Source organism: Adiantum capillus-veneris, chromosome 19 (genome assembly GCF_014529385.1).
Source record: "Adiantum capillus-veneris isolate H3 chromosome 19, ASM1452938v2, whole genome shotgun sequence".
Lineage (NCBI taxonomy): Eukaryota > Viridiplantae > Streptophyta > Polypodiopsida > Polypodiales > Pteridaceae > Adiantum > Adiantum capillus-veneris.
Window position 1 is genome coordinate 136,450,118 of NC_140949.1, and position 72,089 is coordinate 136,522,206.

The window sequence follows — 72,089 nt, forward strand, 5'->3', positions numbered from 1 at the left end:
TGGGTTATCATATGATGTACCATCTCTCTGTCTCTCTCTCTCTCTCTCTCTCTCTCTCTCTCTCTCTCGTTAGTCCTGAACATCTTTAGTAAGCAGTGATTGACATTGATCAATCTTTTCTTCTTTCAGCTTTCCTCCTTCCCTTCTTTGTGGAGATCATCCAAACAAGTGGACAATGACTCTAATGGGGAGCATGCCATGGACAAGATTGCTGCATATATTAATTTGGCATTAAGGGCGAGTTGCCATGCAACATTGCTATTGTTGAAGTTAGTGGATTTGAGAGCACGAAATGGTAGTCTAGGAAAAGCATCAAAGGGGTAGTGGGCTTAGATGATCAAAAGCTAGCTCACTAGTAACTAGCTAAGGCTGGTGCATGTGTGCTCTCTCGGAAACTTCTTTGGCATCAAGGTGCCATACATCAAGGTTGAGCTTGCTTATTTTGCATCCAAGTACCAAAGTGTAAATGTAATGTATGTGCCTTCTGGCCAGTGATCACAAAGATGGCTCTAAATAATGAACCTTACGAGCCTAGCCTAGACTCTAAGTCCCACGGGGTCTTTTCTTCAGATTTGAACCCGAGCATGTGTGTGGCTTTTGGTATCTACAATGCGTACATATTAACATATAAAGTGAACTTCGACATGCAAAAGTAAATTAGGACAAGGAAAAAAAAACTTGAACATGTTCAAACAAGGCCGTCACTAACGTGCCAACGACAACACTGACTGTGGGGGGTGGGGAGAGAGAGAGAGTTGTAGCAGCATACCTTGCCGTATCTGCTTGAGGCTCTTTGCGCAGTTGCTGATGTTGACAAATTAATTAGCTTTTTTCTTGCAATTGCTATTTTTATTACAAGCGTGGCTTCGAAGGGACGCTCAAAAGCAACATCTTAATGTAGCTTCAAAAAGCCTAAAAGTTGTGTACAACATTTCATAGGCACCACGCATATATCACTCCCTCCAAGGAGGCGGTGCTAACAAACTCTTCTTATTAGCGCTGAGGCAGGCCTAGGCTCCAAAAAAATAGTGAACCACCTCCAAAAAATTTCTAACGTTCAGGTAAGCGATGGCAGCCACCTTCACCTGCGGAAGAAGGTTGTTGTCTCCGGCTCTGCTTGTTCTAACGAGCTCTAACTGTGTCCTTACGTCTGCTCTTTCTTTACCTTTCTTTTCTCCTCAGTGAATTGCTCGGGGTTTCGCTCAAGGTCGACAACTCCTCCCATGCCCTACATTCAGGAGCTACGAGACTTCACTGCACAACATCTGCTACAGAAAGTAAGAGCTTTATATCTTTCGTCGCCTTGCTGCATGCACAACCTTATTTCCAGCTCCCAAATAGCACATTCATGCATAACGCAGGCGTTGTGTTGTCTATGAATGCATCCTACATTACGTGCACGTGCGTGCGTTCATGTGTGTCTGTGTGTAGAGGAGCAACCCATTACCTTAAGCAAAGTGAACATATCCCCTCATACGTAAGAAACCGAAAAATTGCATCATACATAGTCTCAGAAGTAGCAGAAAGACACACTGTGCATGTCAATGCTTGCATACACAAAATGTGGTTGTCATAAAGTTCTTACCTGGAAAGTATGCAAGGGTGCAAGAAGTTGAAACGTTTACACAGCGGTCTTATGCAACAAAGTTTTTCCCAGAAAGAAGGTTTAGAGTGCATCTGGCATAAGAAGATTCTCATGCATTTTACTGAAAAATTCTGTGATAGATATGCAATCATTGAATCATTAGCTCCAAAATTTTCACTTCTAGGACGATGCTAAACCGAGCATTTTTTTGCATTTACCCTTATAACCCTAAATCCAAAAAAGGGTGGGTATATGTCAGTCCTTACCATTGGCAGATCTCATTCAACCTACTTCTTTCCTTGATTTTAGTTGCTTTTGTGTAATCAGTATTTCTTCGTTCAATTTATTCAAACAGTAAATTCTTTTTTTTCTTTTTAACACACTTATGTGTGTCTCTTGATATTGTGTTTCACGCAAGTATTCCACTCTTTCTAGTGTTATGTAGGTGTAATCAAATTCTGAATGTACGTATTTATTTATGTATGCCTAATTTTAGTGGGAGTAGATCTAGCACGACCTCGAGCTTTCCTTGATCCACATAGATAACTATTCAAGCAAGGCAAAGAGTGTGGCGCGTGCACTCCATGTTCAGGATATTGTCGTGATTTTGTTTGGGTGTCCAGCTGCCCCAGGTGCCGGACACCTTGCATACACAGGACCTTGATCTCATTGTAACGCCATTTATTTCGACTGCATTCTTGTAGCAAGCTATATGCAAGTGTATGTATGTGCATTACTTGTGAGGCTGACTTTCAAGCTTAATGTGCAAGATAGTTTCATTCATTACAAACTCTAGATTCACAACTTGGTGACGATGCATGACTATGATTCTACCGAAGAGGAAGAGAAAGTGCTGAGCCAGATGAGCCAAACTGCTGCACCTAAGTCAAAGCGTTGCATCTTGGAACTCGTGGCGTGACTTGTGAGCGGTATGGCTCCTGATGTGGCATGCTAGACAGGGTGACGTGTCTACGCACGATTGTTGCTTCGGCTTGCAAAACACGCGTTCTATCAATCGAAATACCTCCACCTCCCCCGCTTCATGTGCAACACGTATCATACAGGCAAACAGTCAGCTTTAATGCACTTTGCCGAAGATAACATTGGACCATAAGAACCTACATGCAAGAACAGGAGTCCTCCAATGCTCTAAAGCCAAGGCCACAAAACTTAGCTTAAGATCTCCTATCAGCGTTTGCAACTACGGGAAGGAGTTTCTTTCAGTCCACCAGAGTAGCCTACGGGGCCTTGTAATAGGGATGCCAACTTGCCACAAGACAAAGAAGCCAAGTAAACGTGTAGATAGGAATGTCAGAAGTCTTTTTCCATCTTCTGGGCTTTCTTTTCTTTTTTTTGGCCACTTTCCACTTCGACTTTTTGAGCCAAAATTAGGATTTGGCACAAGGCAAAGTATCAATGACAAGACCAAACGATTGCAAAGTCTAGCGGCAAGCTTGATTTCAAGCTAAGGTCCATAGTTATTGTTAGACATCCAATGTGAAAGGTGAGAGGCATGCTTTCTCTATCTTTTTGCAACCCATTGTTGGCAGGCAAGACTCTTTCCCAATGTTTTTGCTGGCAGTAGGAGCGCATTTGGATACCCTCTTACAATGTAGTTCCCTCCTCAGGGCAGCCTACATAGGCTTTGTGATCATGCAATGGTAGAGTTTCTCGTTCGAGATCTAGATCCAGATCAAATCTCACGAGGAGGAAATCCACGAGATCTATGATCTCATAGCATGGTCATTGGTACCCATGTGGAGGTCAACTCCGTCGTCTCGTGTGCAGGAGCAATTGACAATAGCAGTGGCAGTTGTGTGTACCTTGGGTGACGGGTCTATTCATCGAGTTCAACTCTATGCTGGATTGACTGTGATACCATTGTAATAGATTTGGACTCTCCAAGCCAAAGATCTAGAGCAACACATGCGAGAGAAAATGAAACAATTGAAAACTGAGAGAGAGAGAGAGAGAGAGAGAGAGAGAGAGAGAGAGAGAGAGAGAGAGAGAGAGAGAGAGAGAGAGAGAGAGAGAGACGACACGGGGGAGTTCCGCGTCCATATTCAGTGGCCCCAAAGCATGGTGCCCCTCTTCAGTCTCTTTATTATTATGCTTCAACAAGTACAATGTCCAAGGGTCCTCTCTCTCTCTCTCTCTCTCTCTCTCTCTCTCGTGCTTACTCTCCTTGGTCTCTACGCTTCCACATCGTCGACTTTGACATGGTATCAGAGCTATGTGCTTGATGTCATGGAGAAGAGGAACAGGAGTTGCGGCCTTTGAAACCGGCGAGGAGTTGGCAAGAAGCGTGACCTGAAGGAGCACGTGTGGCTAGGACCGGTGTTTTGAAATGCAAGAAGCAGAGGAACCAGCGTTTTCTTGCCATCGGCGTTCTAGGAGACCAGCGCAAGCATTGGCGTTTTGAAACGTTTGGAGGAGAAGCATGGCAAGCAAAGTCTACAAGTGGCTGCGTTCTAAAATGCTGCGTGTTGTAGCGTTTTGAAAGGGGTCCGATCGGCGCCCTTGGTCTGCTCGTCTGCGTGTTGAAACGCAGTCCACCGCCCAAGTTTGAGACTCCATTCGCCATGGCGTTTTGAAACACCGTTGATGGCTGAGAGAATTCATGGCGCCGGCTACTTTCTCCCCGCGCGCGTTTTGAAACGCGGAGTGTGTACGCCACCCCTCCCTCCCTCGATCATCGAGCTGTTGCAGTGTTTTAAAAACGCTAGGGGCAGCCTTGTTTTGAAAGTTGAGCCCAAGAGAGGGGCATTGGAGGAGCTTTCCCCTTGTGTAGCTTGGTGGAGTTTTGTACGACCATTTTTTGGAATGTGAGAAGGAATCATTTACCATTTCCACATCTTGCAAGTGCAACATGGCCCCCTCCCTGCCTTGCTCGAGCGCCAACGACGTTGGTGACCAACACCAACAGATGGCTATGGATAGGGCATTAACCAACACCCTGTTAGCGGCCTATGCTCAACCACAATTCCCAAGGAAACCGGCAAATTGTTTGGCTTGAGATTATGAAGCCAAAAGCAAATGGACGAGTTCGCTAGAGGACAAAGGCAAAGGCAAGCTTGACGAGGATAACAAAGAGGGTGCTGGTGCAGTGGGTTCCAAAGTTCATTATCTTGGAGTATTTTGAAGGTGATGTGTTCACAGTTCACGAATGGGGATTCTTGGACGTAGTGTGGTCTATGGTTCAAATTTTCTAAAAGGCAATCGATGCCCAAGATGGCATTCTTCTAACGTATAAAGTTGAGGTAGCATTTCCGAGGTGTATCCAGTTGTTGTTGGGGTGTCCATGGTAGCTTCTTCATTGACTTGGTCTCACCATTCATGTCCACTCTAAGCTGCAGAGAGGGTGTTAAGTTTATGGCATCTCAAGTGAATTGCCCAATGTGATCCCATTATTTATTTTGGATTTTAGGTATTTATTTTACTTATTTGTCAAAGTTTGGGTAGGGCAATTTACTGAGGTGGGTATATATGTGACCCATTGCCCCCATTGTATTGTATCAGTTATTCATTGCCAAGGTTCATTGGTTCAGGAGACTCTCTCTCTCTCTCTCTCTCTCTCTCTCTCTCTCTCCCTCTCCCTTGGTCTCTACGCTTCCATATCGTCGACTTTGACAGGAACAACTTCTTAAGTTTTCAAACTTCACTTCTCTTGGGCCACTTGGCTAAGTTCGTAAGTTGGTTAAAACTTCTTTTGATTCTTCTTGAGAGTTTCAGGCACCCTTCTGTTCAGGCTATGTCCTTTATGCTATGCCACGTCATCACTTTGTGACATGGATCACCCTTGATCACTTGTTTTTGAACATAGAGGATGAACTTAATTGATGGTAACAACATAATCATAGTACTTAATTAAGTTGGCATGAACAATACTTTTGCAAGAGAGAGAGAGTTTAGAGAACTTGACAACAGTTGAGGACCGAATTTATGTGGAGCCGGTCCTCCCTCCATTAGGCTTTTGTATTATAGATTCTCCCATCAAGAGAGACTTGGTACAATACAATCTTTGTGTTCCTTGTGACTGTCACGTGCACATCTAACCCTATGTGTACGCGGACAAGCGACTTCATGACATGAGTTTAGTTCAGTTAGAATAGGAAGTGATCTCGCACTTTTATGAGTCTATTCACATACCGTGCATGTCCAGACACTTAGATTAGATGCATATCCTCTGGTTGCACACAACATGATCATCAGATTTCCATCAGAGAACCCATCTGTAAGGTGCAGCGAAAGTGAATGTTGAACTTTGCTCAAGATGAGTGCTCCGAACTGTGCTCAAGGGTTCCTTTTACTTACGGAAGGAAGAGCCTTCCATTCCTTCAGTGAGAGAGTGCAATGGACACAAACAAAGTGGTGAACACTGTGAATGAAGGTGCTGAGACTGAGAGATAGAGAGAGAAGAATACGACACCAGAATGTTGTCAACCCTCCTCCGGAAGCCTCATTCTCTATGGCGAGAGCGGTCTACTATTGATTGCACAAATCTCTACAATGCTTGGACTTGCCAACGATGTCGACGACGACTAGACGGGTTGAAATCTGAGAATGCTACGGGCTGAAATCTGCAAATCTTTATCTGCTGAATTTTGACTCTATGTCGGTTACGATGTCGATGACGACGATGCAACGACGACGTGCTCAAACTGCAAACTTCGCGGGATCTGACCGTGCGGCGAGGATCTGCTGCGGGAAGGTGAGATCTACGAGGTTTGGGACTTCTTCTGCGAGTTCTAACTGCTGAAAACTGAAAACGCTGAGTCTAGGGCTGAATCTGTCGCAAAGATCTGCAAAAACGCTGAGGTTGATCTGCAAACCAAAAACGCTAGGCTCATGCTGAAATTGCTGCTGCAAAAACGCTGGTTCATGCTGCTACAAAAATGTTGGTTTATGCTGCTACAAACACTGGTTCATAGGCTGAAATCGCTGATGTCTTAGGGCTGAAAAATGCCAAGTCAATTGGGCTGAAAACGCTGGCCTTTAGGGCTGAAAAACGCTGGAGTTTTCTTGAGGGGGAAACGCTAGGGTTCCTAGGGATCTTGCGTGAGAAGACGCCTGTTGAGCAATGCTCCTGCTGCCTCTTCTGCCTAGCTATGGTTTGCTCATATATTATCTTAGCAAAATTGCCCTACCTAGTTCCCAACAAAAGTCACTTAAAAATAATAAGTGAAAAATGTCAAAAATAGGGAAAATAGGTTCTGTGCATTGGAAAATGCTCCTGATGGATTCTGATGGTAATGCCGATGATCATGCTGTGTGCAACCAGAGGATATGCATCTACTCTAAGTGTTTGGACATACATGGCTTGCGAACATACTCACAAAAGTACCAGATCACTTCCTATTCTAGACTGACTTGACTGAACTGAACCCTTCTCATGCTGTAGCTTGTCCACGGACACATAGGGTTGGATGTGTCACGTGACATCCCCTCCTTTTCAAAGTGAGGTACTGGTACCGATTTGTATGGCGTCGAGGGAGATCGCCAACATCGTCTGGAATCCTGTGAAGGACTCTTCGCCGGCCCACTCTAAGGCGTGGGTCGTGCGATACTTGAACTTCATAAAAGTCTGCAATGCTTGCTTCTTTGGGCCGCGCCTGTAAGGTGCAGCGGAATGATTGTTGCGCTTTGCTCAAGATGAGTGCTCCGAACTGTGCTCAAGGTTCCTTTTAGTTCTATGGAAGGGAGAGCCTTCCGTTCTTAATGGAAAGTGTACAAGTGAATGGACACTGGGCGTGCAAGTGTAGGAGAGAGAGAGAGAGAGAGAGAGAGAGAGAGAGAGAGAGAGAGAAGAGAGATACGACACCAAAGACGTTGTAAAACCCTCCTCCGAAGGCCCCACTCTCGTCGGCGAGAGTGGTCTACTTATGATTGCACAAAGTGGTACAATGCGGATGCAATGGACTGATGCAACTTGGGAGTATGCCGATGACGACTTTAGGGCTGAAATCTGTGATCTTCTAACTGCCGAATTCGGGACTGTTTCGGTGGCTGAAAATGACTGTTTTGGCTGCGTTCTCATGGGCTGAAAATGGGGGATCTTCTGCAACCAATGGGGGCTGAATCTGTTGCTCTGCTATAGGCTGAAAACGTTGCTGTCCTGATGTCGCTAAGGCTGAAAAACCAAAAACGCTGATGCTTGCTGAGCGTTAGTAAAAACGCCGGGCCTTTATGGATGATTGGCTGAAAATCAGAAACGCTAGGGTTGCCTGCTGATGATGGCGATCATGCAATGGATGGAAATGCCAGGACCTTGTGATGTTGACGACGGTCTGCAAAAACGCTACACAAGCTGTGGTGATGGCGATGATGCATTGAGAAAAACATTGGGGCTGATGTCTGCTGCGAGGATGGAGGAACCAAAACGCGAAGGATCTGCTGGGGGTTCTGCTGAGAAGGTGCCTGTTGAGCATGTGCTCCTGCTGCCTCTTCTGCCAGAAAGTGCTAACTTGGGTTTGCTTATATATTAACTTAGCGAAATTGCCCTACCTACTTTTGTTGGAAAGTCACTTAAAAATAATAAGTGAAAATACCAAAAATAGGGAAAATAGGCTAAATGCACTGGAAAATTCCCCTGACTGAATCTGATGGATTCTGAAGGGAATACTAATGATCATGCTGTGTGCAACCAAAGGATATGCATCTATGCTAAGTGACTGGGCATGCACCGTCTATGAATAGACTCACAAAAGTGCCAGATCACTGCTAATCTGGACTGACTGAACCCTGATCATGCTGGAGCTTGTCCACGGACACATAGGGTTGGATGTGTCACGTGACAACGCCGAAAGCGACAGTCTTCTGTGGCTCCTTCAATGCTTCAACTTCGTCTAGAGTCATGCTTCTACCTTCTTCAAGAATCTCCGAGGATGAAAATTCCTGAAACCACTTCCAACGAACATACCCTTTCCATGTAAAGCGATTGGAAAAATTCTAGGTTTCTCTAAAGATTGTGTATGCAATGTAGATGAATATATAGACGGATGCCAAACCGTTTATCAAACACACGCAAACAATGGATTTGAAACTTGTCTTTCTGTTCTAAATCAATCAACTGTGGCAAATCACAATGGAAATGTCTATGCTTGATGCTCAATCCTTCTTGTGCTCTTTCGGATACTGTGTCATGCCAAGGAAGAGACATGAAATGTGAATTCTTTGGGTGCAAACATTTCATCTTTTCATGAGTAATTCGCATACATTCGTGCTCATTCATGAGTGAATCGTGCTCATCGTACAATATATCATGCCTGTGAAAAGGGATCACATAAGGACGACAACTAAAATACAGGAAAGCATCACGAATGAAACACTCGAACAATGCGTGCTGACTAATCATTCGTACACATAATACTTCCTGTGGGGGTTCTTTGGACCTCGACTCGAGAGCCAAGATCGGTTCTTCGTGATGTATCGAATCTGCAATGAGGCTAGCTTCACTAGAAAAAGTATCAACTAAACCATCATCCTTGTGAACAATCACAGCTTCTTCCTGCAAATCATCATGCTCGTGAATAATTCGGCCGCCAAGCGTGCTTGCTCGCGCTCACGCTTTATGGTTGCCATTCTTTCTTCGTGTTCTGCCTTTCTTTCTGTTATTCTTGCTTCGCGTTCTAACTTCCTGTCCATCATCATCTTGTCGAAAGCCTCCATAAGAGTTAGTGCAATCCTTGGCGTAGATGGGGAAGGGGGAGGATCAGAAAAACCTCCTGGTGGGGAAAACTCTTCTTCGCCACTCCCATGCTCACCACCTCCATGCGAAGTATCCATTCCGCTTCGGGTGATGACCATCCACTGAAGTCTTGGGTTCTCAAGTTCACGAGGAACTTGGGTTCTTGCGGGTCTTGGGTTCTTGGGGGTTCTTGAATCTTGAGGTTCTTCTTTAGCTTGTAATCTGTGTTTGAGAAGGATTTTCTCTTCACCTGAGCTCTTCTCTTTCCCGCGGGCGCACTCCTTGGCGGCCTTGCGCTCACATCAAGGTTGCTTTTTCCTACCTGACGTCAATTGGCCGGCCACTAAGTGCATGGTTCGCTCTCAATGAGTGAAAAGAGGCACAAGGGGAGGCTGGACAAGCCCTTCTTTCTTGGGTTTCTTGTCACTCTTCAAAAACACGATTAGGAATCGACACGCCCAAGAGGACTTTTTACGTGCAATAAGCAAAAAAAATGTTGTGGTTCTTTCCTTGAGTGATACAGAACACTGCCAAAGCTTTGATACCAATGTAAGGTGCAACGGAAGTGAATGTTGAACTTTGCTCAAGATGAGTGCTCCGAATTGTGCTCAAGGTTTCCTTTTACTTAAGGAAGGGAGAGCCTTCCGTTCCTTTAGTGAGAGAGTGTAATGGACACAAACAAAGTGGTGAACACTGTGAATGAAGGTGCTGAGACTGAGAGATAGAGAGAGAAGAATACGACATGAGAATGTTGTCAAACCCTCCTCCGAAGGCCCCACTCTCTATGGCGAGAGCGGTCTACTATTGATTGCACAAATCTCTACAATGCTTGGACTTGCCGACGGTGTCGACGACGGTGAGGACGACGACTAGACGGGCTGAAATCTGAGAATGCTAAGGGCTGAAATCTGCAATCTTTATCTGCTGAATTCTGACTCTAAGTCGGTGACGATGTTGATGACGAGACGATGCAACGACAACGCGCTAAAACTACAAACTTCGCGGGATTTGACCGTGCGGCGAGGATCTGCTGCGGGAAGGTGAGATCTGCGAGGTTTGGGACTTCTTCTGCGGGTTCTAGCTGCTGAAAACTGAAAACGCTGAGTCTAGGGCTGAATCTGTCGCGAGGATCTGCAAAAACGCTGAGGTTGATCTGCAAACCAAAAACGCTAGGCTCATGCTGAAATTGCTGCTGCAAAAATGCTGGTTCATGCTGCTACAAAAACACTGGTTCATGCTGCCACAAACGCTGGTTCATAGGCTGAAATCGCTGATGTCTTAGGGATGAAAAACTCCAGGTCCACTGGGCTGAAAATGCTGGCCTTTAGGGCTGAACAACGTTGGAGTTCTCTTGAGGGGGAAACGCCAGGGTTCTTAGGGATCTTGCGTGAGAAGACGCTTGTTGAGCAATGCTCCTGCTGCCTCTTCTGCCATAAAGTGCTAGCTTTGGTTTGCTTATATATTATCTTAGCAAAATTGCCCTACCTAGTTCCCAACAAAAGTCATTAAAAAATAATAAATGAAAAATGTCAAAAATAGGGAAAATAGGTTCTGTGCATTGGAAAATGCTCCTGATGGATTCTGATGGTAATGCTGATGATCATGTTGTGTGCAACCAGAGGATATGCATCTACTCTCACGGCCTGCGAACAGACTCACAAAAGTGCTAGATCACTTCCTATTCTAGATTGACTTGACTGAACTGAACCCTTGTCATGTTGTAGCTTGTCCACGGACACATAGGGTTGGATGTGTCGCATGACACCATCAGGAGCATTCTTACAGTGCCTAGACCTATTTTTCCTATTTTTGGCATTTTTCACTTATTATTTTTTAAGTGACTTTTGTTGGAAACTAGGTAGGGCAATTTGACTAGCCAAGTACTTATGAAACCTAGCGCTAGCACTTTCTGGCAGAAGAGGCAGCAGGAACCCAACGTTCAACAGGCACCTTCTCAGCAAGACTTCCCCCCGCAACAACCCTAGCGTTTTTGCATCATCTCAGCCCTGGCGTTTTTGCATAGCAGATTAGCCTGGCAGTAGCAGAACAACAGAACCAAGCCTAGCGTTTGTGCATGGCAGAACCAACCCTGTTGTTTTGCATTGCAGATCAGCCGTGGCATTAGCAGAAGCATCAGATCCATAGCGTTTTTGCATCAGAGACCAAATCGGCCCTCAATGTTTTGCAATTCCATCATGACAGATTCAGCTCTAGAACCAGCGTTTTCAGTTTTCAGTAGTCAGATACCGTAGAAGTAGTCCCGAAGCTCGCAGATCTCACCTTCCCGTAGCAGATCCTCGCCGCACGGTCAGATCCCGTGAAGTTTGCAGATTCAGCCCGGAGAACGCAAATTTCAGCATCTGCGTTTGCATCGTCGCCATCGACATCGTCATTGACATAGAGTCAGAATTCAGCAGATAGAAGATTTGCACATTTCAGCCATTAGCGTTTTCAGATTTCAGCCTGTCTCGTCGTCGTCGGCATCATCGACAAGTCCAAGCGTTGTAGAGATTTGTGCAATCAATAGCAATAGACCGCTCTCGCCATAGAGAGTGGGGCCTCCGGAGGAGGGTTTGACAACATTCTGGTGTCGTATTCTTCTCTCTCTATCTCAGTCTCAACACCTTCATTCACAGTGTTCATCACTTTGTTTGTGTCCATTGCACTCTCTCACTAAAGGAATGGAAGGCTCTCCCTTCCGTAAGAAAAAGGAACCCTTGAGCATAGTTCGGAGCACTCATCGTGAGCAAAGTTCAACATTCACTTCGGTTGCACCTTACATTGGTATCAGAGCTTTGGTAGTGTTCTGTATCACTCAAGGAAAGAACCACAAGAATTTTTTATGCTTGTTGCGGTCGCACGTAACCCAAGTTCTTCTGGGTGTGTCGATTCCTAATCGTGTTTTGAAGAGTGACAGGAATCCCAAGAAAGAAGGGCTTGTCCAGCCTCCCCTTGTGCCTCTTTTCATTTATTGAGAGCGGACCGTGCACTTAGCGGCCGGCTAATCGACGTGAGGTGGCAAAAAGCATCATTGGTGTCAGCGCAAGGCCGCCAAGGGGTGCACCCGCGGAAAAGAGCAGAACTCGGGTGAAGAGAAGATCCTTCTCTAACACAGATTGCAAGCTAAAGAAGAACCTCAAGACTACCAAGAACCCAAGAACCACAAGAACTCAAGTTCCTCGTGAACTTAAGAACCCAAGACTTCAGTGGATGGTCATCACCCGAAGCGGCATGGATACTTCGCATGGAGGTGGTGAGCATGGGAGTGGCGAAGAAGAGTTTTCCCCACAGGAGGTTTTTCTGACCCTCCCCCTTCCCCATCTAGGCCAAGGATTGCACCAACTCCTATGGAGGCTTTGGACCAGATGTTTATGGACAGGAAGTTAGAACGCGAAGCACGACAAGCAGAAAGAAAGGCAGACCTTGAGCGCGAGCGCGAGCAAGCACAATAGGGGGCTGCGGAAAGAAAAGCAGAAATACAGCGTGAACACGAAGAAAGAATGGCAGCCATAGAGCATGCGCACAACGAAAGGAAAGCCGCCTTGTTCCGATTCTTTTCTCAAGTGCAGACACAGATGCAAGAGATTCGGGAAAAGGAGACTCTCTCCGTCTCTTCTTCTCCCAAGCATGACACACATGATTTGCATGATTATGATAAGCATGATGATTTGAATGATAATGATAAGCATGATGAATTGCATGATGATGAGCATGATGATTTGCATGATCAAGATGTGATTTCTCACAAGCGTGATGATTTGCAGGAAGATGGTGTGATTGTTCACAAGGATGATGTGTTAGTTGATCCTTTCTCTAGTGAAGCTAACCTCATTTCAAATTCGATCAATCACGAAGAACCGATCTTGGCTCTCGAGTCGAGGTCCAAAGAACCCCCTCAGAAAGAACCTCCTTAGGAAGAACCGATCTTGGCTCTCGAGCCTAGGTCCAAGGAACCCTCACAGGAAGTACTATGTGTTCGCATGATTAGTTAGCACGCATTGTACGAGTGTTTCATTCGTGATCGTTTCCTGTATTTTAGTCAGCGTCTTTATGTGATTCCCTTTCCTAGGCATGACATATTGTACGTTGAGCACGTTTCCCTCATGAATGAGCACGGATATGTGCGGATGATTCATGAAAAGATGAAATGTTTGCATTCAAGGAATTTACATTCCATGTCTCTTCCTTAACATGACACAATTTCCGAAAGAGCACAAGAAGGATTGAGCATGAAGCATTGGCATTTCCATTGTGATTTGCCACAATTGATAGATTTAGATCATAACAAAAAGTTTCGATTCCATTTTTTGTGTGTATTTGATGAACTGTTTGGCACTCTGTCTATATGTTCATCTACATTGCATGCACAGTTTTTAAAGAAGGCTAGAATTTTTCCAGTCACTTTACGTGGAATGGGTATGTTCATGTTTTTGTGTTGGAAGTGATTTCAGGAATTTTCATCCTTGGAGATTTTTGAAGAAGGTAGACGCATGACTATAGACGAAGTTGAAGCATTGAAGGAGCCTCATAAGATTGTCGCTTTCGGCGCGGCCCAAAGAAGCAAGCGTTGCAGACCTTTATGAAGTTCAAGTATCGCATGACCCACGCATCAGAGTGGGCCAGGAAGAGTCCTTTCCAGGATTCCGGATGCTATTGGCGATCTCCCTCGACGCCATACAATTTGGTACCATTACCTCACTTTGAAAAGGAGGGGATGTCACGTGCACATCTAATCCTATGTGTACGTGGACAAGCGACTTCATGACATGAGTTCAGTTCAGTTAGAATAGGAAGTGATTTGGCACTTTTGTGAGTCTGTTCACAGACCGTGCATGTCTAGACACTTAGATTAGATGCATATCCTCTGGTTGCACACAGATGAACATCAGATTTCCATCAGAACCCATCAGGAGCATTTTTACAGTGCATAGACGTATTTTTCCTATTTTTGACATTTTTCACTTATTATTTTTTAAGTGACTTTTGTTGGAAGCTGGGCAGGGCAATTTGACTAGCCAAGTACTTCAGAAACCTAGCGCTAGCACTTTCTGGCAGAAGAGGCAGCAGGAACAGAGCGTTCAACAGGCACCTTCTCAACAAGATTTCCCCTCGCAACAACCCTAGCGTTTTCAGCCATCTGTAAGCCTAGCGTTTTTGCATCACTTCAGCCTTGGCGTTTTTGCACAGCAGAACAGCCCGGCAGTAGCAAGACAACGAGCCCTAGCGTTTGTGCATGGCAGAACCAGCCCTAGTGTTTTGCATTGCAGATCAGCCCCAACATTAGTAGAAGCATCAGATCCATAGCGTTTTTGCATCAGAGACCAAATCAGCCCTCAGTGTTTTGCAATTCCATCGCGACATATTCAGCCCTAGAACTAGCGTTTTCAGTTTTCAGCAGTCCGCAGATCTCACCTTCCCGCAACAGATCCTCGCCGCACGGTCAGATCCTGCGAAGTTTGCAGATTCAGCCCGGAAAACGCAGATTTCAGCATCTATGTTTTCAGCGCATCGTCGCCATTGTCGTCACCGACATAGAGTCAGAATTCAGCAGATAGAAGAAGATTTCAGCCATTAGCGTTTTCAGATTTCAGCCCGTCTCGTCGTCGTCGACATCGTCGGCAAGTCCAAGCATTGTAGAGATTTGTGCAATCAATAGCAATAGACCGCTCTCGCCATAGAGTGGGGCCTTCAGAGGAGGGTTTGACAACATTCTGGTGTCGTATTCTTCTCTCTCTATCTCTCAGTCTCAGCACCTTCATTCACAGTGTTCATCACTTTGTTTGTGTCCATTGCGCACTCTCACTAAAGGAACGGAAGGCTCTCCCTTCCGTAAGAAAAAGGAACCCTTGAGCACAGTTCGGAGCACTCATCTTGAGCAAAGTTCAACATTCACTTCCGCTGCACCTTACAGTGACCTAGGTGATGCAATGAAGATGATAAGCTTCATGCATCACGAGCATAACATAGACTTTGTAAAAAGCATTAACTATCCCCAGCCTCTGTCCCAAGGCCTCAAACACCTTCAAAGGTGGAGAGAGCTAGCGGGGAATGAGGGTAGGGAAGAGGAAGAAGAAACATTCATAGGAGAAAGAAATAGTTCCTCACTTATCATCACTCTTCTTGCTAGCATACATAATAGCTTAGTAATGCAGATGGAGAAGATGACAAGCTTAAGCATTGAAGCATGGCTCTTGGTTGGATTTGCATTCCATAGCCAAGAGTGTTGGTGTAGGCTCTCAACTTCTCTACTAGCTTGGAGAAGGAGATGGAGCTCTTGCAGTTTGTACTTCACACAATGAGAGAGAGAGTGTGTGTGGGGGGGCGGGGGGAGTATACCTCCCAAGCTAGCCCCCTTCTTGCTTTGGTCGACCCTCTCTTCTAGCACTCGCTGGCATTTGATTGAACCTCCTCAAGCTTGGCGAATCACAAGCCTAGTGCATATCAAGCAAGTATGCTAGCCTTGGAACAAGTGTCCCCATTTCCCCTTTGAGAGAGAGAACTTGATAAATGCAAAGACAATTAATTTAATTAACTAATTCCTCATTGGACCTTTCTAGGGATCAACCAATAGGCTTTGGACACTCCTTGAGGGAAACCTAGCTAGGGCCTTGACATGTGTCCTACTTGCCTCTTGAGCAAGGGGTGCCCTTTGGGAGAGAGAGAGGTTATCCCACCACCCCCCCTACTTGCATGGCTCGCCCCCCTCGTTGTAGGGATCTTGTTGACTTTTGTGACACCTCAAGCCCTTCAACCTTGGGCCCAGTTGCCACAACAAGCTTGGCCCTTAAGCCCCTCAAGCTTGGGCCGGGTTTCCACCTCAAGTACAACCCTAGCATCTCAAGCATGACAAGCACCTCAAGCATCTCAGTCATCAAGCACGACAAGCATCTGAAGCTTGGGCCGAATTTCCACCTCAAGCACAACCCTAGCTTACGTAAGGTCAAAAGACTTTTAACACTAACCATTGGAGGTCTTTAATGAAGCTAACCCTAAGGTCTTAAAACTTCATTAGCCTAAGGTCAAAAGACTTTTAACACTAACCATTGGAGGTCTTTAATGAAGCTAACCCTAAGGTCTTTTAAGCTTCATTAGCTAGCCTTGCTCTTTGACATATCATCTCTCATTTGGACCCCTTTACCATTGGCCCTGTGTTGAGATAGACTCGTAAGCACATGTCTATATTCTAACCCTTGTTCCCGTTTATTATCCCACGTTAAATGATGAGTTTAATATGAAAAAATCATTTGGGTTGGTTAGATATTAGATTTTATGACATTATCTCTCTCTTGAAATCATAGTAGTTTTCGACTATGAGGTAGAAGAGATAAAGCCTTAGTCATTAGTCAATGTTTCTTAGCGGGTAGAGGATCCCTTTTTACCTTGCGACATCATCCTAAGATGGATGACTAATCCATTTGGTGCTTGGGAGACATAGATGCCCCGCAAGCATGTGTGCTCTTTAGTCTATTTCATTCTCCCAAAGTAGAGTGACAAATTCTACTGGGTGTTTGAGAGACGTCGTCATCACAAACATAATTTTAAGCATGCATAATAATTTATTTTGTGCACAATAAAAAGAGAACTAGTCTTATAAGACAAAAATATTGGTTATTTGAAAGAAATTTGTACATTTGCTTACTCTAATGTAGCATTGTAAGCATTGACATGGTTCATACTATCCTTAAGCTGTATTCCTTGTATCTATCTAGCATCTTCAAAAGGATAATTTTTGAATTTAATAAGATACAGTCGGATAATCTTACCCTGTCGTAGTACCTTGTCTTCATGCCGAAGGATAGCTTCGGGTTGTAGCACCTCTTCTTGATCTTCGATTTCAAGAGGATCTTCAATAATTGGTTCACTTGGTGGCTCTCCTTTGTAGGGCTTAAGTAGGGGATACCCAATCTTGTTTAATATCTTATTAATGGGAATCGGCAAAGATCCGCTCACAAGCAGTGGCTACAGACAGGGAGGTAAGGCGAGGCACCCTCAAGCGAGGCGGGACATGAGGAGGGGCGCAGGCTTCAGAAGACAGGCGATGAGGGACGCCATGCGGGCAGGGGGAGCTGATTGCTGAGCTGCGCCAGTTAACACTTCGAACATGCAGTGGATCTGTTGCTTAAGCATTTTTTTAAAAATTGTTATGTATGCCACACACAGCAGCGTCGCGCGGATGGTGAGTTGGTTATGGGGATCTTTGTGGAGCGCTGGCTTCTATGTCCACGCGAGTTTGACCCTTCTATACCTTTTAGAGGGTGAGGTGGGTGGGAAGTTCCAAGGTATTTGAACTTCAGGATGAGATTCGGGGAATCTCCTGAAGCAATGAATAAACAATGCAGCGAGCCAGTAGGGGGTAGGCTCACATGAAAAGCATTGTGTATGAGCCAATGGTTGGGCAACTTGAGTTGATAAGATGGGCTTCAAAATTTGGAAAGGACCGTAGTATCTTTTTGCTAGTTTAGCATAATACTTTTGATGGCCCGTAGGATTTTTGTCCGTCGTGTGTCTCAATCGAGCCTTGGGAAACTTAAGTAAGACCCAATCATTTTCTTTAAACATTAAGGCCCTTTTGTGCCTGTCAGCAGCAGGTTTTTGCCTTTGTTGAGAGATGGATATAGCCTCCTTAATCTTTTTAAAAGATTCTTGTAAGTCACGGCTATACTCATCGGCAACGAAGATCTTGCCATGTACTTTAAGTAGCAAGGGACTTTTTGGTCTTCCCTCAATGATTTCAAAAGGTGCTTTTCTCGTAGAAGTATGGACTGTGTTATTGTACGCATACTCTACAAGCGGTGAGTACTTTCCCCATTGTGAGCGTTGATCTACTTCTGTAATATAAGTCTTTAGTAGATCGAGTATCGGAAGATTGACTATCTCACTTTGGCCATCCATTTGTGGGTGATAGGCCAAAGAGAAATTCAATCATGTATCTAGATTTTCAAAGAGACTTTTTCAGAAATTACTGGTCATTCTAGGATCTCTATCTAACACTATGGATGTTGGCAATCCATGGTGTTTGAAAATCTGAGATATGAAGAGAGTTGCCATTTGGTGTGCCTTAATAGTCTTTTTGACAGGAATTAAGTGTGCTTGCTTGCTATACCTGTTGACTATTGTTCATAATCCCATATTCTCATGGATAGACTTTGGTAATTCAAAGATAAAATCCATGGATATACTCTCCCATGGTGAATTAGGGATTGGCAATGGCAGGAGTAATTCAGGTTGCTTCCCTCTATCATACTTAGTGTTTTGGCATACCACACATTTTGAAACATACTCTTGTATGTCCACTTTCATGGTAGAGGCCAATAGAAGTACGTCTCTACTCCTCGAAGAGTAGGTTGAATGCCTCTATGCCCCGCATAGGGAGGAGCATGAGATTCATACATAACTTTCTCATGAAGGGAGCGGGTAACACAGCCTATTTCCATGGGGAAGATAACCATTCTGCAAAGTGAATGGTTCCTCTTTCTTCCCCAAAGCAAGGGCTGACATTATGTCTTTAAAGTCAGTCTTTAAAGTGAGGGTCAGTAGCATACTCATCTATCATAGAAGATAGATCATTGTGAGTAGCTATAGACACTGCATTAACTTTTGGTCTTCGTGAAATTGCATCGGCCACTTGACTACCAGCAATGTGAGCAATATGAAAATAAAATTGCGAAAGAAAATTTGCCCACCTCATTTGTTTGTCGAAAAGCTTAGTTTGCGTCATGAAGTACTTGAGACTTTGGTGGTCGGTTCGTACAATAAATGGCATGTAGAACAACTAAAAGCTCTTTCTCATAAATGCCTAAGACCCATTCATCCGTATTAAGCCTTCGGCTCTCATATGCTATGGCATGCCCTTCTTGAAGCAAGACTGCTCCAAGGCAATCACCACAAGTATCACATTGGACCTCAAATGGCTTTGAGAGATCGGGAAGCATAAGGATTGGTTGGGAGGTAAGCTTCTCTTTGAGCTTGTCAAAAGCACTTTGCTCCTTAGCAGTCCATGAATACTTAACGTTCTTCTTTGTTAAGTCATGTAATGGTCCTGCTATTTGAGAGAATTTCGCTATGAAGCGTCTATAGTATGCACACATACTAATAAAGCTTCTTAGTTCATGTAGATTCCTTGGATTAGGCCATGCTTTTATTACCTCCAACTTTGATGGATCCATACGGATACCATCTTGAGAGATAATATGACCTAAGTATCGAATCTCTTGAAGGAAAGATTTGCTTTTCTTTTGATTGAGAAAAAGCTTGTTCTCCCTCAATGCTTGAAAAATCACTTGGAGATGTTGCTTGTGTTCCTCCAAGGACTTGGAGTAGATGATAATATCATCAAAGAACACTCTAGTGAATTTGCGGTAGGGTCTAAATATTTTCTCCATTAAACAATTGAACGTGAACGTGGCTGGTGTATTAGTCAAGCCAAAAGGCATGACTAGATATTCATAAAGACCAAACGTTGTACAAAACGTGGTCTTTAGGATATCTTCATCCACAATCCTTATTTGATGATACCCACTTTTGAGGTCAATCCTATTGAAGTAGGTAGAGCCTTGTAGCGTATCAAACAAATCTTCTACCCGAGGCAGGGGAAGTCTGTTTTTGATAGTGATATGGTTTAGTGCTCGATAGTCCACACATATGCGGTATGTACCATCTTTCTTTTGCACTGAAAGGACTGGAGAACAAAAGGGAGAGGAGCTAGGCCTCACCATCCCTTTGTCTACCAATTCTTGTACTTGCCTCATGATCTCCTCTTGTTGAGCTTGGGAAACTCAATAAGGAGGCTTGTTAGGTGGTGAGCTTCCTGGCAGGAGCTCAATTCGATGGCCATCATCCCCTCGTTTTGGAGGTAAGTCCATAAGGATATCATCGATGAACACATCTTCGAATCCTTGTAGAAAATTAGACAAGTCTAACTCTTTTTGATTCCTACCATTTACATTTGATGAAACATTAGGACCTTTTAGGGACTCTTCGATAAAAATCATGTACGCAGAAACTGAGCTCTTCATTGATTTATCAAAAGCAGGAGGATTTACAAGTGGTATAGTACGATTAGACTCACTAGCATCTGTATACATGCTCTTTTGCGTGTAGGTAAAGTAGATTCTCCTTTTAGGGAACTGCATTGTAAGGTGCAACGGAAGTGAATGTTGAACTTTGCTCAAGATGAGTGCTCCGAACTGTGCTCAAGGTTCCTTTTTTCTTAGGGAAGGGAGAGCCTTCCGCGCTTTAGTGAGAGAGTGTAAGTGATCACAAACAAAGCGAATAGATACTGTGCGTGAAGGTGCTGAGACTCAGAGATAGAGAGAGAAGAGAATACGACATCGGGAAGTTGTCAAACCCTCCTCCAAGGGCCCCACTCTCGATGGCGAGAGTGGTCTACTATTGATTGCACAATCCGGTACAAGATGCTGATGCAAATCTAAATGGTGCTATGTCGAGGCCGAGGGTGGTGCCGACGATGACGAGAATATGGCTGAAAGCTGAATGCTGTGGATTGGTTCTTGTCGCAACCAGTCGGGGCTGGTCTGTGTGCTTAGTGCCTTGCCGAAGGCGCTTGCGACGCTATCTCTGCTGGCCTACAACGCTGAAGTGCTGTCCTTCCAAAAACGCTGGCCTAGTGCTTGTAAAAACGCTGGTCTGCTGGTCATTTAAACGCTGATTTGCTGACTGTATTGCTTAGGAAAAACGCTGATCTTGATGCTGTTTTGTCGCTGAATTTCTGCTGCAAAACACTGGCCTGATGGGGCTGAAAAGGCTGCTGCAAATGGTATCTTTGGCTGTTGCAAAAACGCCAAGTGTAGGGCTGAATCTGCAAGCGATACTGAGTGGTTGATGGCGATGGAGTTCTACTGATTTGGAAAACGCTGACGTGCTGAAGAAACGCCAGGCTTCCAATGTTGAAAACGCTAGTGTCCTTGGGATAGTCTTGCTTGAGAAGGTGCCTGTTGAGCAATGCTCCTGTTGCCTCTTCTGCCAGAAAGTGCTAGCTGTGATTTGCTTATATATTTCATTAGCAAAATTGCCCTACCTAGTTCCCAACAAAAGTCACTTAATAAATAAGTGAAAAATGTCAAAAATAGGGAAAATAGGTTTTAATGCACTGGAAAATTCCCCTGATGGATTCTAATGGATTCCGGTGGGAACGCTGATGATCGTGCTGTGTGCAACCGGAAGATATGCATCTACTCTACGTGTCTGGTCATGCACGATCTGCGAATAGACTCACAAAAGTGCCAGATCACTTTCTATTCTAGACCGACTGAACTGAACTGAACGCATATCATGAAGTAGCTTGTCCACGGACACATAGGGTTGGATGTGTCACATGACATCCCCTCCTTTTCAAAGCGAGGTATTGGTACCGAACTGAATGGCGTCGAGGGAAATCGCGAATAACATCCGGAATCCTCGAAAGGACTCTTCGCCGGCCCACTCTGAGGTGTGGGTCGTGCGATACTTGAACTTCATAAAGGTCTACAACGCTTGCTTCTCTGGGCCGCGCCGAAAGCGACAAAATCATTTGTAGCTCCTTTAATGCTTCAACTTTGTCTATGGACGTAGGTCCATCTTCTTCAAGAATCTCCAAGGTTGAATATTCCTGAAACCACTTCCAAACAAAAACATGAACATACCTATTCCATGTAAGGTGACTGGAAAAAATCTCGTCTTTCTAAAAGACTGTGCATGCAATGTAGATGAACCAATAGACGGGGTGCCAAACCGTTCACCACACACACGCAAACAATGAGATCGAATCGTGTCTTGCTGATCTAAATCAATCACTGTGGCAATTCACAACGGAAATGCCCATGCTTGGTGCTCATACTTTCTTGTGCTCTTTCTACGAATGTGTCATGCCAAGGAAAAGACATGGAATGTGACTTCCTTGAATGCAAACATTTCATCTTTTCATGAGAAATCCGGATACATCCGTACTCATTCATGAGTGAATCATGCTCAACGTACAATATGGCATGCCTATGAAAAGGAATCACATAAAGACGCTGACTAAAATACAGGAAACGATCACAATATGAAACACTCGAACAATGCATGCTGATGAATCATTCGAACACATAGTACTTCCTGTAAGGGTTCTTTGGACCTAGGCTCGAGAGCCAAGATTGGTTCTTCGTGTTTGATCGAATATGCCTGTGGGGGTGCTGTGGACCTCGACTCGAAAGCCAAGATCGATTCTTTGTGATTGATCGAATCTGCAACGAGGTTAGCTTCACTAGAGAAAGTATCAACTAAACCATCATCCTTGTGAACAATCACGTCTTGATCATACAAATCATCATGCTCGTGAGAAATCACATCGTGATCATCATGCTTGTCATTGTCATTCAAATATCATGCTTACCATTATCATTCAATTCATCATGCTTATCATCATGCAAATCCTGTGTGTCAGGTTTGGAGAAGAAGAGACTAAGAGAGTCTCCTTTTCTCGTATCTCTTGCATCTGTGTCTGTACTTGAGAAAAGAATCGGAACAAGGCGGCTTTCCTTTCGTTGTGCTCATGCTCTATGGTTGCCATTCTTTCTTCGTGTTCACGCTCTATTTCTGCTTTTCTTGCTTCATGTTCTAACTTCCTGTCCATCATCATCTTGTCGAAAGCTGCCATATCTGGTGCAATCTTTGGCATAGATGGGGAAGGGTCGAAAAAACCTCCTGGTGAGGAAAACTCTACTTCGCCACTCCCATGCTCACCACCTCCAAGCGAAGTATCAATTCCGCTTCGAGTGATGACCATCCACTGAAGTCTTGGGTTCTTAAGTTCACGAGGAACTTGGGTTCTTAGGGTTCTTGGTTCTTGGGGTTCTTGAGGTTCTTCTTTCGCTTGCAATCTGTGTTAGAGAAGGATCTTTTCTTCACCCGAGTTCTGCTCTTTTCCGCAGGCACACCCCTTTGCAGCCTTGCGCTCACACCAAGGTTGCTTTTTCCCACCTCACGTCGATTGGCCGACCGCTAAGTGCACGGTCCGCTCTCAATGAGTGAAAGAGGCACAAGGGGAGGCTGGACAAGCCCTTCTTTCTTGGGTTTCCTGTCACTCTTCAAAACACGATTAGAAATCGACACGCCCAAGAGGTCTTGGGTTACGTGCATCGCAACAAGCAAAAAAAATTATGTGGTTCTTTCCTTGAGTGATAGAGAACACTGCCAAAGCTCTGATACCAATGTAAGGTGCAGCAGAAATGAATGTTGAACTTTGCTCAAGATGAGTGCTCCAAACTGTGCTCAAGGTTTCTTTTTTCTTAGGGAAGGGAGAGCCTTTCGTGCTTTAGTGAGAGAGTGCAAGTGATCACAAACAAAGTGAATAGATACTGTGCGTGAAGGTGCTGAGACTGAGAGATAGAGAGAGAAGAGAATACGACACTGGGAAGTTGTCAAACCCTCCTCCAAGGGCCCCACTCTCGATGGCGAGTGGTCTACTATTGATTGCACAATCTGGTACAAGATGCTGATGCAAATCTAAATGGTGCTATGTCGAGGCCGAGGGTGGTGCCGACGATGACGAAAATATGGCTGAAAACTGAATGCTGTGGATTGGTTCTTGTCGCAACCAATCGGGGCTGATCTGTGTGCTTTAGTGCCTTGCCGAAGACGCTTGCGACACTATCTCTACTGTCGTACAATGGTGAAGTGCTGTCCTTCCAAAAACGCTGGCCTAGTGCTTGTAAAAACGCTGGTGTGCTGATCATTTAAACATTGATTTTCTGACTGTATTGCTTAGGAAATACGCTGATCTTGATGCTGTTTTGTCGCTGAATTCCTCTTGTAAAACGCTGCTGCAAATGGTATCTATGGCTGCTGGCAAAACGCTAAGTGTAGGGCTGAATCTGCAAGCGATACTGAGTGGCTGATGACGATGGAGTTCTACTGATTTGGAAAACGCTGAAGTGTTGAAGAAACGCCAGGCTTCCAATGTCGAAAACGCTAGTGTCCTTGGGATAGTCTTGCTTGAGAAGGTGCCTGTTGAGCAATGCTCTTGCTGCCTCTTCTGCCAAAAAGTGCTAGCTCTAATTTGCTTATATATTTCATTAGCAAAAATTGCCCTACCTAGTTCCCAACAAAAGTCACTTAATAAATAAGTGAAAAATGTCAAAAATAGGGAAAATAGGTTTTAATGCACTGGAAAATTCCCCTGATGGATTCCGGTGGGAACGCTGATGATCATATTGTGTGCAACCGGAGGATATGCATCTACTCTACGTGTCTGGTCATGCACGGTTTGCGAATAGACTCACAAAAGTGCCAGATCACTTCCTATTCTAGACTGACTGAACTGAACTGAACCCATATCATGAAGTAGCTTAAGCGTCCATGGACACATAGGGTTGGATGTGTCATGTGACATTTATGTTGGCAGCCATGCGGTTGAACCATGGTGCCCCTAGCTAGAATAGCATCCTCATGTTAGAGAGGAGAGATGAAAAAGTCTTCTTTGTCGATGTAGGTTTGGACATGAAGCCTCAACTTCCCAATCAAGGGAGTAACGGAGGCTTGCTACCCTTGAAAGCGGTATCGGCTTGTTGTCCTTTGCATCGCTTGCAAGGAAATGCTTCATGATGGAAACTCGTAGAGTTTTCCATGTCTATGGGGCTTCGCCGTTGCCATGAAGGCTAGCCCACCATCGACGAGCCGATTTCTGAAAGTGCATAGCTACATGGCGTAGCTTGGAGGACTCTATGAAGCCCTCGTCTCCAAAGGCCGCATCAAATTGCTGGATGAAGGCCAATACTTTGTATGTAGCACCAAAGGTGCCATCATAGGTGAGAAAAGAAATACTCTTTCCTTCCTCTTTGAACTTCTTGAGCTTTTGTGACCTTCGCCATGCAGGGTAAGATTTGCAATGTCCTCGCCTCTTGTATTCTCTAGGAGAATCGTCATAGCTTTCATCGGAAGAGGAGGAAGGTAAAGAAGAAGGAGAAGAGGGTGACCTCTTTCTTGTCCTTTTCTTCCTCTCTTCCCTTTTGGAGTGACGAGGAGGACTATGGGTTGACCGTTTTCTCTTAGGAGGAGTTGGTGACCGTCTAGACCGCCTTTCTTCGTGGAGCCACATCTTCAGAGGAACTTAGGGATTCATTACTTTCTCATTCTTTGGATTCCTCCTCTCGTATGGGAGAGAGTCTTCTTTTGGGGGTCTCATCAAGAGGTCTCCTAAGCTCTCTCTCCTCTTGGAGAGGAAGGGAAATCCCATAAGCACGAAGTTGTTGAGTAACTTCGGCTTGCAAAGCAGGGTTGCCCATTGTAAGGTGCAACGGAATGAATGTTTGCGCTTTGCTCAAGATGAGTGCTCCAAATTGTGCTCAAGGTTCCTTTTGTTCTTATGGAAGGTAGAGCCTTCCGTTCTTAATGAGAGAATGCTATGATCACAAACGAAGTGAATGGACACTGTGGGTGCAAGTGTATGAGACTGAGAGATAGAGAGAGAAGAGAGATACGACACCAGAGACATAAAACCCTCCTCCGAAGGCCCTATTCTCGTCGATGAGAGTGATCTACTTATGATTGCACAATCTGGTACAAATGGAATGCATGGGACTGATGCAAGTCTAGGCTATGTTGGCGATGACGAGACCGACCTAAGGGCTGAAATCTGCAATCTTTCTACTGCTGTCCAAAAACGCTATGGGCTGAAATCTGCGACTACTCCAAAAACGCTGATTTGGGGCTGTTTTCTGTGAGTCTTTGACGCTGAAAATCTGCAGGTTTAGGGGTGAAAACTGAGGTTTCTTAAGGTTGGAAACTGAGGGTCTTTCCGGGCTGAATCTGTTATTCCTTTAGGGCTGAATTGGAAGGCCTTTCATTGCTGAAAACGCTGCCTTGTATCTGCTGAAACTGCCAAAAACGCTAGGTCTATGAATTCCCAAAAACGCTAGGCATGCTGATGTCAAAAACGTTGGCTGTGTCTGGAACTTTTTCTGGGGGTGAATGCTGATGCAAAACGTTAGTGGCTGGAACTTGCTGGCGATGGCTACCTGATGCAAAACGCCAGGGCTGGGAGGTATGGCAATGACCCTCTTGATGGAAACGCCAAGGTGTTGAGTCCTTTGCTTGGAGGGGAGACCACCAAGTTCTTGTTGAGAAGTTGCCTACTGAGCTTGGCTCCTGTTGCCTCTTCTGCCATTTAGTGCTAGTTTAGGTTTGCTTATATACAAACTTACTCAATTTGCCCTACCTACTTTCCAACAAAAGTAACTTAAAAATAATAAGTGAAAAATGTCAAAAACAGGCTAAATGCACTGGAAAATTCCCTTGAAGGATTCTAATGGATTCTGATGGGAATGCTTATGATCGTGCTGTGTGCAACCAGAGGATATGCATCTACACTAAGTGACTAGTCATGCACGGTCTACGAACAGACTCACAAAAGTTCCAGATCACTTCCTATTCTAGACTGACTTGACTGAACTGAACCCTGGTCATGCAATCCCAACGAAGACGAATGTCGAAGCTCGTCAGACCACGAGGAACTGCTGCAAAGGGGGACGTCTGCACCAGAAATGGGGTTTGCAAGAAAGGCTGCCCCTCTCTCGCCAAGCGACTCATGGAAAAATTGCTGCCAAGAGATCTCCTAGCAGTTGAGGATGGTCGTGCCCCCTGAGACGACTGCGGGGAAGGAGCGGGAGGAGATGTGGAAGCAGGGGGGCTCGCGGGAGGAGGAGGAGAGGGGGGGCAGGGGGGAGCGGCAAAGGGAGGAGGGCGAGGTGGAGGGGCGGAGGGGAACTCTGGAGGAGGGGCTGTCGGAGGTGAGGTTGAGGTGGAGGGTGGAGCAAGGACCTCATCGTGCTCAAGAGGGTCGAATCGGTTTCCTATGGGAACCCATTGCTGCTGGACTAGAGCTTGGGGACCACTCTGAGTGCCAGGTTGGCCCCTGTCGACGTCGACCACGAATCTGTTGCAAGCCCTCCTCTGCTTGAGCCCTAGGCTCGGAGGGTGGCTCTGCTTGAGTACCCTGTGACTCTGTCTGGTGCTACTGGCCTGCCCTTGAAGGCTGGGACCAGTAGCACCAGACAGGCCTTCGCAAGATGGTCCATCTGACGACAAATAAAAAATTGATTCAGGAGGCCCAAATACTCCACCCTCTGATGGAACCAACCTCCACTCACCCGAGGTAGTAGGATGGACCTTCAGGAGAGGGTGGGTGTCCCGAACCAGAACACGTACTGTGGGGATGCCGGCCGCCTTGGCAGTCGCGCGAGGTGTCTCCAGGACAATCCCAATCGCTGAGGCTATCTTGGAAAGGAGCGGAAGCTACTCCCTCCTCAAGTCGGGGAAGCAGAGTGAGATGGGAAGCCTCCTCAACAAGAATGTCGGTAGCTGGGTCAAAACCGTAGGTTGAAGGCTGGGGCTGAGCCTGTGGTGTAGGTTGGGGTCTCCTCCGTGGATAGGCCTTCGCAAGATGGCCCATCTGACGACAAATAAAACATTGATTCAGGAGGCCCGAATACTCCACGCTCTGACGGAACCAACCTCCGCTCACCCGAGGTAGTAGGATGACCTTCGGGAGAGTGTGGGTGTCCCGAACGAGAACACGTACAGTGGGGATGCCGGCCGCCTTGGCAGCTACAGAGGCTACCGTGTGAGGTGTCTCCAGGATAGTCCCAATCACTGAGCCTATCCTGGAAAGGAGCAGAAGGTACTCCCTCCTCAAGCTGGGGAAGCAGAGTGAGATGGGAAGCCTCCTCGACAAGAACGTCAGTAGCTGGGTCAAAACCGTGGCGCCACTGTCGAAAGTGTGCTCGAACTGCTCGGATGGCCAGGGGGCTCATCGCAATGACCTTGGACGCCATCTCGGGAGGCTCAAACTCTATCTGGTAGTAGCCACGGTCGAGAAGTTGAACATCAAGAATCTTGCCCACCTTTGTGAGAAGGCGGGCCTGAAGGAGATCGGGCACTTCCCCTCTGCTCGGTCTGGTGCCGAGAATCTTGCAGATAATAGAGGTGGCCTGAAGGCGCGCCACCTCTGCCTCTAAGCTCGCTTGCTCTGTCGGCGAGAGAGAAAGTCGGATGGTGGGTTTTGTGGGGTCGGGCGGCTGCAGTGGAGTCACTCTGCGGCGGAGCAGAATCCTCCATCTGTGTCTGCTGCTGCAAGGGCGAACGAAGGGGAGTCGAAGCGAGCGAACTGAGTCGGTGCCGCTGTGAACCAGCTCTGACAGAGACTCGAGGCGGGGGGGCGAGGGGGAGGGAGCGTGACGGCGGGCAGGGGCAGGGGCAGCGCAGGCGCGAGGGACGGGCAGCGGGACAGGGTGCAGCGTAGGAGGGCAGCGGGCGAAGGAAGGGGGCAGCATAGCAAGGGGGGGGTTTGGGGGGGGGGGGGGGGGGCTGTCTGTGGCGATGGCGAGGCAGGGTAGGCGAAGCGCGCGAGGGAGCAGCAGCAGCGAGCGATCGGTGTTTGTACTGCTTTATCTTACAGGCTACTGTTTTCTCATATTTTACTGCTAAGTAACACTTGTGCCTCTCAGAACTGGTCAAAGACTCCTTGACAATACTCGTGGCATTGTAGCTCAAGATTTTGTAATTTAAAACAAATTGGCTTCGGCTGCTGATAGCTGCTTTTTGGCTACATTTTTTTTTGGGTAGTGCTTTTTTGTGGTTATCTTTTCAATTCATTTTTGTCTTATAGCATCTGGTGTTATACTGATGATTAAATTGTTTTCTCAGATGTGAAATTATTTGCACAACATACTTTTTACAAGGGCAAAAGTGCACTGTCAATTCATCCTGGGAGGCCAACATTCAAGAATAGGGTCAGTTGTTCAGAAGCCTTTTCCATTATTTTTACGATTGCAAAAGGAAGCTCACAAGCCTGCCCATTGGCATACAGGAGGGTGCCTTTGTTTTGGAGAAAGAGGGGACCATGTTCTTGGAGTTTGCCCCATCAACAGGTCCCCGCCAGTATGATTGGACCCAAAAACAGGTCAAGCAGTGTCACAGTGACTTAAGTTTATGAGTTTGCTTGGAAGTGTGTATGATAATTTGACTCTAATATGGATGATGCAGGTACATTCTTTCAACACGGATGCTTGTTAATGACATGTACATTGTACTAAAAACTTCTCTTTTGGTGGATGCTTGTGTTAAAATGGTAGCTTCGTGCAAATACAACCTGATTATGCACCAATAGCTGGAACAAAATTCCTGAATTATGAGATTAGCTATTCCATGCCTATGCACACTGTGAGGCCATAATAATACAAAGATAAGCTTTAGAGCCTGAAATCATAGTAATTAAAGTGTTACAAAGCCTTTATGTCTCGAAAGCTGATTTTAATGGTACATTAGTCTCTTCAACGACCACTTCTGGCCTGTATATTGTTTGGAGTCTTGTGGAACCGGTTGAAACACACTGCATCCACCATTTGACAACATGGTCAGCTATGGACTGTTTTTTTTTTTTCCTGAATTGCTTATTCAGACAATGAAGAAAGTTGTTCTCTTAAGATGTTATAAGGCATTTGGCTAAGATTGTAGCTATTTACTTCAGTTTGGTTCTTTTCTTTTGTATTGGTGGCAGGTTTTGGCTCTGTCTGTTGTTGAGATGGGATCTCTAGTGGCGCTTACAATGTCAGACAGTATCGAGTTTTTTCATGATCCCAACTTAGGTTCAAGGTGCAAAACAGTCACAACTTAGTCTTATCTTTGAATAGTACAAGACCAAATCATGTAAGTTTTGCAGAAAAGGCAGTTGTTAATAGGTAAAGAGGGTAGCTATGGGACTCCAAAAATTCATAAATTTGTAGTCGTACTCTTCTCTGTCTTCCTAGGAAGCAAGTTTGTTTCCTCAAGGGAATGTAGGAGTTTGAAAGTTCCCTTAAAACTAATATTCGTCATTGTAAGTTGTAGTAGAGGGAGTCCGATTGTGATAGTAAGGAGATTAGAGAAAATTTGCAAAAATTGCACAATAGGAGAATATTTGAAACATCATCATCATTAAGAAGCAAGGAACAATAAGATGGCGTTAGCCACCGTGTGCTCTTACTGTAGAGCTTCAATGTAGGATAGCGGGCATAAAACATTATAATTTTTTGCAGCTAGGGGGCTCAATTATCACCCCACCCATGTTGCTGATCCTTTTCCTCATCAGACAGCCCTTCATGTACCCATCATGCTAAGTTTTGCAGCCATCATTGCAAATCTGAAAGTCCCTCTGTTCTGCGACCTAGGTAGCAGCCTAACCATTGCATTTTTTGTAAATTCATGGAAGCCCTTGTTAGCAGCTGCTGATGTGGCAGCCATAAGCCGGACCGCCAACGTCAAGGCGAGATCACATTGGTCCAGTCCCCGCCCAGTGGAAGCATCCAGTCAGATAGCAAGGAAAGGTCAGCATCCAGCTGTATAGATGCGACTGTATGGATGCTGGCTGAAGTTGCAGGCTGTACGGTAGACTACTGACGTGGCATTGTTGTGGGGCTGTATGGACATGATGATCCTGTGGGAGGTTTGTATGCAAGGTGATGGTGCAACGAGAATTGTATGCAAGAAAAACCATTTGACTTCCCAAATTCCATCATATACCCTGCACGACTCGCAAATTTTCTTCCATCTTTTACTCCTGCTCCACCCATTATTCCATGACGCTCTTCAGTAATGGGAGAAGTTTTTCATACCATCGCTAATGAAACCCCTTCATTCAAGACCCCCCTTCCACCTGCTTCTATCCTTAACACATCTGTGACATTACACATTTATATCCAATTTCCTGTAGTTCTTTCATCTATCCTGGATTTTACCCTTAATTATGATTACCGTCCCTAATTGTAACCGGTAAGTCACTGACAAGGCGCTGAATCGACAGCAAAACCTTGACTGAACTGAGCACAGCAGATACTTGAACTTGAGAAGATACTTGAAAAGAACTGAATACGACATGGTGGATTCTCCGCTCCACCCACATGTACAGGCCCCTGAGTCAGGTGCTCTCTGAGGTATTTCTTTATTGCTTGATAATTACAGTCGCTCTGCAATCTGCAACCATCCAATGATCTGCAGGTGACTCCCTAGGCCTCATATTTAGAGGCATGTAGGCCGAAAAGGCAATTGCTATCAAAAACTGATGCCCAAAGGCTGTAGTGACCCCAAAGAGTCAACGCTTTCAATAACCAGCTGGAAAGCACATGTGTTCCTTGCTGCCATGTCACAAACATCTGCATTGTCACGTCAGCATTGTACAAACTTCCACGTCTGAAATAGGGCCGCAAATCTCGCGGAGATTCCCAGTGTGTCATGTCCCCAGACATCAGGATGGGTGCCTGCGGTATGTCCAGCTAGTGTGAATCTGGCCCTTTGGTTATGAAGTCCTATAAGTAGGACTTGAGCCTCATTTGTGAGACATCTCGTGTGATCACCAAAATTGGACTCTAGGCCCTTGGTAGCTCTGCCCGTACACCCGTACTGGTGTGGGCTTGGTGGTATGGGACACCGGCCCTTGTGGCAGAGGCTAGCCCTCTTGGCTGCAGACTCCCAGGCTTGGGGGTGAGCCCGTATTGGCTATATGGCTAGGAGGTGAGCCTAATGTCCGCTCATGACGTGTCTAGGTGTGAGTTTGGCTTGTGTCATGTCGTGTGTAGGATAGATCTGGCAAGGGGCTAACATTGGTATCAGAGCCCCTTCTTGTTACAGGCTTGGACACTCCAAGTGAGAAATCAATAGCAACACACGAATAGAAACTTCAAAATCATTGAACCTTAGTAGAGAGAGAGAGAGAGAGAGAGAGAGAGAGAGAGAGAGAGAGAGAGAGAGAGAGAGAGAGAGAGAGAGAGAGCGGGGGGGCATGGCGGAGTTCCGTGCCCAGAAGCACTAGCCCCAAAGACTGACGCCTGTTTCTGTATTTCTTTATTATTGGCTCACAACAAAGTACAACTCTCGAGGGTCCTCTGCTCTCACTGTGCATCCAGATGCTCTACAGAGTGAGAGGCCCAAGGGCTCTCTTAAACTTACAAGGGATGCCCAAAAGCAGAGCCCTAAAAGCAATCGGTTCAATAGCATTTCTTCCCAAAAGCATCTGCTCTCAAACGCTAGCGCTAGAAATTGCAAAAAGCATCCGTTAAAAATTGCGAAAATACGTAACAACATGCCACATGGCACAACCAATGCAAAACACAAAAAATGCGTACTTGTAGCAGGCTACAGTGTCACTTTCACAGGACACTCAGTTAGTACAGTTGGTTCAGTCTGGTTCACACTGGACGGACTCTCTAGGCTGGGCAGTGACACGTGGCAGGATACGGACGGTGGTGTAGTGGACATCGTGGCCAGGTCACCACCACCACTCACTTTGGAGATTGGCTTAGGTGGCTAACATTTATGGGCCGTTGGTGGATCATCTTCCGGATATATGGTCCAGTGTCGTCGTCTGGAGTATAGAGTCTAGACACACAGCACTTCTTCACTCTCCCTGCACATCTGAGCCTCGACACCCCGATTGTACCTGAGAGTCCTGGGCTGGAGCTGAGTGTGCTGCCACGCCAGAGTCTGTATCAGTGCTTTGAGATAGTGGAGTCATTTGTGTGGTCTATTGTTGCTGTTGTGTCTGTGAGCGTGGTTGTCTATTGTTTCCTGTTTCCAGTCTGTTTTGAGTGAGATTGTCACGCACATTGCATTGAGAAGCACCCACTGTAGAGAGCGCGACACACTATCTGCGCTACAAGTGCTCTCATTTTGGCGATCACGGTGGGACCTCAACTGAAATCTCACTCTGTGAGGTGTAAAATCTTGAAGCTAGTTGGGTCTATCCAGCTTCGCCTACTTTGTCTAGCTTCACCGACCTGGCCTTGCACTGTTCTCCTCTCGCCTGGTCCAACTGGTCTAGTCCTCTCTGGCCCTAGTCATCTCTCGCCCTGGTCCAACCTGCCCTCCTCGTCCCTGGTCCAACCTGCCCTCGTCTCTTGTCTAGACCTCCTCGACCCTGGTCTAGTCCTCCTCGTCCTTGGTCCAGCCTAGTCTAGTCACTTGCCTGGTCTAGACCCTGGTCTAGTCACCTGCCTGGTCTAGCAGAGTCTAGACCAGTCTTCAGCCAATTCAAGGTTTTCTTGCCCAAAGCTTGGTTGGTTTGGTGGTCGCTGCATGACCCATACAAGGCGGTCAGTCGAGCGTCAAAGCGCACTCCTGAGTCCTCTGAAGTACTACAACAGAAGATGACCCTTGGAACCTGTTAGAAGTCCATCAACCTCATCACCCATACCTCCACATACGGCATCACCCATTCCTCCCTCCGGTTCCACATCTTCCAGATCACCTTCTCCAGTGAAGCTCTCTCCTATTCTGCTACAGCAAGCTACCGAGCAACAGGCTCAGCAAGGGGCCATGGAGCCATTGGCTAGCGTTTTGGCTAAGGTAAACATCAAGTTTCCTACATTCAAAGGTCTCTCTTCAGAAGATGCTGACGACCATGCAAGGAGGTTTGTATCTCTTTGTAGGGGTCGTGGTCTTAACAGGGAAGATGCTTATTTGGTACTCTTTCCATCCACCTTGGATGGCTTAGCAGACAAATGGTACAGCCAGTTTGCAGAGAACCATTTTGCAACCTGGGAAGTCTTAAGGCAACAATTCTGTGCAGCTTTCAGGCCCTGTGACTACCAGGAGAAGGTGTTGGATGAGTTAGCCAACATGGTGCTCCAGCCAGAGGAGACTTTTGCAGAACTTATGACGAAAACCAAGTCTCTCGTTGCCAAGCTTCCCCAGCAACCAGGTGAATTTATGGTTAAGAAGTGGGTAGAGAAGGCGCTTCCCAAAAGTTCTCAGCAAAAACTACGAGAGTCTCTCCGACCCGACGCCACTCTGGAGGAGTTCAGCGCAGCTGCTACGAGGATAGAGGGGGCTAGGAAGCTGTTCACCAACCCCCCTCACATAGAGACCCCCTCTGTGTTTTTGGAAAGTCCTTCTGATCCTTTAACTTCTTTACGCAGGGAACTGGAAGCCCTAAAGTTACAGCGAGCTCTTCAAGAGGAGAGGTCCTTCTCTCTTAGTCAAGAGAAGCCTCCACATCATGAGGCATTGGAACAAATTAAACGCGAGCTAGAAGAGCTCAAGTGTCAGCAAGAGACTAAGGCTACAGTTTGGTGTAGCTCATGCCGCTCTCCAGGGCACCCTCCACAAGAATGCCCCCTTCGGGTTTACTGCCACTTCTGTGAAAAATCTGGACATGAGGACAAGGATTGTTACTACCTCAAAGGATTGCGACAAATACAACAAAGTCTTGGTCCTTCTCTTCAGCAAGGGCCAGCACCTGCATCCAACATGGTTTCTCCCTGTGGCCATCCACACCATATGCCACCTTTCTTGATAGCCCCTCCTATGCAAGGTATGCAGAGCACTTTTCCCTCTCAGAGCTTTTATCATACCCATTCTCCCTCACCACCTCACAGCTTCTATGCCTCCACCTCCAACTCCATGGAGCAAGGACCACCTCGTCCTTCGACTCGTCCAGTGAATCGGCCCATTTTGTGCTACAGATGCCGAGAATATGGTCATTACCAAAGCAAATGCCCTCTGCCCGAAGGGTCTCCTCCCTGCCATCATTGCCCTGATATGAAGGATCACTACAGTAAGGATTGCCCTAAAATTCGTGCATCTACGGCTTCGAACCCAAGTCAAAGCCAGACTGAGTTTGCCTTTCCCAAGCTCAATTTGATAGCAGTTAGCACTGTTTCTCAGCCGCCCCCTTCTACCCACGTGGTTACCCCTCAAAATAAGCCGCCGCAGTTGGCAGAGGAGCCATCGGGCGTCCTCACCCGGGCCCAGAGAGCCGCTCTCGGTCTTAGCATTCCATCAAGTTCAACTCCCCCACACATTCTGACACCAATGAATACCTTGCCTACAGCTGTTAACAAGCAATCTCCCAGTGCCATGAAAGAATCCAAATCTTTGCTCTCCGATATTGATGAAGCTTTCTTGGAAGCAGTTTCCGATTTGCAGAAGATCAAGATACCAAAGGAACAACAGGTAGAAAAAGAACAGAGACAGTCTTGAAGAACACTTTCCAACAAGTGTCCCTTTAGGACATGTTGCGGCTAGATGCAAATTTTAGAAGTGACATGAAACCGGCCCGTAGGGCGGTAGGCGTTGGCTTTCACCCGAAATTCTTTACTTTATGCACACACACAGAGCACTTTGCAAAGAGAACCTGCGACGGGAGTTAACACTTAAACACACACACGGCTCGGAAGCTAGAATGCTCCGAGCAGACGCCGACAACCTGTAGGCCCCAAAATTGGCGCCCCTTTCGGTATTTCTTTATTCTTTAGGAGGGTAAATTACAAGGTAAGGTCCTGGGAATCCTTCACGTGTATCCACCTAGATACCATTTGATTTGGCCAAATTTCGGCAGCATAACAGCCCCAAAACTTGCGCGAAACCAATTCCCCTGCTGGAACTCGCTTGCACTGTCGTATACCCTCTGATTCCTGTCCAAAAACAGTAAATTCAGCACGCTGTATTTACTGGTTTTTGCCCTGTTTTCAGCCCCAAACAGTCCCCTAACTGTCCTTTGCCAGTGGGGCACGATTCCCAATGATCCTGGCGTCCGTATGGCTGAAAAACAGTCAAATTACAGCGCATACACAGCGCTGATTTTGCACCTGTACGGTGAGGTTATGACCCTCACCAGTGCCTGCTTTGGAGCAGCAGTTAGCTACCCCTGTTCCTGCTCAAGGAGGCTCTTGCCTCAGCACAAAAGCATGAACCCACACAACTGTACATCAGTCAAATGAGTAGCCCTCTTGTGGGGCATCACATAACTGCACGTAGGGGAGAAAGAGAGCAGTATGTAGCGTGCGGGGCATCACTCCCGTCACCATACTGTGCATAGAGGGCAAGGTAAGCATTCCATAGCTTCTGTACCTGTTGCAATCCGCCTGTGGCTGAAAATGGCGCCCCCTTTGATGATATGCAGCTCGTTTTTGCCTCCCAGAGTGGCAGAATCGCTCACAAGCTGACACGTCGCCCAGTTTCCGAGTTTGGGCTTTCCCTGCTAAAAATATCTCAACTGGTGCGTCAGTTGACTTCGCGGCAGAGTTGTAAAGTGTTCCCCTAGTCATACCGAAGGTAATGACGCGAACACATTTCACGGCCCAAAATAGCAGTTCCCTAAATTTTAGGAGATGCTTCCGTTGGGCTCCCACTGGTCTTCTGACCATCTATCCTCATTGGGACCGCATCCAAAAGTACAATGTGGCCCAACTGTTGGATACTTATTGTTGGTAGTCCCACCTTGACTTTACGCCTTAATTGAGTTCACTTCCTAGTATCCACCAACTTGCTAAGTGCGACGGGGGGACCTATATGATCTTGCTCTGAGCCTAGACATCCTCTTACCATACGAATTCCAGTGCCGACCACTTCCCGTCTGCGGGTGAATCTACCGTTCACATTGGCCATACAATGTCCGACCGTTTGCTACTTCAAAAAGAGGGTCTCAAAATAAATAAAATAAACCCCATTGGAAAGAAACCAACAACCAAGGTTAGCAGTTGCCACATCTCTGTGACATGGTTAATAACTGCCACGTCCTCGTGACATGACACCCTTGCTGTTATTCAGTCACTTTATCCTGGAGCAGGTCCTAGTGGCGGGCACCTCCCAATGCGACCATCAGAGTCCTATATGATATCTAATCCCGCTGCTCCACTCACTGATTATAGAAGCCCTCGCCTTACAGTGTCCGTTTTAGGTCGGCAATTCTCAGGAGTGATAGTGGATGGTGGATCTGGCATCAACCTGATGCCCGAGTTCACTATGTTAGCTCTAGGTCTATTGCCTACTCGCCCTGCTCCCTTCACAGTTACGTTGGCCGACCAGCGGACAGTCTACCCAGTGGGCATAGTGGACAATGTGCCTCTGCAGGTACAAGACTTTACTTTTAACTTGGATTTTGTTGTGGTTCGTCTTCCCCATGTTGAGGGCGGATTTCCTTTGCTCATTGGAAGACCATGGATGCGACACACTAAAGCACTTCATGATTGGGGGAACGACGCAATGTGGATACATACTTCTGGCTCCTCGATGCAACCCATTCTCTTAGAAGGTGGTATGGATCCCGTGGTGCAGCAAGTTTCTTTGTCAATGGAAACCAAACCTGAACAAGAACAACCTACTACACCTGAAGGGTCAGATGATGATCTGCTCGAGTGGTTGGAGGCTACCAAATCTATGCCTTGTTATGGAGTCTCTATTCACTCTTGTCTTGAAGATACACCCTCTTCAAATGTTTCCACAATCACTAAACCTAATGTGCCAGCTAAAGTGTTGAAGGTCACAGAAGATACTCATGATGCGCTCTCGATGAAAGCCCTCTTGATGAAAGCCGTTGAATTTGAAAAGCCTATGAAAAAGTATATAAGCAAGAAGAAACCTCCACTACAGGAGTTCACCACCCCTCAAACATCAACCCCAACCTCTGTGGTGTCTGCTTCCCCGACCAGAACAAAGCTCTCCTCTGCGTCGTCTAGCAAACTTCCTTTAGAGAGCCCGTCTTGCAGGATGAATTCCAAGATCATGATAGCTGTCTTGCATGTGATGCTCATTATAGCTATAACTGAGTGCTCTTTATTTGCCCCTATCTACCCTTCCCCTCTCCCCCTAGCCCTCGACCTACCCTCCCCTCGCCCTCGCCCTACCCTCCCCATCACCCCCTCGCCCTCGCCCTATCCTCCCCCTCGTCCTAGTCCACCCCCTCCCCCTTCCCCTCGCCCTCCCCTCAACCCTACCCTACCCTACCCCTCCCCAACTCGTCCCCCTTCCCCTCCCCAACTCGCCCAACACTTCCAAACTCGCCCCTTCCCCTCCCAAACTAGTCCCTCCCCCTCCCCAATTCGTCCCCCTTTTCCCCTCCCCAACTCGCCCCCCCTCCCAATTCGTCCACCTACTCCCTCTTCCTATTCGGCCTTTTTCACCAATTCAGCCCCCTCCCAATCAGTCCTTTCTCAATTCGGCCCTGTGTCCAATTAGTCCCTTCCCAATTCAGCCCCCTCCCAATTAGTCCCTTCCCAATTCGGCCCTCTGCCCAATTAGTCCCTTCCCAATTCAGCCCCCTCCCAATCCCAATTGGCCCTCTGCCCGATTAGTCCCTTCCCAATTCAGCCCCCTCCCAATTCGTCCCCCCTCCCAATCCCAATTGGCCCTCTGCCAAATTAGTCCCTTCCCAATTCAGCCCCCTCCCAATTCGTCCCCCTCTTTCCCTCCCAATCCATCCCTCTCCCAAATTTGCCCCTCCCAACCCCAATTGGCCCTCTGCCCAATTAGTCCCTTCCCAATTCAACCCCCTCCCAAATTCGACCCACCCTCCCAATTCATTCCCCTCTTTCCCTCCCAATTCAGCCCGCTCCCAAATTCGCCCCTCCCAACCCCAATTGGCCCTCTGCCCAATTAGTCCCTTCCCAATTCAGCCCTCTCCCAAATTCTCTCTTCCCAACCCCAATTGGCCCTCTGCCCAATTAGTCCCTTCCCAATTCAGCCCCCTCCCAATTCGTCCCCCTCTTTCCCTCCCAATTCAGCCTTGAACTGTCATCATCTTTGCATAAGAATCCGCCATCCTGTGTTCGAGCAGAGAAACCTCCTCCTCCAAGTGTTGAATTCTCTTGCTAGCAGCAATCATTTCTTGCATGGTTGGGCCTAGCACCTGCTTCAAAAAAGATGTACTATGCGGTACCTACTAGTTTTATTTCCTAGTTTTTCAGTATTTCCTCTCACGGAGACTATTTCCTCTCACCGAGACGGTGAGCGGTCTTGTGGCGGGCAACCTGTAGCAGGCTACAGTGTCACTTTCACAGGACACTCAGTTAGTACAGTTGGTTCAATCTGGTTCACACTGGACGGACTCTCTGGGCTGGGCAGTGACACGTGGCAGGATACGGACGGTGGTCTAGTGGACATCGTGGCCAGGTCACCACCACCACTCACTTTGGAGATTGGCTTAGGTGGCTAACATTTATGGGCCGTTGGTGGATCATCTTCTGGATATATGGTCCAGCGTCGTCGTCTGGAGTATAGAGTCTAGACACACAGCACTTCTTCACTCTCCCTGCACATCTGAGCCTCGACACCCCGATTGTACCTGAGAGTCCTGGGCTGGAGTTGAGTGTGCTGCCACGCCAGAGTCTGTATCAGTGCTTTGAGATAGTCGAGTCGTTTGTGTGGTCTACTATTGCTGTTGCTGTTGCTGTTGTGTCTGTGAGCGTGGTTGTCTATTGTTTCCTGTTTCCAGTCTGTTTTGAGTGAGATTGTCACGCACATTGCACTGAGGAGCACCCACTGTAGAGAGCACGACACACTATCTGCGCTATAGGTGCTCTCATTTTCCACGGGATCCATACCACCTTCTAAGAGAATGGATTGCATCGAGGAGCCAGAAGTATGTATCCACATTGCGTCGTTCCCCCAATCATGAAGTGCTTAAGTGTGTCGCAGCCATGGTCTTCCAATGAGCAAAGGAAATCCGCCCTCAACATGGGGAAGACGAACCACAACAAAATCCAAGTTAAAAGTAAAGTCTTGTACTTGCAGAGGCACATTGTCCACTATGCCTACTGGGTAGACTGTCCGCTGGTCGGCCAACGTAACTGTGAAGGGAGCAGGGCGAGTAGGCAATAGACCTAGAGCTAACATAGTGAACTCGGGCATCAGGTTGATGCCAGATCCACCATCCACTATCACTCTTGAGAATTGCCGACCTAAAATGGACACTGTAAGGCGAGGACTTCTATAATCAGTGAGTGGAGCAGCGGGATTAGATATCATATAGGACTCTGATGGTCGCAGTGGGAGGTGCCCGCCACTAGGACCTGCTCCAGGATAAAGTGACTGAATAACAGCAAGGGTGTCACTTCTAAAATTTGCATCTAGCCGCAACATGTCATACAGGGACACTTGTTGGAAAGTGTTCTTCAAGACTATCTCTGTTCTTTTTCTACCTGTTGTTCCTTTGGTATCTTGATCTTCTGCAAATCGGAAACTGCTTCCAAGAAAGCTTCATCAATATCGGAGAGCAAAGATTTGAATTCTTTCATGGCACTGGGAGATTGCTTGTTAACAGCTGTAGGCAAGGTATTCATTGGTGTGAGAATGTGTGGGGGAGTTGAACTTGATGGAATGCTAAGACCGAGAGCGGCTCTGTGGGCCCGGGTGAGGATGCTCGATGGCTCCTCTGCCAACTGCGGCGGCTTATTTTGAGGGGTAACCACGTGGGTAGAAGGGGGCGGCTGAGAAACAGTGCTAACTGCTATCAAATTGAGCTTGGGAAAGGCAAACTCAGTCTGGCTTTGACTTGGGTTCGAAGCCGTAGATGCACGAATTTTAGGGCAATCCTTACTGTAGTGATCCTTCATATCAGGGCAATGATGGCAGGGAGGAGACCCTTCGGGCAGAGGGCATTTGCTTTGGTAATGACCATATTCTCGGCATCTGTAGCACAAAATGGGCCGATTCACTGGACGAGTCGAAGGACGAGGTGGTCCTTGCTCCATGGAGTTGGAGGTGGAGGCATAGAAGCTGTGAGGTGGTGAGGGAGAATGGGTATGATAAAAGCTCTGAGAGGGAAAAGTGCTCTGCATACCTTGCATAGGAGGGGCTATCAAGAAAGGTGGCATATGGTGTGGATGGCCACAGGGAGAAACCATGTTGGATGCAGGTGCTGGCCCTTGCTGAAGAGAAGGACCAAGACTTTGTTGTATTTGTCGCAATCCTTTGAGGTAGTAACAATCCTTGTCCTCATGTCCAGATTTTTCACAGAAGTGGCAGTAAACCCGAAGGGGGCATTCTTGTGGAGGGTGCCCTGGAGAGCGGCATGAGCTACACCAAACTGTAGCCTTAGTCTCTTGCTGACACTTGAGCTCTTCTAGCTCGCGTTTAATTTGTTCCAATGCCTCATGATGTGGAGGCTTCTCTTGACTAAGAGAGAAGGACCTCTCCTCTTGAAGAGCTCGCTGTAACTTTAGGGCTTCCAGTTCCCTGCGTAAAGAAGTTAAAGGATCAGAAGGACTTTCCAAAAACACAGAGGGGGTCTCTATGTGAGGGGGGTTGGTGAACAGCTTCCTAGCCCCCTCTATCCTCGTAGCAGCTGCGCTGAACTCCTCCAGAGTGGCGTCGGGTCGGAGAGACTCTCGTAGTTTTTGCTGAGAACTTTTGGGAAGCGCCTTCTCTACCCACTTCTTAACCATAAATTCACCTGGTTGCTGGGGAAGCTTGGCAACGAGAGACTTGGTTTTCGTCATAAGTTCTGCAAAAGTCTCCTCTGGCTGGAGCACCATGTTGGCTAACTCATCCAACACCTTCTCCTGGTAGTCACCGGGCCTGAAAGCTGCACAGAATTGTTGCCTTAAGACTTCCCAGGTTGCAAAATGGTTCTCTGCAAACTGGCTGTACCATTTGTCTGCTAAGCCATCCAAGGTGGATGGAAAGAGTACCAAATAAGCATCTTCCCTGTTAAGACCACGACCCCTACAAAGAGATACAAACCTCCTTGCATGGTCGTCAGCATCTTCTGAAGAGAGACCTTTGAATGTAGGGAACTTGATGTTTACCTTAGCCAAAACGCTAGCCAATGGCTCCATGGCCCCTTGCTGAGCCTGTTGCTCGGTAGCCTGCTGTAGCAGAATAGGAGAGAGCTTCACTGGAGAAGGTGAGCTGGAAGATGTGGAACCGGAGGGAGAAATGGGTGATGCCGTATGTGGAGGTATGGGGATGAGGTTGATGGACTTCTAAGAGGTTCCAAGGGTCGTCTTCTGTTGTAGTACTTCAGAGGACTCAGGAGTGCGCTTTGACGCTCGACTGACCGCCTTGTATGGGTCATGCAGCGACCACCAAACCAACCAAGCTTTGGGCAAGAAAACCTTGAACTGGCTGAAGACTGGTCTAGACTCTGCTAGACCAGGCAGGTGACTAGACCGGGTTGGACCAGGGACGAGGAGGACTAGCCCAGGGTCTAGACCGAGCAAGTGACTAGACTAGGCTGGACCAGGGACGAGGAGGACTAGACCAGGGTCGAGGAGGTCTAGACCAGAGACGAGGGCAAGTTGGACCAAGGTGAGAGATGACTAGGGCCAGAGAGGACTAGACCAGTTGGACCAGGCGAGAGGAGAACAGTGCAAGGCCAGGTCGGTGAAGCTAGGCAAAGTAGGCGAAGCTGGATAGACCGAACTAGCTTCAAGATTTTGCACCTCACAGAGTGAGATTTCAGTTGAGGTCCCAATGTGATCGCCAAAATAAGAGCACCTGCAGCGCAGATAGTGTGTCGTGCTCTCTACAGTGGGTACTTCTCAATGGAATGTGCGTGACAATCTCACTCAAAACAGACTGGAAACAGGAAACAATAGACAACCACGCTCACAGACACAACAGCAACAGCAACAGTATACCACACAAATGACTCGACTATCTCAGACCACACAAATGACTCGACTATCTCGAAGCACTGATACAGACTCTGGCGTGGCAGCACACTCAGCTCCAGCCCAGGACTCTCAAGTACAATCGGGGTGTCGAGGCTCAGATGTGCAGGGAGAGTGAAGAAGTACCTGTGTGTCTAGACTCTATACTCCAGACGACGACGCTGGACCATATATCCAGAAGATGATCCACCAACGGCCCATAAATGTTAGCCACCTAAGCCAATCTCCAAAGTGAGTGGTGGTGGTGACCTGGCCACGATGTCCACTAGACCACCGTCCGTATCCTACCACGTGTGACTGCCCAGCCCAGAGAGTCCGTCCAGTGTGAACCAGACTGAACCAAGTGTACTAACTGAGTGTCCCGTGAAAGTGACACTGTAGCCTGCTACAGGTGGGCCGAATTGGTATGGTCTGTTCACACTGGACGGACTCTCTGGGCTGGGCAGTGACACGTGGCAGGATACGGACGGTGGTCTAGTGGACATCGTGGCCAGGTCACCACCACCACTCACTATGGAGATTGGCTTAGGTGGCTAACATTTATGGGCCGTTGGTGGATCATCTTCTGGATACATGGTCCAGCGTCGTCGTCTGGAGTATAGAGTCTAGACACAGAGCACTTCTTCACTCTCCCTGCACATCTGAGCCTCGACACCCCGATTGTACCTGAGAGTCCTGGGCTGGAGCTGAGTGTGCTGCCACGCCAGAGTTTGTATCAGTGCTTTGAGATAGTCGAGTCATTTGTGTGGTCTACTGTTGTTGTTGTTGTTGTGTCTGTGAGCGTGGTTGTCTATTGTTTCCTGTTTCCAGTCTGTTTTGAGTGAGATTGTCACGCACATTGCACTGAGGAGCACGCACTGTAGAGAGCACGACACACTATCTGCGCTACAGTACTGTCCTGCCACGTCATCGTTTGTACGGATTGCCACTTCAGTATGTCAACGCAGTTTACGAAAATCCTTCTCAGAGTTTAAGCTTTTGGTATTTAGGGTTTTAGGCTCCTCGGTCGATGCTCAAAAGTTCTTCGAAGTTCAGTTCTTTAATTTCTCTTGTCCACTTGGCCATTTCTCTTCCAGTTGGGTGTCACAAACTGATGACGTGGTATGACCTTCTAGGCAGGGAGCAGATGATGTGGACAACAATATGGGTTTCTGAGAATTGGGTTGCCATGTTGACATGGCAGCTTTACAGACCTCCGTGTTTGGCGTTGACAAGCCACATGGCACGCTGTACGGTAGGGATTTCTGCTATTTGCGTTGGTTGCTTTTGGGACAGTTTTTGGACCAAATGCTTTTGAGTTTATTCCTTTTGAACTGAATGCTTTTGGGACATCTCGTGTAAGAATAAATAAGACCTTGGGGCCTCACTCTGCAGAGCATCTGCACGTAGAGTCTGAGAGCAGAGGTCCCGCGGGTGTTGTACTTTGTTCAAGCATTAATATAAAAATAAATATCAAAAGGGGCGCTAGATTTTGGGGCCAATACCTCTGGGCACGGAACTACGTCGGGCCGTGTCGACTCTAATTTTAAAGTTGTGAACTATTTTAAGTGATCCTCTCGTGTGTCGTGCCAGATGTCCGACTTGGGGTGACCAAGTTTGTAATAGTGGTATGAGAGCTTCAGGCGTGTGCTTTTCTAGCTTACCGGTCCTACCAAAGAGCAGACAGAGCACTTGGACACTTTGAAAATTGTTATTAAAGAATCTTTGTGTCCCGACCTTGGACTTATTAGCCACTCCCACCCTTACTTCATTGCACATCGGGCACGCTTTCGTCTTCATCGCTGTGTCTTACAGGGCATAAGCCATAAAGAATCCCAGATTACTCATAGGTTCTCGTGGAGAATCTGACAGAGATAACATTTCTCGGTGGGAATTCAAAGAAAAGTGAAATACGATGCTGGAATTGAAGAAAAGAATGAAGAATACAACAAATTTTCGCAGGGAAGTTTACTAGAAGAACTTTAAAAATCTCTTCAAGGGTTGAGAATTTGGCCAAAAAGATACATAGTGTTTCTAGGGAGATACATAAATACGAAAGGGTCCTATGAACCAATTCTTGGTTCCTACGATCGAGGTTCTACCCCTATACTTGTTCACATCTCGAGTTTCAAAGTTTAGGACTCCAACTTATGCACTAAAATTCACGTCTTCCTTTTCATACCATTCCTCTCCTCATGATACATCCGTGGGTGGTAATCCATTAAAGCAGTTTACATGAGCATGCCGTTCATTTACATCATATTTGTAGAAATATCTACTCGAGTTCACTATCATTGGTTGTGCGTGGGCAAAGTCACTAATGCACCTAGGCTTCTCGTAGCCATCAAAGGTAATAGTGACATTGTGAGGATTGTATTTAAAAATAGGTCCATAGACTCTATTGAACCAATCCTGGGGTACATAATAGAATTGGTTGCCGCCGTTTGACTTCTTCCATACTCTGATTATGACCTTTTCACAAAAGGGATTGATAGGCCATGCTTTCACAATTTGTATTCGTAGTGAAAATCAAAATCAAATGAGCTTTTACCCTTTTGTTCCACACGAGATTTCTGTTCTCGTTGAGCTCATCTTAGGACACCTGCGTTATCTTTTAACAGATGTGCCGCCCCAGCCAAACTCCCCACCTAACTCCCCACCTGGCAATGTTTTCCGCCTGGATCGCCACGCAAGCGCGCCTTAAGACCAGAAGCTACACGTCTCAAGTCATTTCACAAGTGTGATAGGCTCATTACATACATATCGAGGGGAATTTTCAGAGTGTGAGTCTGTAATTCAAAAACAAATTGGTCTACCATTGAATCAATTCAGTAAAATTATACGCATTTTATTAAATTAGTCTTTAGAGTTTGCCATGCACTTTAACCCTTGATTTATTTTCATGACATTTTTTATCAACTCATACTATGTGTTGTGCGAATTTCTCTAAGAGGGTTTTTTGTTTAGACATCTAAATAGCTATTGAATTATTTGTTTATAGAAGCCTCTTAAAGCCGCAAAAGTGAAAAATCTAAGTAAAATGGAGTTCATTTCCAAGAATTTAGCAGGTGCTTATACAAGCCAATTAAATTGATTGAGAGGCTATTAACATATCTATCTGTCATAGATTTGCCTAACCTTGTGGTAACTGATTGTTGTCTTCTGGATTTGTGAACATGGCTGTTGACATGCATGAGGTCTTAGAACATGTTTTATTTTAAGGGAGGAGTCGAAGACTAAAGCTCATCTCCCCGAATAGGGAGTGCTAAGCCCCGTAGACCAACCTGCTGCAACACCAAAAACCTGCTCATCGCATCCGCATAGAATAGAAAGAGGAAGGGGGAAAGAGGACAGCCCTGCCTGACCGAATGTGTGAGCATGAAGCGATCAGGTCCTCACCATGGAGCCGTGCTAGGGCAGAAGCCTCCCAAAAAGTAAAGATGTTGTCAAGGAAACTGCGTTCCTTGACAAAACCTGTCTGAGTCCCATGTATAAGGCTCTCTAGAAGTGGCTGAATCCTAAAACTCAGAGCCTTGGCAAGAATTTTGTAGGCTGAGTTGAGGATGGTGATGGGGCACCACTGTCGAATCTCATCCAAGGAGCCACCCTCCTTGGGAATGAGGTAGATCAAGCCCTCACTCATGCTGTCAGGCAGCACTCTTGTGTGCAAAATGTACTGAAAAGCATTGCAGAGATTTGGGCCAAGCAGGTCCCAGTACTCCAAGAAAAAATTGGGAGTCAACCCATCCTCACCTGGACAGCTACCACGGGGGAGGGCCCTAAGAGCCGTGTGTAGCTCCTCAAGCTGAAGTGGCAGCTCAAGCCTCTGACGCATCTCCTCAGTCACAAGACAAGGCATTTGTGCCCAAACCTGCTCCCTGCATGCATCTTGATGCTCTGATTGAGGCTCTGCAGACAGTAACTCACAGTAAAAGTCAGTAGCAACAGCACGCATATCCTTGGGCTCAGAAGCAACCGACCCGTCGGGCCTCCGCAACTGACTGACCTTGGCAAGCGAATGCCGAGGTCCCACTGCCTCAAAGAAGGCACCAGTCACTCTGCCGCCCACTTGTGTCCACTGAGATACCTGTTGGTGGAAAGCAAACTCTTGTCGCCTCTCCTCTGTGCTAACAAGCTCCTGGCGAGCCTGCTGTAGCTGTGCCTCCAACCAAGAACTGTTTGGATGCTGCTCGTGCATCCTCTGTAACGAAGCAATGCCCCGTCTGAGACGTTGCTCCTCCTCTCTCTCTGCAGCCCGACGAGCCAAAGACTCCTAGAGAAAGAAACGACTAATCTGAGCTAGTCTTGAGGCCACTCTGTCAGCAGGAGAATCCTGCCTGTCCAAGCTCTCTGTCCAGAGAGCCTCTACTCGCTCTCTGAGTGCAGAGTCCAGCAAGACCCTCTCTGGGATGCGAAGCATCGTGCTCCCTCTCCTCTGCCTGTCTGCCACTATGAGGATCACTGGTGCATGGTCCGAGAAGGAAGTCCCTGCCAGAATGCCAATTGTCCCTCCCAAGTCACTGAAGTGGTCACTAGTGTAGAAGCGATCTATCCGCGATAGATTCACTCCTCCCACTCTGCGGTCCGAACGAGAGAAGGCAAGGCTGTCTTGCGGCCTCACAAAACTAGAGTGTTGCCAAACATCCGAGACCCTCAGAGTCATACAAAACCTCTCCCAAGCTGCCAGCTCAACTCCATGTACAGTAGCATGGCTACCACCAATCCTGTCAGAAGGGTCCTCCAACATGTTGAAGTCCCCCCCTATGCACCAGTGTTCTGCCTACGGCAGAGACTCAACTATCTGTGACCAAAACGTTGCTCGAGCACTCGCCACATTGGGCGCATAGATGTTCAAGTAGCCCACAAGGCAACCCTGAACCTGCATAGTAATCCACTGAGCCGTGCCTGGCACAATAATCCCTCTGCCCACAATGGCCTGCTGCAAAGAGTCCGCAATAGTCATACATACCCCACCCTGGATGCCTCCAGTCCAAAAGCAGCTGACCAAAAAGTATCATATCGTCCACGCAAGAGCTGACCACAACGTTTAATGCAGCTCTCACACAGATGGTGCTCCTGAAGCATAAGGAGATCAATCTCTCCTCCCACAAGGCAGCGCTGAAGCTCCTGATGTAGTCGGCCCCGCTGACGCTGAAACTGGGGCCCACCAAGTCCGTGCACATTCCATGAGAGGATCCTCATGGGGAGCGAGAGAGAACAGATGCTACCGCAGCAGCTAAACGGGCTATCTTGGAGGCTGGCTTGGATGGGGAGTAATCCGCATCCGAGCGTCCTCTAGATAGGCGTGACGGCAACTAGTGCCTGGCCCAAGCCCAAGCAGAGCGAGCCATACGTAAAGCAACCTCCTCTGTCCAGGAGTCCTCATGAATGTCTACATAGCATGGCAAGCACTGTGTATCGGCAAAGAAGTAAACCACAATGTGTCTACATCCTGCTGTATCTGGAGGTGTCACCGCAAACTTCGCAAATGGCCACAAAGTCTGAAGCATGTCTGTAACTCGTAGTTCTCCCATGTGGTGAGAGAACTCTAGGACCTGTGTGTGCAACCATCCCAACACTGAGTCGAGAGTCAACTCAGTCTGGTCCTTGCCGCAAAGGGGAAAGGGGAAGCCAATTGCCGAGTCCAAGGCCTCTGTCCCCCTAGCTACAAGGAACAAAACATGGACCCTGAAGCAGGCTGCCTCATGGTCTGCTAATGCAGCAACACTCACTATATAGAATCTGGAGTCATGTGTATGAATTCATGCATTCACACATAAAGTCACACATGTTTATGTGCGCGTAAGAGGACATTATTACATATATTTTAATTAAAATTTATCACAAAACTTGTTTATTTTTTCTATGCCCTAAAATGAAACATTTCACAACCTCAAAACCCCGAAACGGCTGAAACCACGAAACATATCATGCCACCCTCCTTGAACTCGACATCAGGTTTAAGTTGTTCCTTCTTGTGGGTAAGAAGGACCTCTCTATTTCAAGAACAAAGGAGGCTATCATGCTTATCGAACCAAGGCATCCCTAACAAAACATCACAACCGGCTACATCCATGATGTAGAAATCAACGGAGTTAACACATCGTTGAACATGGACTCTCTCGGAGCCCACTAGTGGTGTAGTAGAACCATAAAGTGCCGCTCGCCATGTGAGCTTCAATAGCGTTGCCCTTCGTATATTCGTTGATGCCCAACTTTGCAGTAAGGTCAGCAGAAATGAAGTTTTTGGTAGAAATGAAGTCGCTAAGCTTTCCAAGGCTCTCTTGATGCATTATATCCGAGCTCTCCTACCAGATCTAGAATCAGTTTGGCAGGAGTTTTCATATCCGTTTTCACTCTCTTTTCCATTTCGGAGTTTTCCTCTTTCTCACCCATTGCTGTAGGGCAGCGGGTGGCAGTCTTGTCGGAGAGAGAGAGAGAGAGAGAGAGAGAGAGAGAGAGAGAGAGAGAGAGAGAGAGAGAGAGAGAGAGAGAGAGAGAGAGAGAGAGAGAGAGAGAGAGAGAGAATGAAATGAAATGTTATATTAACGTCTTCAGAAGGCCAAAATGACCTATGAGACCAGAGTGTTACAATGTGGTGAATCTGATACAAAGTCAGAGTAACAAAATGAAATGACAAAATGATAAAATGATAAAATAAATAAAAAGTTACTATGGGATCCTAAACTGGTAGGCGTGAACTAAGCAGCTAGCTGGGGGTAGCTAAATCACAAGTCACAAGAGATCCAGCATCGGTCGTTGGCGGATCTCATCAATCTCCTCCATGGACAGCAGTCTGACCGGGCGTCGTGCATGTCGGGCCAAAGTGATCCGAATCCTCTGATGTAGCCTCCGTCGATGCTGTGTAGTCCTCCGCAGTCGTGGGCGTCTCGATCTCCCCAGCTCAGTCGCTCGATCGATAAGTGTACCTCTGGTGTGAGGCAACAAGATCTGATGTGGTAGTAGCTCCTCTGGTTGTCCAGTGTCTGCTCTAAAGAAGTCTGTGATGTGTCTCTGAGACTGGCTAGCCTCTCCTCTCATCAGGCTCTCTCTGTGTATGTGCAGCTCGAGCAGAAACAAACCCAGGCATCTCTGATCCTCGTACCTCATGACTCTGGAGAGTGGTCCAAAGCCCTCTCTGAACAAGCAGTGGAAGCGGCCTCGTATCTCGTAGTAGATGGGGCAGTGGCATGGGTAGTGTAACTCTGTCTCAGGCTCCATATCATCTGGTGAGTGCCTCAACTACTAGTGGGGGGGTAGCTAGCTCTGCTCAGATAATGGCACGTGGTATTGAAGCCTTGGCTCTAATGAGCCACGAGATCATGGAGACCAGAGGCTTCTCCATGTCCCCCCATCCATCCGTACGACCTGTTCTCCCGTGATGATCCAATGAAGGCCCCCATATCTCAGCTCCATAGAGCAATACAGAAGCCACCAAAGTGTCAAAGAGCCAGAGCTTCGTCCGAGGCTCCTGAAACTGAACTTGTGAACACATCCTCTCCAGTCTCCCCAATGCCGAATGGGCTCTGGTCAATCTAGTCTCTGTGGGTACTCCCATCTCTGGGCTCTGCTCTGTGTGTTCTCCCATCTCCTGTAATCTGCGCATCAGTCTAGCTCTGGGTACTGTGTCAAATGCTTTTCGGAAGTCCACAAAGCTACAATAGATCCTTCTCCCATGGGATCTGCCCTCCTTAATGATGGCCCTGAGTGTCGTCAAGATATGGTCAAGAGTAGAAAAACCTTGAACCCTGCCTGCCCAACAACACGCACTCCTCCCTCTCTGCCCATCTACTCAGCTGCTGCTCAAGAATGGATGCATACAACCGTGCCAATGTGTGTCCAATCATGATAGTGCGATAATTTCCAGGCTCCATAGGGTCTCCTAACTTGAAGATAGGTACGATCGTAGATAGGCTCTAAGTATGAGGCAAGTCCTCACACATGGCATGGTTAAACATAACTGCTAGAAGCTCTGCTAGTAGATCTCTGGCATGCATGAAATGCTCAGCCACTAAGCCATCATGATCATATGCTCTCCCAGTCCTCATCTTGTCAATGGCCTTCTTCACCATCTCAGCGGTGAAAAAAGTACATGTGTGTGGGCATGGATCGGGGGTGTCGGAAAGGGGCTGCCGTCCAGAAACTGTGTACAAAGATGATGCGTACTAACCCCACGTCTCCTCTTCTTCTACCGCACTAGGCGTCGGAAGTCAATCTGTGACTGTCTGTGTGTGATGTCCCCCAAAAGCACTTCCCTCTGAAGTCTAGCTCTAGTCTGACGGCATTCGTCATCATACCAGCTGTTCTGAGTCATGCTCCCAGAACGACGTCTTTGCTCAAGCTGTGTGTGTGGGTATGCCTCTGCTTCTGCTGCATCATGTAATGTCTGTGTAAGTATAGTAGTAAGCTCCTCCAGAGGTCGTCCTGGCTCCTCAGTGGATAGGCGTCTGTAAATCCCGTCTATGTATACAAAATCCGTCTCCCGTGTGAAGGTGTAGCGAGTAGGGGCTGCTACTCGTGGAATGTGTGCTACACTGAACTGGAAAGAGATGGTCAGCGACACAATAGCACGATCCACTGCCACCCCCACAAGTTTGGGCCCAACCATGAGATCCTGATGATGCTCGGCTGTGCCATAACATAATCTACCGTGCTTGCTCCATGTCTGTGTGGAAAGCATGTGAAGCCTCCCGCAACGGGAAATCTCTGGAGGCCATTCAAGATGGCCAATCCATGTGCAATCCCCATGTCTATCAAATGTCATCCATACTCAGTATGTTCTCCATCTTGTGATATCCTGGATAGGCCCGTCTCTGCAACATCCAGCTCTCTAAGCATCATAAAATACCGTCTGATGATGGGCAGTCCTAGCGTTGAAGTCTCCTAGAATGATAATGTCACCATCTCTAGAGAATTTCCATATGTCATCATCCAAAATAGAGAAGAGGGATTGTCCTCTGGGTGGTGCATATACTGACGTACTCGGGGGAAAGTAGCAAATGGCAATGTAAAGATATTTGCCAGTCTCTGCTCTCAATCTCACCCACATGTACCTAGCTTGTTCATCCCTACGAGCTATATGTATCAATGGTTGCAACTCCTCCCTGAATAACACTACCACTCCTCCTGAGCCCCGCCCTCTGTGCTCTGATTGTGTCTCCTGTCTACAAACTGTCTCCCATCTGTATCTACTAATGTGAGGCATAGACTGTCCAGGGGCCTGATGTGTCTCAGAGTAGAAGATGATGTCTCTCCCGGTAAAACTCTCCTCAAAAGCACCCACATCAAGAAGCATAGATCCATCACAATTCCAGGTAGCAACTTTGAGTGTGGTCCCATAGGCCTCACACCATCATGTGGAGCGTGGCTCCAATATCACCACTCTTCCATCTCGGTAGAAAGCAATCTTACCTTTTTCCCTTGCCGCTCTAATCTCTCGCATTACTTCCTGCATATGGGCGACCTGTGAGAGGGTAAGGTCATCCCCGAGAAAGATGCCCGTCTTCTTAAGAGTTGGTCTCTTCTTCAAAAAGTCCTTCGCTTCCATGGGAGACGTGTGAGAGGGTAAGGGTCATCCCCGAGAAAGATACCCGTCTGCTTAAGAGTTGGTCTCTTTTTCAAAAAGTCCTTCGGAGGGAAAACGAAGGATGAGTGCCCTTTCTTTCGAGGTTTCCCCCTTGCTCCCATTTTTCTTGTTACCCACTCTCCAAGCTCTTGAGTGCATCGGCTCATGAACCCCCATCAAAGCCATGAGTTCTTTTACCTCTTCGTCTACATTATCTTTGTCTTTAAGGCCGCAAATTCTCACATGTAGAGAGCGTACACGTCTTCTTTGCTCCTCTTCTAATGTCAGGTTGATAAGGGTGGGTGTGGATGTTGTTTCCTTGCTTTTCCCTTTCTTGGCAACTTCAATCCATTTCTCAGCCTCATCTGCTTTCTGTTGAGTCTTTGTGATAACGTCCACCCAAGAAGTCGTCATTTTTTTATGCTGCTCTTCCCCCTCTTTGATGGCTCGCACTTGCTCTTTGATTGTGTTTAGTTCTTCTATCACAGAGGGTTGCAATTCTCTCTCTTCAAGCGTATTCTGTGAGCGTGCTTCAGCGAGCTCCTTCTTGAGTGACGCAATCTCTTCGTCTTGGGCCGTCATCCGATCTCCCATTGCTGTGATCTTGCTTTCTTGGGCCGAAACGCGATCCTCAAGCATTTTTATTGTACCTAATAGGTGGCGGTTGATCTTGTTAATGGTTTCGACCATTTCTTCTTTGCACTTTGGAACAACATCTGCCAAGGGGGGTCGGCCTTATCATTTTGTTTCCTCATATTTGATCGGTGTCAAAAACGAGAGAAAATTGACCTACATGCACAAGTGCTTCCACATTATGCATACATGTTCCACACTAAGCATACATGGCGTGCGTTTCTTGCAATTTCTGCAAAATACAATCAAAACGACAAAAATCCCCTTTATGCAATTTCTGCAATTCTCTGCCAGTTCTGCAATTTTTGAAAAATCAGCAGTTTCTGCAGTTTCTGAATTCTGTAATTCCTATAAATTTTCTGAAAATTCTGCAACTGTCCGAAAAACTGCTGAAAAACTGATTTTCTGCGAAATTCTGATTTGCTGCAGAATGTTGACCACTGCTGCTGCTGTACCTGCCGGGGGGGGGGGGGGGGGGGGGGTTACGCGAGGGGCTTACGGGAGAGGTTACGCGAGAGAGAGAGAGAGAGAGAGAGAGAGAGAGAGAGAGAGAGAGAGAGAGAGAGAGAGAGAGAGAGAGAGAGAGCGGCGGACCTTGGGCATGCAACGGCCCAGCGGACGGCAGCCCACGGTGCACAACGGTAGAGCAAGAGCAAGAGTTGAAAAGAGAGAGAGAGAGAGAGAGAGAGAGAGAGAGAGAGAGAGAGAGAGAGAGAGAGAAGAAGAAGAGTCCTTCCCCCAGCCATCATGCACTCATTTTACAGATTCCACCTTATCCTTAACCCATCTCCCTTAACCCAACAATTGGTGGATTAAAGTAGAAGTGGGCCCGTTCACACGCGAAATGCGACACCAGGCTCTAAGACCAATGTTACAACTGTGTAATGCCGCTATGGGTAATCTACCACAAGAGGGTCTGTTCGTTAAGCTCACCATCCGAGACAGCAAGCTCTTGCAAATACTCATTGTCCTTTTCACTAGTGATGGCCTTTGGTGGTTCAGGGGTTTGATATACGATTGCAGAGTGTGCTTTTGGCAGAAGTGCCTATCTTTCAAAGGCTGATGTCATCCTCTCCCACTTAGCTTGCAAGGGCACTTTTACTTTCTTTAGGAGAGGTTTTTACCTTGGCTTTCAGTTTCTACAGTTTGCCCAAGTGGCTAGTTGTATCCAGTTTTTACAGTTTCGAGTCTGTTGGCTTCAGGCCTGCTTTGTAATTAGTAATGTACTTGACCTCGGACGCAGCACCATTTTGGGCGTTCTAAGAGATTTTTCAAGTAAGAGAAATTAACCTCTTTCTTGCAGCAAAGAGAGAGAGAGAGAGAGAGAGAGAGAGAGAGAGAGAGAGAGAGAGAGAGAGAGAGAGAGAGAGAGAGAGAGAGAGCATCTCTTGCAGTGATGCTGGCAAGGTGAGGAAAAGCTTAAAAGTAGAACCTATGAATGATAGAAGCGGTTTCTTCTTCAACTTTAGTAAGATCCCTAATCCAAAATACTTTCTTTCTGGCTTTTACTCAGGAGTTGTGTAACCTTTTTTCATTCATGAAATCCTGATTTGTCATGTAGACATGACAAACAAGTACAATAATGTGGAGATGCACCTCACAGTGCCAGTGACAAAAGGAGAATTTGCAGTGATGCGATCGTCTTTTAATGTAAGCGTTCTGATTGTTGTTCATATAATGTTCACTGCAATATACTCACGTGGCAACTGCCTAAATATGAGTGCTCTCTTTCTGTATGACAGTTCATGATACCATATTTAATGGGCTGGCATGCATATGTAAACCCTTCTGCAATTCAATCTGGTGCAAACAATCGAGTTGATTCGGATTTGGAGTGGTCTAAGTAAATGGTCAGAACAGGTCACGGTAATTTTTTGTCTGCAGAAGCAGAAGCAGATAGTCCCTTGTAGATGCTAACAAGAACAGCGTTTACACATTGCCGAATATATGTACAGAGAGGGGGTATGTATAAATTTGCAACATGGTGTAGCGTTGTGCAAAAATTTTGACGGGCAGTGTAGATGCCTATTAGAGGTTTTGTGCCCTTTAACCAATCTGCTTTTGAGGGGGGGGGGGAAAGTATGCATCTCTTGATTTTTCCACGAGTTAAGGCATCAGAAAGGGTGGACTTACCGCCATATTTATAGATTTGTTGCTCGTTTCACAATGTCCTGTGCCATAAGATTGTGTGGCTTGCTCACCTTGCATGTCTTGGGCCTGAGCATGTTCTTCATTGATTGTGTGCAGTGTCATTGTTACAATACATAAATATTCACAAAAGAACATACACATATTCAAAGACCGAGACTACTAGACAAAAGATATGGGATTAGGTAGAGCAAATATATCACATGTAGAGCAATAACCGCTTTCACTTTCTTCAATAGTTGACAACAAGACCTAACAGTTGAGACAAAAGAAAGTAGCTCTCATCTGCACCCATCGAAACAACACAACAATCAGTTAGCATTAATTGTGTATGAATATGATACATGAGCCGCCTAGTTATCTATGTCACCAAGGCACAACTTAAAAGTTTATGTTGTTTGACAATGATATAGAATAGTGATTGAATTCAATTGGACATTTTAATGGTTTTAGTAGAACTAAAAGCCAAACAAAACATAACACCCTTCCAGATTGACTGAACCTACAAATAGAATGATATCATCCTTTTAATTCAGTAGTTGCACAATATAATTCCCAAACAAGGGTGAGGCTGAACACATACAAGGTATATATAAGTTAAGTTTCTTTGTAGTTTAGAACCTTTTCCTTACATGCCCTTTTTTAAGGTAAGGGTGTTTCAAACATTTTCCCCGTTTTCTTGAAGCAAAGGATTTGACATGGCTAACCTTAGTGTCCTAAGTTTTTTCAAGATCTGTGTGGGTCCAAAATTGTACTCATTCGAGTTGTGAACTTATACCTAGGTGTTTCCTAACATAGCAAAACCTTAGTTATTCAACCAAACAAGTAACATCCTTAAGGAGTACAAGCCCATAGTATAGTGTTAATTAACTTAAGCTTGTACCACCACCGCTTTAGTGTCTTGTTGATGAGCAAAGAGCCCCTCATCATAGTGAGTTAAGTTAAGGCTTCATTGAAAACATGGGTTACTTATGTGACTTACCAATTATGTTGTCGTCAACGACCAAATTTTTAAGGAAGGCTAAACCACTCAATGTGTAGATAGTTAGCATTACATCCCATCACTAATATTGAATAGATCGCCATGCACAACACACATCGCAAGCAACCTTATTCCATATCTAGTCTTCCTTTTAATGTATTTTCCTCTTTTTGTAGCAGATTGAGGCAAAATCGTAATCTTAGTTTTAGTTAAAAGAATAATGTAAACTTGATCCTCAGAATACCAGCCAAAAGAACCTTTATGAGTTTCATTCATTAACCAATAGGCTATCGTGTAGCCAATTTGACTGAATCAATGCATAGCTATCTCAAATCCTTAAGGTGCAAGAGAATTACAATGATCAACCAAAGATTCTATTACCAATGTGTGCATTTCTATCAGTTTTTGCTTTTACAATAACCAACTTCATTGTGATCAGTATCAAGCCAATGCTATTATACAATAACCAACTTCATTGTGATCAGTATCAGCCCAATGCCATTATACAAACCGAGTCTCCCATCATGATATGCACACTAGATTACCACCCCAAAAAAACATTCTTTAATGAGTTAATTACCTAGTTGACCCATGTGCAGGCAACAACAATCATTCAATGCAAAAATCAATAAGGCTTCCAACGTGAGATGTTGCCACATTTTGCAACTCAAGAGATACATGCTTTTCCTTTCCCTTAGCCATAGAGCAACTTGACAAAGGGACAATATGCACACAAGCAATAAAACAATGCTAAGCGAGGGCAATGCCTCATCCTTTTATAGCCAGTGCTAGGTAGTGTAGATGAATCTGTGCATCCATCCCACAAGCCACGTGGTGGTGTGGAGAGCAGTGAATAGGCTCCCACATCATCCACAAGCTACACGCATTGGTGCTATTTTCATTTCTGCTATTGTATAACATATCAACTACTGTATTGCCTTAGCATTAAAAAAGCATTTAAAAAACACACCCACTATGGCACCTACACAAATCAATCAAATTCCCTCCAAATTTTTGGTATAATAACCTTTGAGTTACATATAGAAGTGCTCATGGTCAACGCAATCTCACGATAACCCTCATCAGGCAAAAGTGTCAGAAATAGAAGTAATTGAGATTGTTAGAAGCTATACCTATAGCCCCATGCAAAAAATCTGCGTAGCTGGACATGATACTGCACAACCATGATATAATGGCAGTTTAGTGGTTTTGGCTAGCTCAGTAATCAAAAGTGTCGCAAATAGAGCATGGAAAACACCGTCAAGGTCGGGGGGCTGCAAACTGCAGGCGTACATCTACTAGCATTTCCTCGTCGAAATTCGGAGTTGTAGCCGTCAGCTCCGAGACAAAGCACCTGAACTTGAGCGTCCAATCAAACACAAGCAGGTTAGTGTTGGGAACTCACTGAGTTGTTGACACCTCGACAACCGGAATAAATGGATATGCCTCTGCATGCTGCCTACCTCTCTTCCAATGGCATGGCTTCAAGTCAGGGATGGAATCTATTCCTTGAACACTTTGATCACTTTCTTCACTAGTAGCTGGCATTTTTCCTGCATGCATGTTTTGTGCATTGTAGTTGTCCTTCGCCGCCAGGTGCCAGTACTGCTAGAACCCCCCCCCCCCCCCCCCCCCCCCCCCTCCTTGACGGTCAAGTGATCATTCCCCTGCAATGCAAGTTTCCACATGGCTCTTGGCCTCTGGCGATCGCCATACAGTCACCTACATTACAGGGAATGGATTTACCACAACATTCCAATTGTAGATTTACAAGCAGCACATCTACTTAACATAATATGGCGGAAGGGAGTCCCCTTTACATGTGGTGCAAGCTGCGAGATGAAGGCTAGATTCCAAAAAGCTCCTGGGCACGCGATAAAGAGAGAGAGAGAAAGAGAGAGAGGCCGCAGATGACGGTCGGCCGTACTAGTACTTAATAAATACCTATGCCCAATGTCCACAATTGAAATGGCCCTTACACAGGAGCCTAATCAATATGGTTTGTTGTTATAATTTTTTCATAGCAAATCCAATTCAGTATAGTATTTAGATCTCTCATACATTTGCAAGTTTGGGGCATGATAAAGTATAAAAGGAGTTAATTCGTTTGTACCAGGTGGTTTGCAAATAGAATTTCTTTCTTATTACTTCTCATGCAATTGATTTTTTATTTCAAATATTATGCAAACACAAAGGCATGCACAAGCCTTGGAAGAATTGAATCTGTTTTTGCAACTACTTCCTTTGCTAGTAAACAGTAGGAATTGAGATGCAAAATTCACACTGGAAAGTGTGTGCCTTTGGATGTGCACGCGTGCGCGCATCCATGAGCCCATCAGAATTGCTTAAGCATCAGAGTTCCTTATGGGCCTACTACATCAGAAGAGTTGTTGCTTTAGTATCCCGCCACTCATTTCTGTAATGGCCTTGAGAATACATGACAAAACCTCATGCTTACTAAAGCTACTATTACAAAATTTGCATATCAATTTGATGATCTCTTCTAATGCCATGAAGTTGCTTGATGAAGTCAAATAAGAGACAAAATTTGTAGGCATTTGTTGACAACATGTTTGCTTGGTCTATAATCTTTCTCTTAACAAACTCTGCAGGGTTGAGTTACCTGCTATCACACTTTCAGAAGAAATGTGTGGAGTATTGTCTCATAAAGGGTGACATAAGCCTAATTCCCATATTCTAGAAAACTTGTTCTATTTACAATAGTCCTACCCTCTTCCTCCCAAGATGTTGGCTCTATCCTGAGGCATGTTGGGTAAATTTTTGGCAAGTACTCAATACTAAGTCATCCATTAGCCTAAAGGTATTGTTGAGCAACAAAAGTGTTTTGGCTTGGTTAGAATGAGCCATTTTGGCAACAAGCCATTTATATTCAAAGAAGAGCAAGTATAGGTTACACATTATGGGGGAGCAAGAGAACCCCTTCAGAATGCCAAGATTTTGTCTATAACAAGATTCCTCTAATTGCGCAAAGATAATTCTGCAAAACCCAGAGGCGTTGAATTGACCAGAACTTACAGTTTCTCTTCATTTTCATCGTTGATTTTCTCTACAAGATGCAATTCTTCCGGCAGAGGCGCTTGCACTATGTTGGCTAGCCGTTGCTCTACATTGGATGGCCCTCGCGAAGAAGAGGCTACCCCTTGCTTTTCTTGAGCTCTCTCTGGCTCTTCCTATGAGGGCTCCTCCTTGACTGGCTTAGAATTCTTCCTGACTGGCTCAGTCTCCTCCTCACTGGCTCAGGCTCCTCCTTGACTGGCTCATGCCCCTCCTTGATTGGCTCTTGCTCCTCCCTAACCGGCTTAGGCTCCTCCTTGACTGACTTCGACTCCTCCTTGGTTGGCTGAAGCCCCTCCCTGACTGACTCAACCTACTAGAGTGGACTTGTACTTGGCTCGGGTACTCCCTCAAGCTCGAGATTTGCATGTTCGTCTGTCTGGGCTGAGGATTGATCGTTCCTCTCGACCCATCATCAAGTTCTTCTACTGCTTTCAACGCTTGAAGGCTTTGTCTGTTGCGCACGCAGATGGAGAGGGTGGATGTTAAGAATATCCATTGTTCTACTGTCCCAGATAGGTACTAGTTGAAGAAGCCCATTGTAAATGCAACCTCCGAAGTGTGTCAAAATCCCATAGCATAATTGTGACGCGATGGGCATGGGCAACTAGGATATATCCATCGCTAAAGAATTCAACAAGATAGTCTTCTGCAATCTCCTACAAACAAAGAAAACTACTAGCCCATCACATGCCCACTCTCCAATACTCGCAAATCTCTCGCACTACTCACTTGGAATGGAAGCCGTGGGATGGCCAGTTGCATGTGTCTTTCGATACTTCGTAGCTCCTGTAGGACACATTGTGTCCCTTGTATCGGTGTCTTCTTGCTTGAGCATGCAAGGACTCACATGTCGCTCCTTTAGGCTTGGCCTTTTATCGAGCCATCTCTACAAACAAAATAAAAAACGCACGACATTCTATGAGCAAATGTCCCTTTCTCACAGAAGGGGCCCCAAGCAACGATAGAGAGCACCAAACACGGTTCTCCTGCCCCTATTTGCTTGGTATTGACCTCGCAAAATAACACTGCACAAAAGTATAATAGCATACCCATGCAGTTTGTGTAGAGATCTGCATCACGGGGTCTTCTAGTTTGCTCAATATCACTCTCCTAGGCTTGGCCTTTTCACGAGCTATCTCTACAAACAGCCTAAATAAAAACCACACCACATTATGTGAGCAAATGTCCCTTTCATAGAAGGGGCTCCAAGCGACGATGGTCAGTACCAAGCGAACAGGAGCAGCGAACACAATTCTCCAGCCCCTATTCGCTTGGTACTGACTTCCCAAAATAGACCTACACAAAAGTATAATAGCATACCTTTGCATTGTGTGTAGAGATCTGCATCAACAAAGCGAAGCAGTATAGGACGTAGAAAGAGGGATGGGAGCACTATAGAGGCAGAAGAGGATGAGAAAAGAGGGTTGGGAGCACAAGCGCTGCAGGCGGGTGTCTGTTACTCGTCCTTTTATTGTTTGCTCACTGTGTAGCACTGACAGGTAGAGTTAAAATGCTAGGCGGGATGGGAGCACTATAGAGGCAAAAGAGGATGAAAAAAGAGACAGAAGAGCAATCGCCCTTTTACTGTTTTCTCACTATGTGAACACTCAGCTGGGGCAGGTGTAGAGTTCGGTGGGGGTAACAACCTCTAAACTTAGGAGCATGCGTCTCTTTAATGAGCATCATTACTAATTTGATTGTGGTTGGTCGATCATATTGCATGAGAATCTGAGCATGTTTATTGCTCCTAAATTGGTTGTCCTTGTGAGCACAACTCACGTGCATTTTTCGAGTTATCGTTTGTCGTCAAAAACCGATTACCGTTGCAGTCGCCATCTCCATCTTCAAATAGGAGAAACAATTTTCTGCGATCTTCCTGCTTGGCCACCTCTTGTGATCTTGCGCTCAATGATCTCCAAAGCTTTGAGTCTGTTACTACCGCATTGCCATCGCCCTTGCCTTCGCCTTCTCACGATCTTGCTCTAGCCACCTCTCTCAATCTTGTTCTCAGCGACCTCTAAAGCTTTGAGGTTGTTACCTGCCGCATCACCATCTACCTGGGTGCCATTGGATATTGCGTAGAGATACTCTCTCTCTCTCTCTCTCTCTCTCTCTCTCTCTCTCTCTCTCTCTCTCTAGTGCAGCCGTTTTTGATCTAGTAGACAATAGTTCACTCTTTTGATCATAACTTCTTCATTCGAACTCAGATTTGGGTGATCTATAGCCTCGAATGAAGAGCACAATGCCCTCTACAAATTTATGTAAAGAGAGAAATTTTCAGAGTTATGGAAGACATCTCTGTAGCAACATTTTTTAAGTGAACAGGTTCATGAAAGTTGACTCTCATCTCTTATTTTACATACAATGTCTTCTGGCACTCGCAAGGGTTCTTCTTCAACAAGGTCCACAACCATTATAGAAAATGATCCAAAAACTTTTAAGTGTGGAGATAGCAACACAATCACTCAACCAACGACATTGGAAACCATGATCGTGGCATACTTGGTATCGTTGCAAGAGACCATAAACAAACAAGGTGAAGACTTACGGGCACTTGCAATGGAGAATGGCATGCTAAGGGTTCTTGTGGTTGAGAATGAAAATCTCAAGAGGACACTTGAGATGCAAACAACACGTGTGATGCAACTTGAAGAGGAAGTCAAGGAATGTAAACGATCTCTTGTGGACTTGAATTCTTTGGAAGGCGTGAATGAGCAAAGTAGAGCATGACCATGTATTGAAAGAGGAGTAATTTGACACCATGAGCCGGGATGTATGCGACATGAAAAACATATGCACAAACAAATCTTGGATTGATGTATGTGGTAGCAAATGTGTTTCCTAATTCCTCCCTCATGCAAGCTATGGCTCAAACAAAGAATGTTGAGAAAGTGGATGTAGACGAGTTGAAAGAACGGCAGTGACGTTCCAAAGACATTATTATTCATAAAAATTTCGAAGAGAAGTTAGAGATGCATCCTTCTCTTGCTATTGTTATTGAAGATTTCTTCAAAATCCACTTTGGCATGTCCGGAGTTATGGTCTATGGAGCACATAGAGTGGGCAATTGTATACACCATACCGGATGAGAACAAACGAAAGATTATCCTTGATAATAGCTGGATCTATTTGAGAGATACAAAGTGTTTTGTATGTGAAGATCGCACTATTAAGCACAAAATATGCATCACAAGGCATATGAGGAGAGTAATAAGAAAAACACGGAGATCTCTCACGAAGAAAATGTGCCCAAGGAGGAGGCAAGTCTCTCAAGAAAATAGGAATGCACGACCTATGAGGCCGAGTTACAGTTGAAAATATACTTTTGGAATTGCAATGGATACCCATGGAATGTGGAGGCTAGCATTGATGAACCAACAAGCAAAGCCAATGTTGTACTTCTTTTTGAAACTTGGGAGCATGATACACAAAGGATTAACGGCTTGGAGGATATAATGTACATTCATTGATGTGATCAAAGAATCTTAAGCAACAAAGAGAGCAAGGAGGGGTAGTATGTATGGTTAAGAAAGGATTGAAAGATTTTGTATCAATTGTGAAAGATGACAAGTACAAACCTTATGTATGGCTGAAAATTATGCCACTAAAAAGAGCACCCATTTTGGTAGCCAATTGCTACATTCCTCATCGTGATTCTCATGCTTGCATGGGTAGAGATCATCTATTTTTTTTATTTAGAAGAGGACATTGCTTATTTCAAAGGCGATGGTGTTGTTATTGTCTTGGGGATATGAATGCTCGCACAAAAACATTACAACATTATACTCAACAATTTGGTATGCTATACATTTCAAGGGAGTTGGAGGAAGTTCACTTTGAAGGAGTACGAGCGGAAGTGCGACGCGAGAGAGAGTGCGAGAAGAAGAGCACGACGATATGGTGAACTCGCTCTACTGTAATGTATAGAGCATAGTGAGTTCTTATTAGGTTTTTACAAAAGAATATGTGTACATACCTGGCGGCCCGCCCACTTACCTGGGCGACCACATTGGGCTTTATACCCCAACAACCTCCCACTTAAAGTCCAATGTGGTACTTTAAGTGTGAGAGAAGCTACTATATAAGATAATATACAAGAGATGTAGAGAAGTGATGTACTACCCTACACCTAACTGCTTGCGAAAATGCACAAAGCTCTCTGAGGGAAGTCCTTTTGTAAGTAGATCAGCAGGATTTTCTGTGGTGTGAACTTTGACAAGCTGAAGTTGCTTATCCTCGAGCATTTCCCTAATGAAGTGATACTTCACATCCACATGCTTTGTCTTTGAGTGATAAACTGGATTGCGAGCCAATTGTATAGCACTTTGACTATCACAATATAACACAGGCATCTCTTCTTTGATGTTACTAGTCGATTAAGCCAAATTGATTCTTTGCATGCCTCTGATGTTGCAACATATTCAGCCTCTGTAGTAGACTGAGTAACACAATCTTGTAATCTAGAACGCCATGATACTGCTCCACCAGCCAATGTAAAGACATACCCTGACGTAGACTTTCGGTTGTCTAAGTCACCTGCATAATCTGAGTCTGTAAAACCCTTTACACTTAGCTCCTGACTCCCATAGCATATACGCATACTCTTTGTAGCTTTCACGTATCTCAATATTCCTTTCAATGCCTCCCAATGTTTCTTGCCTGGGTTTGACATGTATCGACTTACTACTCCCATTGAAAATGCAATGTCTGGGCAAGTAGCAATCATTGCATACATTAAACTGCCCACTGCAGACGCATATGGAATCTTATCCATTTCAGCGTGTTCTTCCTCAGACACAGGACAATCTTGTTTGCTAAGTTTCACATATGGTGGCAATGGAACACTCAATGCCTTTCCCTTCTCCATATTGAAACATTGCAAAACCTTGTCAATATACTCTGTTTGAGATAACCAAATCAACTTCTTTGATCTGTCTCTCTCAATGCGCATACCAAGTATATGACTTGCCTCACCCATGTCTTTCATGTCAAACGATTTTGCCATCTTTGACTTCAAAGCTGAAATTTCTTCCAAGTGCTTGCCAGCAATCAACATGTCATCCACATACAAAATAAGGATCAGCCAACTGCCATCCTTAGCCTTCTTTGTATATAGACAGTGATTGAACTCACTACGTTTGTAGCCTTGAGAAAGCATAAACTTGTGGAACTTATGGTACCATGCCCTCGGTGATTGTTTTAAGCCATAAAGACTCTTTAACAACTGGCATACCAAATCTTCCTTGCCCTTCTCAACAAACCCTTCTGGCTGCTGCATGTAAATTTCCACATCTAAATCACCATGCAAGAATGCTGTCTTGACATCCATTTGGTGCAACACCAAATCTAATATGGCAGCCAATGCAAGAAAGCATCTCAATGTAGTCATCTTGACCACCGGAGAGAAGACTTCATCAAAGTCAATGCCTTGTTCTTGCTTAAATCCCTTGGCAACAAGCCTTGCTTTGTACTTTGGCTGACTATCATGAGCGGTGATCTTATACCTGTAAACCCATTTACAAGGTAGAGCCTTTTTGCCCTGTGGTAATTTAACTAGCTTCCATGTCTGGTTTTTATGCAGAGCTGTCATCTCTGACTGCATGGCCAATTGCCAATTCTCGGAGTCCTTCATTTACACTGCTTCCTTGTAACATGAAGGCTCATTGCAATCAGTCAACATGACATAGTTCATAGATGGAACAAACCTATCAGGAGGTCGCGTGACACGTCCAGATCTACGCACAATAGGTGGCTCAGGCTCAGCCACAACCTGTGGTTCCAATCTATCCTGTCCTTGCTCCTCTTGAGCCCTGACATTTTGTCTTGCACGTGCAGGTTCATCTTCTTAGAAGACAACTCTTCTAATCTCCTCAACCCTCTCTGGTTTAGAATGATATTTGGATTCATTAAAGTGAACATCATTGCTGCGGACAACCTTTCTGGATTCGGGATCCCAAAGTCTGTACCCCATCTCACCAGAATTATCATAGCCTAGAAAGATGCACTTTCTACTCTTTGGCTCAAGTTTGTTCCTAAATTTCTTTGGAACGTGAGTATATGCCTCACAGCCAAAGACTCTGAGATGCTTGTATGAGGGCATTTTGCCTGACCATACCATCTCTGGCACTGAATCCTTCTGCAAAACCTTTCTAGGAGATCTATTTACAAGATGAATAGCTGTTGATACAGCTTCAGCCCAAAACCCATTTGGCAGCTGTGCATTAGACAACATACTTCTGACCTTCTCTTGTATGGTCCTATTCATCCTCTCAGCAACACCATTTTGAGGAGGATTGTAAGGAGCAGTAAGTTCACGTTTTATACCTTTTGACTCACAAAAGTCATGAAAGGCCTTTGAAACATACTCTCCACCATTGTCACTGCGTAAGCATTTAAGCTTCTTGCCACTCTAATTCTCCACAAGTGTCACAAACGTTTTGAAAACACTAAACGCTTCATCCTTGTGCTTGAGAAAGTAAACCCATACTTTCCTCGAGTAATCATCTATAAATGTCATAAAGTAAGAAGCTCCCCCTAGAGATAGGCTAGGCATAGGTCCACACAAATCACTATGAACAAGTGCCAACTGTGTATCTCTTCTACTGCTTCTATGCTTATGTGGCTGCTGTGTTTGCTTACCATACAGACAATGTTCACAGAATTCAAAATCATTAAATGAAAAGCCAGGCAAATAACCAGAACGAGACAAGATTTCCATTCCCTTCTTGGACATATGTCCTAACCGGCTATGCCACAAAGAAACGTTCGGCTGCTCGGTTACATTGATTACATTTTTAGAGACATTTGATACATAAATCATGTAAAGTCCTCTAGACTTTACTCCATGTGCTACTGTCATCGAACCCTTGGATATCTTCCACATGTTTTGTCCAAAAATGGTGACATAGCCAGCATCATCAAGTAAACTTGTGTTGATCAAGCTCTTTGTAATTGCGGGAACATGTCTCACATTCTTCAGCGTGAAAGAAGAGTCATTTTGAAACTTCAATTGAACATCTCCAACACCTAAGATCTCACATGTCTGCCCATTGCCTAGCCGAACATGATCTTTAGTGGTCACATAAGAGGTAAACCACTCCTTGTTTGGAGACACATGAAGTGATGCCCCTGAGTCTATAATCCAGTCACTCAGTGCATTTCCATCAGATGTTGTAAGAAGAGCTGAGTCCATTATATTCTTCAAGAAGTAGATGTCTCCTGACACTAGACTGTCATCCTCTGCAACAGTGTTTGTCACATTTATTTCTTGAATCTTCACTGAGGACTTGTTCTTCTCACCATGGTCTTCAGCTTTCTCTTTGCCTTTTTCTGCTTTCCATTCTCTGCAGTCTCTTTTCATGTGACCCTTCTTGCCACAACGGTAGCATTCTATGTCACTCTTGCCTTTAGCACTGCGGGACTTGCTACGAGACTGATTCCTCTTTCCACCTTTGTACTTTTCTTTGGTCCTTCCCCTGACAACTAAGGTTGTTCCTTTGCCTTTGTCCATTGTCTTTCTATTGGTTTCTTCAGTAAGCAGACTTCCTTCTACACCTGCTATGTTCAAACCACCTGGAGGTGCAGAATTACTCAAAGCTGTGCGAAAAGTGTCCCAACTTTCCGGCAATGTGATCAACAGGAACATAGCTCTAACAGGTTCATCAAACTTGACACCTTGAGCTGACAATTGACTGTAGATGGTGTTGAATTCATTCAGATGATTGGACATAGGGGTCCCTTCTTTCATCTTCAAGTCAACAAGCTTCTTAAGCCAGTATACTTGTGAAGCTGCACTCTGCTTCTCATAAAGATCACTCAGCTTTATCCATGCTTGATAAGCCGACATCTCGTCTGCTACATTGAAGTAAACGCTTTCTGCCAAAGTCAGCATAATGGTAGAAAGTGCCAATTCATCCATTTCGCTCCATTCATCTTCGTCCATATCTTCTGGTTTTATCCCCTTGAGCTTTATAGGTTTTATCTGCTTCTTTTGTACCAGCACATGCCAAATCTGCTTCTTCCACAATGGGAAATTGGTTCCATCCAGCTTCTTGATATTGTAAAGAGCAGTGTCCTGTGATCCAGCCATAGCTACGCTTCACAGTGGTTTACTTTCCTGGGAAAAATTCGGCAGAGTTTCCTCTGTAAACTGACCTCTGAACCAATATCAACCTGTCAAATGAACCAAGAAAGCTTCAGATTCTGCATAAATTTTGGCAGAGTCTCCTTTGTAAAATGGCTCTGGTGTACTCAAAAAAACAGACCAAAAACAGCTCAAAAAACACTGTCTCTCTGACACTGTAAGCTACGGGTAAACCTGTCCTGCACCTGTATTGTCTCTCACTGTCCTGTCACTGTCCTGTAAGCATAGACTGCGACAATGCCTCAACGGCAGTAAAGCAAAGATGCAATCCCAACTGTCTAACTCACAGTCAATACATCCTAGCTGCTTATCTAAGGGTGCTTGAGGGATCGCTCCAAGACCTGTATCACCGAAAGGATCTCAACATTCGAGAATCCCCCAGCTCAATAAAACCTCACTCGACCCTCAACAAAGGCTGCAGTAAATCTGACAATACATAGACTTCCCACAAAATCATACATCCACAAATTTCCCACTATATGCTGTAACTGCTGCGGCGGTTGTTTGCTGCGTGATTCACAGCCAGCAAACCCTCAACAGACATACATCATCTCTGACAATACATCCCATGTGGAAGTACCTGCAATGTCAGGATGAAATCTGGAATATCAAGCAGCAAACACAAGCTACCTGATGAACTAGTGGATGTCGCCTACAGTCTGTGTGTAGATGCGTCCGTGTCGTATGTGACACGCCTCGAAGAACTGTGAGCCGTCCTCCGTTGTGTAGACAGCCACAAATCAGCACTCTGGGAGTGCCGATATCCTCAACACCTGCAGTCGTAGGCCGAAACCCCAAATTTGCAGAGTCGGATCTGCACCCGCCGAGACCACGTAGTCGAAAATGGCATGGGCAGAACTTTGTCGAAGCCGAACGGTGGCCGAGATGACCTCAGAATGAAATTCTGAGAACACCGAGCCCTTCGGGTGCGCCCACTGGATTTGGGGCCGTGTATTTGCCTGTTGAATCTCACTCCAATCTGAGCTGGTGACTCTAGCCTCTTGCAGTGGTGCCGCGAGCCTCGATCTGAGCTCTGATACCAGTTGAAGGAGTACGAGCGGAAGTGCGACGCGAGAGAGAGTGCGAGAAGAAGAGCACGATGATATGGTGAACTCGCTCTACTGTAATGTAAAGAGCATAGTGAGTTCTTATTAGCTTTTTACAAAAGAATATGTGTACATACCTGGCGGCCCGCCCACTTACCTGGGTGACCACATTGGGCTTTATACCCCAACACACTTGTATGATCATACTTCAATGGATGAGAAAGAGCCGGATCACTATGGAAAGTTACTTTTACACATGTGTAATAGCATGGGTATGCTCATTTCCAATGGTGTATCTTTGTGGAGTGGAACCAATGGATTTATATGTAGAAAATATAATAGGGATAGTGTAATTGACTATATGCTACTCTCCGAAGCCATCATGTATTGCATAAAAAGTTTTATGTTTGGCCAATGGACCTCAGAATCAGACCATCCCTTATGTATTGACCTTCCATGTGAAGAAGCAACTAAGCATGATAATCTCAGCCAAAGAAAAGATAAGTTATTACTATTTATGGATTTGAAATAGGGACCGACGTACATTAAAATGGTTGAGCAAAAGTTATGGATGATAAAGCTTCAACACGACGCACCATTGGAAACTAAATGGGAAGCTTTCAAGAAAGTTATTTTTTCTTTTGTCAAAATTTTTTGCCATAAAGCATGTCCATGGTATCAACAAAGATAGATCACGCAAAAGGTGGTTTGATAAAGAATGTCAAGATGCTCGAAAGTCCTTGATAAAGCTTGATGCAACTATGGACAAAGAAAACTATGAAAATCATTGGAATACATACAAAGCATTGATTCAAAAGAAGAGAAGAAGATGGAAAGTAAAGCAAAAAAAAATTCAAGTCCAAGGAGGGCACGTGCATGTGGAAGATTTTGGAGAAACTTGAGGGACAAGCGGGTTGAGAATTTTGGTAACTTGAGTCTTGTGGATATGTACACACATTGTAGGTAACTTTATGAGCAACCAAATGCTGAAAAAATATCATTTTATGGTTCACTCCCATGTATGGCCTCTTTTTTTACTATTGAGGATGTATGCAGTGGGCTTAAAAAGTTGGCCACTTGCAAAGCGGGATATCTTCAAGGTATCAAGCCGGAGATAATTAAATGGATGGGAGATTTTACACATAAGTGGATTTGTAATATGTTTAACCTTGCACTTCAACATGGTATGCCTTATGATTGGAGTACTAATTGGGTCAAGACTTTGCATAAAGGAGGGGACGTAAAGAATATAAACAACTACCTCTTATGGCAAAGTTGTATGGGTGCATAATGGAGATGAAATTGAGTGATTTGATTGAGGAGAATGACAAGCATGCAAAAGGAAAAGCACGTTTGTGTCAATGCCATAGCACCATTGATCATCTTGTCACTCTTCGTGTTCTCATGGAGGAATGTCGATTGAAAGGAAAGCGACTGTATTGTTTTTTTGTGGACTTTAAGAAAGCCTCTGATATGATTCCACGTAACAATTTGTGGAGGAGGATGGAAGAACTCCAAGTGCCAAGTGACTTTATGCTTGCGGTTTTGTGAATCTATGAGAAGGTGATGTGTCAATTGCGCATGGGAAGAGGAATTTCAGCAATTTTTGCAAGCACTATTGGGGTTAAACAAGGATGTCCGTTGTCACCAACTCTCTTTGGTCTATGTATCAATCAATTGGAACAGATTATACTTGACTTTATGCAAGAAGAAGGCATTGAAGAGGTCACTATTTGCAATGCGGTAATCATGCTTTTGTAGTATGCGGATGATGTAGTGCTTCTAGCACACACTTTAGAAGATGCACAAAAGCTAGTAGTTGTCCTTGAGAACTTTTTCTTGCATAATGGGCTAATTGTGAATGAATCTAAAACAAAGGTTATGCTTGTGAAAATCAACCATAATGAGAATCCATGCATTGTGTACAACAATAAGACACTTAAAGCTGTTGAGAGCTTTAAGTACCTTGGCCTTGAGCTTCCGGCCAATCACAAGTGGCATGAATGTGCTATGCGTCATTTGGAAGCGAGAAAGAGAGCATAATGTGCATTTGAGAACATGTGTAATGCGGGAAACATCAAGTGTTGGGTTTTGAAGAAGTACCTTTTTGACACATTGGTGACACCGGTTCTTTCTTATGGAGTTGAAGTGTGGGATGGGAGCATCTCAAAGTCTACTTGGAAAGAGTTTGAGAATGTCCAAAAACTTTTCTTACAAGCTTTCTCCAAGTTAAGACACAAACACTATATATGCTCCTACTTCTTGAGTAGGGATCTCTTCCAATTGAGGTTATGGACATGGAAAGAATTGTGGAGTACATGATAAAGATGCATCAAAACCCTTCACATCGACTTCCTACAATTGCATGGGAAGCAAGCAAAAAAGTTCAAAAGACGCATAAAAGCAAGATCTTGAGCACGGGATGGATGCAAGTTATAAGTTGTTTGGGAGATGGGATACATTACACTTGCTACATGATGCCTCAATTGACTCGCCACAAGTGAATGAAGCTTTTCTACAATGCCAATGTATTACAGCTTGGGAGGAATCCAATGGGTCACACTTCATACATTACACCACCCATATTGCCCCCAACTACAAAACCATGTTTTTCATTGAAAGGGGATACCATACTCACACTTACATGCTTGAGCCTATTCCCTTGTCAGCGATACGTACTATTGCAACCCTTCGGCTTAGCTCCAACTCCCTTTGATGTGAGACAGGATGTTGGGGCAATGGAGAAGGGTCAAATTGACTGTGCACATTATGTTCACTGCAAGTTCGAGAGTTTGAGTACCACACATTACAGAGTACTCAACTTTTAGTCACATCCGAACTTTCTTCCCTCACATTTTTAGCCATGACTTAGACCTACACACTTTCCTCTCCCAACCACAATGTGGACTCTCCATTGCGACTCTTATCACCACAATTTTGGAGCATCGAGAATCACTCGTTAGCCACCCACATACTACATCACATGTAGCTTACACATACTACTCCACATGTAACTTTGGGCCCATAGGTCATATTTGACCTTCGAGGACGATATCTCTCTCTCTCTCTCTCTCTCTCTCTCTCTCTCTCTCTCTCTCTCTCCCCCCCCCCCCCCCCCCTCCCGGGTTGCTCTCCTCTCTGTTTGTTTCACCTCTATGCACAACGAAGCCACTGGTTCATGAGGTTAGGGCACAAGGGGAACGTCACTTCAAGGGCTGACAATAGTCGTTAGGGTTAGATTGGAAGGCTCACAATGCCAAAATTGGCATAGTTCCAAATTGTACCAATTAGTTGAGATTCTCCATGCATAGTTGTGAGATTCAAAGCATAGTTGGAATAATAACTCCTTGTGTGACCGTGTAAATGGTTGTTCATTTAATGTTATGTTTGGGCATAGTGAGTGAGTAGGCTTAGATATCTATTACTGATAATATTTAATGCTATGTTCTGACCCATATGTGCCGAATGGACATGGGTACATCGTGAATTTTATTGACGTTGTCACTTGGGTCAAAACCAAGCAAATAGGGGCATTGGGAGATTCCTCAAACCCTTTTCTCTTGCTTCTGACTCTCATAACGTGACATGTCAAATGGGTCAAAAGTAAGTGAATAGGGGCCATGGGGGATTCTTCATGCCCCTATTCGCCTGGTTCTGACTCTCACCATGCGACCTGTTATGATCTCAACACCCGGGTCAAAACCAAGCGATTAGAGACCTTGAGGGATTCTCAGGATCACTATTTGCTAGGTTCTGACACCAAATACCATTCAATATATAAGAGTAGTTTTGGCTTGCTTTTTCTTTTAAACATGTAGTCATGGAGATGGACGATGTAGGGGAGG

General features: G+C 45.6%; 1 protein-coding gene across 1 annotated transcript; it reads left to right on the plus strand.

Annotated features, from left to right (window-relative positions):
• The first annotated feature begins 949 nt into the window (after nt 1-949).
• LOC147434931 (single-stranded DNA-binding protein WHY1, chloroplastic-like) lies at nt 950-54,891 on the plus strand. Its single transcript, XM_086491310.1, has 8 exons — nt 950-1,097; nt 1,183-1,277; nt 28,953-29,038; nt 29,116-29,208; nt 29,806-29,900; nt 54,242-54,315; nt 54,409-54,497; nt 54,590-54,891. The coding sequence occupies exons 1-8, from the start codon at nt 1,069-1,071 to the stop codon at nt 54,692-54,694; spliced, it is 666 nt and encodes a 221-aa protein (XP_086347436.1). The 5' UTR covers nt 950-1,068; the 3' UTR covers nt 54,695-54,891.
• The last annotated feature ends 17,198 nt before the right edge of the window (nt 54,892-72,089 follow it).

Coding starts and splice junctions, on each gene's coding strand:
- LOC147434931 (XM_086491310.1), top strand. CDS start 1,069: ATGGCAGCCACCTTCACCTGCGGAAGAAG. Junction 1,278..28,952: donor CACAACATCTGCTACAGAAA/GTAAGAGCTTTA, acceptor TTGTTTTCTCAG/ATGTGAAATTATTTGCACAA. Junction 29,039..29,115: donor GGCCAACATTCAAGAATAGG/GTCAGTTGTTCA, acceptor ATTGGCATACAG/GAGGGTGCCTTTGTTTTGGA.